This window comes from Pinus tabuliformis, chromosome 5_1 (assembly GCF_031772625.1).
Source record: "Pinus tabuliformis cultivar Carrire ecotype Pingquan chromosome 5_1, CPIR1, whole genome shotgun sequence".
NCBI lineage: Eukaryota > Viridiplantae > Streptophyta > Pinopsida > Pinales > Pinaceae > Pinus > Pinus tabuliformis.
This window is the reverse complement of record NC_142305.1, coordinates 509839386-509911474: the sequence shown is the minus strand read 5'-3', so window position 1 is coordinate 509911474 and position 72089 is coordinate 509839386.

Genomic DNA, 72089 nt, shown 5'->3' with positions numbered 1-72089 from the left:
AAAACTTCCTCTTGCGGTCCCTTGCTTTTCTTTCTTGTCCTTGCTTACTTACTCCTTTATTTGTTCTCTCTCCCTTGGAGATTGATTTTTGAAACTGATCAAGAGCCGAGAAAAAGTTTTCAACTCATTCTTAGGTGCCTTTTTATTATTCATGTCCCATGTGTCTTCCTTTATTTTCTCTCTAATTTCCCTTTCATGCGCATTCTTGTCTCTTCATCTTACTTTTATCCTATTTCTTTTATTTCTCATATTAAATTTCCATTTATTTCCTCTTTACCTTTAGCAATGACAATGTCAATTTACATATCCATTAATTAACCACAAGTGACCCCCAATATGAATTTTTCCCCTTCCATTCATCTTGGAATATGTTTCCCATGACCTTGGTTTATTTTTTCCTTTTTATGTGAAAATATAACTCGAGATTGGTACAACCCCTCCCCCTTGGGGGAACACCGTCCTCAGTGTTCTATGGCACTTAGGACCAGAAAAACATGTTGGCTATGGAGCTTTATAAGCATAACTCAATGTAGTATCTAAAATAACAAACAGCTAAAACATGATAAAAGTATTTCTTATTGGAGCTTTATAACACAACTCGATGTAGTATTTACAATGAAAACACATATATACTTATACACATTTTCTTGAACCAACAAATAAACATACTATTTATAGATATTTGTAAACACAAATCAATATAGTATTTACCATGATATACACATATATACATATGTACATTTGCTTTAACCAACAAATAATAGAAACAATGCCTTATCCGCAACAACGAATGTTGAGATATTAATCTCACTCTCTACTAGGTGTCTAGACAATTCAGTTTTACTTCATCTCTACTCCGTAGGTGTCGATTTCCACTCCAATCATTTATAATTGATGTTTTCAATGTAATCTATTTAGTTACTTTGAATGTTGAGAAGAGAAATCTCTGCTCCATGATTTCTCCCCTGTAACATCTCTAGTTAAAAATCCATGTAAAAAAAATAATACCAAGACCATAGGGACATGTATTCCAAGATGGATGGTGGGAAAAACATCATAGAGGCATGTTTATTTCGGTTTAGTATGGCTAAAGGAAAATGGAAAAGGCAATAAAAAAGGCTTTGGAAAGGAAAAATGACATTTTTGGCAACTTATTTATGAAAAGAATGCAAATTAGGAGAAAAGAAAGTTGAAAGGTCACAAGTTGCATGTGAGGAGAAAAATGAAGGAAAATAATGGAAAATGAATAAAATAGATGCATTAATGATAAAAAGGCTTATGAGGATCAATTGGTGGCTTTTTCTTAGACTTTTGTCAGTTCAATTTTGAATCTCTCTTTATTCTCTCTCTTTCACACTCTTGGGCACCTGAGTTTTCTTGGAGCACTCTAGCATTGGATCAAGAAGAGAAAAGAAGGAAAAGGGAAGAAAAGTTGAAGCAAGGAAGAGCAGGTTCAAGTAGCTATAGCGGAATTATTTGTAGGTATCGATTTACCTGTGTGATTTCCTTGCTAGATTTTCCATGCATGGTTATGCATGTGTGTTCTTGGTTCTCTTTTTGTCATGGGCATGAGTTTTTCCAGGTGTGGTAGTGTTCTTCAGCCTTGCCTTACCATTTCCGGATAGCCATGGTGTGATGGGTTTCTCATGTTTTTGTTGAGATGGATTTTCGAATGGATTCAAAGGTGAGTGAGGTGGATCTTTGAATGAAAGAATGTACGACCTAGTGACCCCTGAACCAGACTATGGGTTGTGGTAAAGCTAGATTTTGTGTTGCCTCGGTGGGCCTATGAATCCTAGACGAGTGAATGGTGAGATATATGGTAAAGCCTAGAGGTGGGTGCTCCCCATCAGGCATAGGAATCTTGGGATGGGATATAGGGTAAAACCTGGAGGGTGGAGTCTCGGTTAGGGCCTAGTCATCTAGTGTGGATTGCAGTAAAGCCCAAGGACTAGTGTCTAAATTAGGCCTAGCAATCCTCGACTGGTGAATGGCGGGAAATATGGTAAATCCTAGAGACTAGGAGACAGGAAAATTCCTCACGATGTAGGTGGAGAAATTTTGTGGCACCCATGGTTTTTTTTCGCCTAGTGATCTAGTGAGGATTGCAGTAAATCTTGGCTCTATTGATGAGGGTGAGGTTGTTTAGCCTCAAGAAGCCCTGTTTAATTTTGTTGGTTTGATTCCCACATTCATTCTTGAAATACGGCATGGGAGTGATTGGATGACATAAATATTTGGTTCAGACAATCTATTGGGTGGTTTGTGGAAGTGCCAAACCTGGTTGGTTTTTTTATTCATTAATAAGAGTTCCTTCTCCTTAGTATTTCATGTGTAAATGTACGGGTTTATATGTGGATTCTATGGTTTTTGTATCCTTATCATTTCTGTTGGTTATGAGTATGGTTTATGACAGTGATGATGTATGGCTCTCATCATGCTTTTATTTGTAAATGAATGAAGAATGAATATATGACCTAATATATGATAATGCAACTAATGAGATAAGGCATCAATGCTTATTAACTATTCTCAGATAAGTATGAGATTCCTATGCTTAGATCTGTTATTATGACTTGTAGAGTACTTATTCGTGATGTGTTCTAAGAAATGTATGTCATGTTGAGGGTTGGTTAGTTGAATTCCTTGATCAATTTTTGTGTTAGAGGCTTTGTCTTGGTGTCTGATTTATTGCCTTGGAAAGTTTCATCAAGTTTCGTGCGGTGGATTGGAGATCAGCCCTGAAAAGAGTGGCTTAAATCTTGTAGTCTCTAGCACAAAATTGGATGATAAATACTATAGTCTCTCCCTTGCAGGCATTATGGTAGCGACTAGAGGGTCCTAGTCACATGCATGCTCATGTCATTGGAGTGACTAGGGTTTTTTTTTAGTGAAAAGGCAATTTGACTCAGGGCTTGGGCACTTGGAGGGGTGGTTTAACTCATGTGGGTCTTGTAGCTCCCGAGGAAGGTCAGTAGGGTTTTCTTGTGTCAATTCCACTTCATTCATTGTACATGGGGAGTTGAATTAGATTGTAGTAGCCTCTCATCACATGTTTACCCAACGGACCGGTTAACTTGGGTAAATGTGGGAGGAGGGCATTGCAGAGTGGTATAAGAGCATGTTTCAACACTTGGACTAGATGGGTGGAATCTGTTTGTCATGCATGTATGAAGGATGCATATGTGCTTTTTATGTATGCATGTTCATAGTCATTGTTACAGTTGTGTTTCCATGTAGGTGTTGATGATGTTGTTTTTGGGATCTGTTAGTCATAAGTGCATTTCAGTTGTATATGCAGTTGTTATGCATGTCACTGGCTATATGTTGTTATTAATGCATTGCCATGGTTATAGTTATGCATGCATAGTAGGTAAAACATGCATTGTGAGTTCATTGTATGAAATTAGGTCATCATGATGCTATTGGTATGAGATGATACTAATGTGTTGGCTGAGATAGAGTAGGAGATGCAAATCATCAAAGTAAGGTTACAACACTGAAATTCGAGGTAAGAGAAAATCTTCATATAGATTTTTATGTTGGGCATGTAGGTATGTGGTTAACGGTTGTTATAAGAATTAGGGTTACTTATATACTTGTCATTATATTGTTGTTGTGGTTGCATGCATGGTAGATGGTAGTTGATAAGTGTAGTCATATGCACATGGCAGTAACTTGTTGTTGTTTTATGTTAGTTAACTTGATGATTAGGGTTATTTCATTTAAGATACTGATATTGTATGTATTATGTTAACCTGGATTGGACTATGCAGATGGTTATGGTTACAATATTCATGTATGTGCCAACATATTTGTGATATGGTGTTGTACTAATCTAGATTGATTGTGCATTTGTGATTGTTATGCATGAATGACAATTTTTTATGAGTTTATGATGTGAACATGTTATCTAGTTACTGTTATGGACATCATGACCTTATTTATGTTCGAGTTGATATGTTGTGAATTTATATGGTACTAATCTAGATTGATTGTGCAAACAAAATAGTTTCCCCTTAGATACATTAAGATATGAGTTTGTTTATGTTATTTACTTGGTGCTTGAATGTTTGATTATGTCATTTATATGTTGTTTGAATGTTTGATTAATTTCATGACATGAGTATGTGTCTATAATATTTCATGAAGAAATTAGCTTGTTTTAGGATGGTTGTACTAATACATATGTTTTGAGACAACTAATATTTACTTGAGAGTAAGTAGGCGATAGTTGTAGCGTTATGTATTATTTCCAATGAATGTGAGTTGATTGTGGATTATGACATGATTGTTCATCTTGGTAAAGATTTATTTAAAATTAATATAGATGATGTCTTCATATTTGGAACATGTGACTGGCATATGTGAGCATTTGCAGGGCAACCTACTTGGTATTAGCATGACAAGGTAATATTTGATTTTCTTATATAACTAATAGTTGGGTGATGTGATAGCACATAATAAAGCCTCAACTGTAGCAAGGTAAATCATAAAAGAAAGGAATTGGGTAAGACTCCCTTTGGATATGTTTGGAAACTATAATTCCAAACGAATGGTTTCTTTGTATATAGGAAGTCTTCTTAACATTTATTTTCTCTGACATTGTGTGGATATATGTTATATCCATGAACATGAATTTGACAGGTATATTAGCCAGTTTCTAGTTATAGTTAGGTCTATCAAGGGAATTGGAGTCCCTTGAGAGATGGTATGTATGTGCTTAGTTACAATTCAATGTGCTTGCATAAAAAGGTACTATAACTAGTATATTTTTATATTTTTTTATGCACTAACAATTATGTGTTTATGGAAACATGATACAGAGAATTGCATGGCAAAGAGACTCCCATGAAACCTCAAAGAAGGCTTTGGGTTGGGATTTCCCTTGGAATAATTGGGAACCCATGGGGATTGATTAATGGTGTTTGTTGAGAGTCTTTTTCTTTCGGTATTTTGTGATTTATTTACACTTTACTTGCGGTCTTGATTGGGTATAGTGCATGATCATGCAAATTTGTTTGTGGTGTCATGTCATGATTTGTTTTTCATGGTTTTCTTCTTATTGGTTTTTCTTGTTATTTCCTTTTATGTTTTGAGGGTCTTTGGATTTGGTTGGGAAAGAGAAAAGTTAGTGGAGCTCAAGGAGAGTTGTGTGGTATCCATCTGGTAATGTAAGGCTCAGATGAAGCTTAGTGCATGAATAAGGCCATTTAAAGGTAAGAATATTACAGATAGTGGTTTGGTTGGGTCCATTGGTGTAAATGGATAATGGAAGTACAATCAACAGAAAAGTAGTAAGGAAAGGTAAATTAAATGGATTGAGGCATTAGATGCCTTGTATATGTTGGGAACCATTGTTCTCAATGTTGTACAGGCTTTGAATGGATAAAGGAAGTTCTCTTAACCTTGACCTTATGATATCTGATAATTAAGTTGTGATTATGATTATGATGATGTCTATATATGTATATATGTATGTATGTATTTCGTTGTCTGACATGATCATGATTTTTTTATGCTAGTGATTACATGTATTTATATATGTATGTGTGCAGTTGTCTGATAGGGTCGTTAAGAAGCATGATTGTTTTATGCTAATGACTATATATATGTATGTGTGTATGTATATATGTCACTATTTGACAATTTTGTTAGGGATCATTCTTATGGAGGAATGATTCCTTAAGTAAGTGAAGGGAATGAAGGAGGTTCCTAGTCTTATGGGGAATTAAGCGAGAAGAGTAGCCTTGACAAATTTAGGAGGTGAGTATCATGTGGATATGAATTGATATTATGTGATTATACTATGTCTATTTTATGGAAGGTAATGCTGAGAGAGATACAACAATGGAATGAAAACAATGTGATCCATGACTTGCTAGGATAGGCATGGATGGCGACGAGACATGGGAAGCAAGGTTGCTTGGTAGAGACAATGTGGTTTTGGATGTGCAGTGCTATTGATGTGTATATGTTCTCAATATTTCATATGCAATGTATTATAGTATTTTCTATTTCCTTTTGCAAAATTTCTCCAGAAGAAGTAGAAGCCTCCTTGAGACAACCCCCGGGTTAAAGGAAAGGGTCAGTGCCTAGGGAATCCAAGAGAAATGCTTTCGAATACTATTTGAGGGCTTTCTACTGCACTCCATATGTCACATAATTTGAAATAGGATAATTCAGAGTTTGGTTATAAATTCTTTCACCAAGGTAGAATCAAGAAAACACACAAATATAAATACACATGGGTAGATCTGGCTTATCTCAAGGAGGAATATGTTCATTATGGTGGCCGAGAAATAGCAATATATAATTTAATATCATTTTTGTAGCATAAATGAACAAGAGTAGAGAAAGGAAAGAAATTGATGAAGAGGGTTGAATAAAAATACAGAGTCTTAAGCAACAAACTCCAACATAAATATGAAAGAGTGAGGAAGTGAAAATGTAGAAAAGGTGGAGCACAAATTAAGCTCTCAAGTTGTATGCCTCATGGACACATTTGTCACCAAGAAACAATTAGAAATTTTGTTTTTACACAAGTACTGCAACCTATAAAATAACACAATTAAAATTGTTATTAACACATGTAATTTTTACTAAGTAGCATACATAAAACCATGAGTGAGAATGAAACTAGGAGCTTCATTATACAATTTCAGAGGAGGAAAGATATACATGAAATGATATACAAATGGAAAACATACTACACATTGCGCTTATTGTAATCAACAAAACTGCTTCATTGATATTTGAATATGGAGTCCAAATCACCAGTCTATCACATTTAACAATTGTATAAACCCGAGCATTTAATGAACAAGAAAATTGAACCAAATTGGAACTATGTTTTCTACAATGAAAAGTCATAATTTGCAAAACCAAAATTCCTACCTCTAGAACGCAGCATTCAAGAACCTTTCTGAAGTGCTTCTTCCCTGTTTTTATAAGGAAAGGGGAATCTTGAAAGATAGTTACAAAATATCTCATTTGAGCTCCAACTATCTGATCAACTAGTTGTCTCAACTTGGGAAGGTTATGATGCCCAAATCATTATAATAGATTCGATTCATTTCTTTGAAATGAAAAAATTACAAAATAAAAGAAATAAGAAAGACTGAATTATGGTTAAGAAAAATATATCCATGCCATTCCTATGATTTCCTCTCATAAGGCCACGTCTCTGCTATGGTGTTTCTCCTTAATTATTGGTTGGTTCGCCTTTCATTTTCCCTCTTGACTATTTGAATTACCCACTTTTGTAGCTGGCAGTGATTGACTATGGTGGCCTTAGTGTTCTATAATCATGGTTGTCGACTCATCCATGTTTTAACACTTCTGCATTACACTATCAGAGCCCAATATGTCCTGTAACATTACCATAATCCCACTTTGGAGCTACAACTAATCGAAACTACATTCAAAATGAAATTACGAAAACACATGGTTCCAATGTCCTTCGCCCTCCTCTTATTCAACTCCTTATTTTCCCTCAACCATGGGACCTCTGCCTGTGATAAAAAACTTATATAGTAGCGGATAAAATATCATATCCTTCTCTCATCGTAACTCCATTTGAAATATCCTTCTGAATTTGTAAAGTCCCTATGCCACTAGGCACCTTCTCCATTAGCCCTCCTATCGCTATTCAGCCACAACACCAGGTGCTTTGACCAGAGGCCTAGCGCCTAGGGGCTGTGAGATCAAAGATTTTATCCATCATAACCTTTTAAAATAATCGTTATGAAAATTGCAACCTTCCGATCCCTCCCAACCCTTTTCGTTTAGCACTCTCCCCGTGTATCCCATAGGACTGAAGGCGGTGACCAGAAACTTGGTGCTTGGGAGCTTAAGGCTTCGGTCTCCTGTTAGGGATTATATTCTTTTAAAATTCATGATTTTCCCTTGGTATTTTGATTTCCTATGAGACCCATTCCAAAGATAAATTAGAAGCCCCTCTCATCGGAATTTCTTCAAATTCTATTTGAAACAGAGTTATGATGGCCACCATTTTCTGAAATGTAGACCTCTAAAATAACATCATGTTGACGCAATCCTCTCCATGTGGAGCTCCCTTAGTGGTGACACGTGTCCTCCATATCTTTGCCATTAGACCCTCAAAAATACTAAAACTGACTGTCATTTGTCCTTCATGTTGCGACGTCGAGTTGACGTCATTTACCTTGTCATCTCATCGAGATCAACTAATTGGTGCTAGGTGTCTTCTGCAGAGGAGAGAGAAAGGTCCATTGGGTCTTTGAATTTTCTAATGTTTCCTTTGCATTTTTCTTTCCTCCTAGATTTCAGTACTTTCAACAGGGGCATTTTTTTATGAGTTACTAAACTTCGATGTCCCGATGGCTAGTTCTTTAAAGTCCCTCCATATTTTGTGCCCTTTTTCATTTGAAAAGTTTGTGACTAGGTGCCAGACCGCCTCGGAAGCGCCCCTGAATAAAAAAATTTCAATTTGATATTTACATGGATGTTACGATATTCTCCACCTTCGATGAGCTCCTAGCTCTTAGGTGTTAAATATTTCCTTGGATCTAAGGCCTATTGATCTCTCATAACCAAATTCTGACCTGTATCGGAAGCCCCCATTCCTCAAAACTTTTTCAAATAATAATTAAAATCGATTACGATAACCTCTGCCTCCTATGGGTTCTAATCTCTTCATGCTCATCCCTTAGTCTTCTGTGCTTAGTCTTTTGAAGCAAGTGCCACCAGATTTCAGAGCTTCTCTTCATCGAGACTTTTGGAAAATGTTTTGAATTGAAGTTACGAGGCTTTCAACCATTTGAAGAACTTCCCTCTGATATGCCTTAATATGATATGAGTCTCTTTCCTTCCCTATGATATTGCGTTTTGATATGATCGGTTCCCGAACATCGACACTCCTTTATAAACTTAGCTTCCTCCTTGGCTTTGAAACTTAGGCTTTTTGGCTTGTGGCCTCCTATTCGAACTCTCAGCCTCTAAGATTTATTCCCATTTTTACCTTTTGCACTCTTTTGACATCATTTGGAACTATTTGAACAATTATGCAACAAGTGACAACATTTTATCCCATTGGGGAGAGTGCCTTACTGAAAATATGCTGAGGACCTATAGACAAGTAGCCTTCTATACATTAGCCATGGAGTCATCTTATTGAAGTATATAAAAAAACAAAAGCATCAAACACTTACAAAAGCACTGGTATCTATAATGGCTCATCGGTATGTACAATGGGTGTGAGTGGATCTATTTATCGCTGGAAGTAAAGATTGAGACACTGACCATTCAAAGGCATATCAGGGATTTCACCATCCAAGTTTTCTAACAATTGTTGTTCCCCTTTAGCTCAGAAACCTTGAAAGGTCCAAACCATAAAGAATCGAATTTCCCATGTTTTCCTTTGTCCTTGTAAGGTTTTTTCCTTTGCCTTTATGGAAAATAGAGATTTCATATTTTCCTGATATTGAATCAGATTCTGAGTCACCTCCCCCCTGGATTCTTGAATTTGTACTAGTTGATGGATCCTCCTAGTTAGAGATTTTGGTTCTTCATCAACATCCTATAGAATTTTAGCCACGAGCTTGCCATTTGTATGGGGAAAATTGCAGCTTTCCCATACACTTATTCAAAGGATATTTTTCCAGTTGATATCTTGGTAGTAACTTTATTTTCCCAGAAAGAAAACTTCAATTGTGAGTCCCATTTTTTATGATTCTTTGATATTGTCTTCTTAAGAACGCTTACTAAAGTTTTATTTGATGATTCGAGCAATCCATTTCCCTATGGATAGTAGTTGGTGGAGTGACCCACAATGATGTTTTACTTCTCGCAAAAAATCATAAATTTGGCTGATTTAAAAACTTGAGCGTTATTAGTGATAATATTTCATGGGAAATCAAACCTTGAAAGGATATTCTCCTTCACGAATTTGATCACCACAACATCAGTTGCATTTCTAGATGAGAATACCTCCACCCACTTAGTGAAGTAATTATTTTTTGTAAGGATCCATTTATGTTGACCAATGAAGGATGGGTGTATTTCCCTAATGAATTCTAAACCTCACTGTGTAAAAGGTTCTTCAACGAAAATAGGTATTAAGGAAAAGGTGCTAATTTCTACCTTTTAGCAAACATTTGGCACTTCTCACAGGACCGAACATATGCATGTACCTCATTGAACAACTTGGGCTAAGAGAAACCTTATTTGAGAATTTTATGAGATGTTGTTGTCCAACTATAATTCCCTCCACACACACAACTATGGAACTCATGTATCACTTTATGGATCTCTCCTTCAACCAGGAATAAAAGAAAAATCCCCATTAGGTATTTCCAATACAATTGTCCATTTAAAATGAAAACTTTTGGGCTTGTAGCATCAAAGCTCTGTATTTAATTTTATCAAAAATTATTAGACCACTAAGAAAAAGTAAATAGTAGATTATGTGTTTATACCAATGAGAAACGAGTTACTTCATTTGGATTTTTTGCGTTGAGCCCTTGACGTTATTCTCATCTACTTCTCTTTGGCCTTCTTCCTCTTCTATCAATAAATTAATATCGAGGGCTTGGCAGTTTGATTTAGACAAGATTTGGGCTAATACCTGCCCCTTAGGGCTTGATGCCCATGCCGTTTTCCTGGATTTTAGCAATCCACTTGCCTCTTTTTCCCTCACTATCTCCTTGTACCAAAATGTCTTTCACGACTCTTGTAGGAGCATAAGAGATTATATTGGATTGCAACACATAAATTCTAAAAGTCTTTAGGTCTTTGACTAAGGCATAGGCCTGCTTCTTCAAAAGATTATACTTTAACTCAACATCCCTTAGCACATGGCTAAAAAATACTATTGGTTTCTAATGTCCTTCATTATTTTCTTGCAATAAGAGAAAAGCCACTGTATGAGGAGAAGTAAAAGAGAAAATAAAAAATGGATTTAGGTAGTCAGGGTTGACTAATACATGATCTTATTTAAAAGCCATTTTAATCCTAGAGAAGGATTCCTGAGACTCTAAATTCCATTTTACTTCATTGTCCTTCTCCAATATTTCTCTGATCTCTTTTACTATCTCGGTGTATTTGGGTATGAATCTCCTCAGAAAGTTAATCCTACCCAAAAAGACTTGAACCTCTTTCTTATTCCTTAGTAGGGGAATGTTGTTTATGGATTCCACACTCTTGGGATTGATCTTCACCCCTTATTTTGCTACTATGTGCCCCAATATCTTTTCCCCACTTAGAGAAAACTGAGATTTTTTAGGATTCAGGGGCAAGCCATACTTTATGCATTTTTCAAAAATAAGTCATAAATGTTCAATGTGTTCCTGATATGTTTTAGAGAAAACAATAATGTCATCTACGTAAATTACTACAAACTTGTCTTGCTCTCCCACAAATTCTATATATGTTTCTCTTTGAAAGGTGGCTCATGCGTTTATGAGATCAATGGCATTCTGGCATACATGAAGGTCCCCTAGGGTATGGTGAATGCAATTTTCTTTTGATCTTCAGGATGCACTACCACCTGATGGTATCCCGAAAAACCATCCATCATAAACATCTGAGCTAACCCTACTACGTTTTTTAAGATGTAATCCATTTTAGGCAACGGGTAATTGTCTTTTAATGAGGTTTTATTGAGATTTCTGAAGTCCACACACAACTTTATCTCTCCATTATTTTTCCTAACAGGAACCACATTTTCCAACCAATATGAATATCTCAGGGATACAATCATTTTGCCCTAGAGTAATTTCCTTACTTCCTTGTCAATGGATGGGAGTAAAAGAGGGTTGTCTGTCTAAGCTTTTGCTTGTATGGCTTCACCCCATTCTTCAAAGAAATCTTATGCTAAATAATATTAGTACCAGAAGTTTTTAAATCACCATATGACCAAGAAAATACATCCCTATAGTCTTTAAAAAGTTTCAGCTACCTTTTCATGTAATCATGGGAGATTCCTTGTTCCAACTTGATTATTCAGGAATCCCTTTCTAAACCTATGTTGAAATCCTCCACTTGTTCTTCAATTTCTTATTTGATTGGTTTGGTAGCTACACCATTTGAGTTAAACAATCTCTCCAGGGGAACCAAGCCCCGGGAAATAGTGTTACCCTTCAACTATAAAATGTTGTGCCCCACAATGGTTTCTTCCGAGCTGACCTATTACTCATCTATCATCTTCTCATCCCCTTGGTCAATCGCTGAATTTTAGAATTCCCCAATAACTTCCATGAAGCACTTGATCTTATCCTCATCTTCAAATACCTACCAATTTCTGACATTGTTTGGCACTGAGGGCCTATATCTGACTTCAACCTCACACTTGAGAAGTGGATTTTGAGGTGGTTTAAAATTACTAGCAACTAAGGCCAAGGAGTCAACCATTCAATTTCTTTCTCTAGGGAAGAGTTGAATGTTGAAGGCTAGGAAAATGCTATCAATCAGATCCTAGACCTCATTACGGTAAGCCTTCATTCTCATATGCTTTGTTTGGCACTGATCTTTTATTTGTTTCACTACCAGCTCAAAATCTCCAAACACAACCAAGCATTCAATTTTTAGATTTCTTGTAACTTACATGCCTAGATTAAATATTCATACTCAACAACCCTATTGGTGGCCTCAAATTCCAATTTAGAAAAGAGAGGGATTAAACTTTCTTTTGGGGATATCAATAACACACCTACCCCATTTCCTTCTTAGGAACAAACACCATCAAAGTATAACTTCAACACCTTATCACAATCTGGAAACCATTGATCTAGTTGGACAAAAGGTTGCACTTGTGTCTCTTCTAGTATCAAATAACCTTCCTCTAACAACAAGCAAGATAACTCTCTTTCTTTACCATATTGTTGATGGTGATGGACCCACCAACATGACAAGGGGATCTCCCTGGTAAGAAGTCCCAATTAGACCTCAAACCATTCGTTGTAGGAGTCCCAACAGTGGGTTGTAAGGTAATGCCTTGATTGTGGTGTCACACAGAGGCAAGTAGAATAACTATGTCAACAGCAAGGGTGTGACTGATGTAGTGCGTCAAGGAAGGTGTATGAGAGGTTCCAAAACTTCGAAAGGGAGAGGAGGTGAAGGTGAGTTCCAGGTTGAAAGGGATCAGTGCCAACTCGGCTAGGAATACACAACACAAAGGACATGGACAACTTCCAGTGGAGCAGTCCACTCAGATGTGGAAGTCACATCATACAAGGTAATATAACATGTACAATACTCACGGATCAGTCCAAGATAAGTGCGGTTGTTATAGCAAGCTTCAAGTGAAACGTCTATCTGATGTCCAGCATAGCAATCGACATGGACAGTGACAACATTAACAACATATGAAACACATTAACAACAAGATTCATATAATTGCATGTGAATCAGTTCATACACAAGTACGTAAGTTAAACAACACATATCATTAATGTAATCGGAGCAGTCCAACTACAATAACAACATATGCATGAATATGTGCTGGCTCTTATTATATAAAGAAGTGTAAGTCACAATCATACAATACATCCATGTAAACCTGCTAGCCCAAATAGTCGAATGTTACAACCACATCCACCTGCTCCTCGAAAGAGATGTGCTAGCTCCGTGCAGTGGAGAGCCAAGGCGCATTACAATACTTTCCATGCCTTCTTCAAAATAGTATTAGTAGAAGCATGGTTGACCAAAAGACTATACAATGAGTTATGACAGACTATTTATAGCAAAGGGTGGGGTGACCCTTGACATTCCCCTTTGTGACCATTCAACTACCCTCATGACTCTTCACCTACTCTATGATTGTTACATCCACTCTTTACACTTGACTTACACTTGACATGACTCAACATTACAATCCACCTGTACCCATGTGAACAATGGCTTGGACAAGTTAAACTACACATCATTTGGACTTAGACAACCATAGAAGTCCAACTTCTCAACATCCTCATGCTAATCAACAGTGACATATTGATGCCAAGATTGGTAGTCATTGAGAGTGTCCATGTGTTCTGCTATGACATCAGTCTGAAACCTATACCTTGCCTCCATAGCATCTGGGTACACTGCTCAGGCTCCTCTATCCAACTCGTCTATGAGCATGCGAATCATTGTATTTGTTGTTTCTGGACCAGCAATGTACTTGCGCATGATGTCTGCACTAATAGGCAAGTTTGGGCTGGTGGCAGTGTGCATCAACTTGTCAAAGTACGACTCAAGCTCTTGTTGGACCTGCTTCTTTGTCATTGCTTGGGTGATGGTCCCAAGTGATGGGATCACATGAGTGTGCACTATAACCTCCATGATTCTGAATACTCATGCATGGGAATCCTATATGCCAGTGATGAGTTGCGGTAGGTATTCATAGTTTTGGATCTGACTCCGTATACATGCTTGCAGCTCACCCACATTAGCCTTCATCCTCTTTGGCAAGTGAAGCGGGTATCCCTTGTACGTCATCATCCATTATCGCATGTTATCAACCAAAGTATGTATTTTCTTCAAGATGCGTACTCTTCTTGCACATCGCTACTGCCATCCGTGGAGATTAACGACTTCTTGATGCAAGGTACCAAACTTGGAGTACAATGCTCATATAACTGTGTCCAAGGACAATACTTCATCTAGTATTACCTTCTTCAATTAAGCTCAGACGGACATTGTCACCAAGTCTCCTCCCTGCTTGGCCACCTGTAGTTCCTTCTCTAATTGCTCATTCTTAGCTATGAGGAAACAAACACTTGAGCTAGTGGCTTCGGCATACACTCTAGATGCATTGGCCAACGCAGTTGGATGCTTGTCCACATTAGTCACGATCACTTGCTCTCCAAATTGTGTAGGGGATGTTTAGTCCTGTAGAGTCGGTACTCCCTAAGACTGCACGACTCTGTGGAGATATTCGTTAAAGGAGATGGTGTGCATCTCTGCTTCCGGTTTATGACCAAGGATTGTAGTGCCTCCTTGGTCATTCGAGACTTGCTCATCATCGAGATGCAATGAAGTGAGTGAGTTGACCTCTTTGTGGTGAGGCATGAGGTCAATATCCTATTCCAACTTTGGATGCTCCATGTCTGCATCCAACTGTTCAAGCGCCTGTTCTATCTCATGAGCAAAGTCTTACCCCTGTGTTGGTTCAACCTGTTCACCTAATACTAGTTATTCAGATGAATCAAATAATTGTACAAGTGTTGCTTCATCTATCTGAACGTGATGCACCCATTATTGAATTTACTACTGCTGCACTTCTTGCTCCTATTGGCGCAACTCCTGTTCTTTCCAGAGTTGTTCCCTCAACTCATGCAACTACTTCTCTACTTCTTCCATTCTCTTCTTATCCCTCTGCCTTCATGTGATTCGCTTGTTGCGCTACTACCTCTTCTCCTAAATATCCATAGTTGCTTGTTCTACAAGTGGATCTACTTGAAACTTGTAGCTTTCCTCCTCCTCCATGCGGTTTACAACCTTCCTCTTCCCTTTGTCATGCACTAGAATGCTTGGCTTTACTGCCTCTACAGCTACTACTACTGTTACTACTGTTGGTGCTCTTTCTGATGCTGCTTCATGCTGCTTTGCTAACCACTCTATGGCAACACAGACCTATTCATTGGGTCTAGAGAAATTATAGTAGTACCTCCATGAGTCCTCCTCGACCCAATGACATGCCCCATGGATCCAGTAGAACTGAACTCTTGCATTGTGATCCTTCACAATGCAATGTGGGTCATACAAGTTGAAGCTCCGGAGGTTGAAAGGATACTTCCTTGTCTATTTTGCTTCAACATCCGCTTGCTTGATACTCCAGATCTCATATAACCCAATCCGAAACAGAAGAGCGGGATAAGGAGCTTATTGCTTCCACTGTAGTCTAGCTGTCAATCCTGTCGAGATGTGGTATGCTACCTCTTGCATGACAATCATGTCCACGGAAAACTTTGGAAAAACATGCAGAGAATTCTTCGTACTGAACACTCGGATGAATGTGTTGGATGGTGAGGCATACCAATCTGCAATGCCTAGCAATGCCTTCATCACTTCCTCTCACATACAGGGTGGATCTGTTGGGTTGTGTTATATTCTTTCCATGACTAGCCCACGTAGTTAACTGGGGGGTTAGAAGGGGGATGGAGCCCCCCCTTCATTGTGTCGATTGTATAGCGAGGGGGGCGGTCACAGGGGGTTTTAGGGGTGTAGCTAACCCCACACTATGGGGTTTGGGGCAACACCCCAGAAAATTTTGTTTTTGGACCCTATATTAGGTTGGGTGGACCTACCTATGGTTTTGTGCATCAATTTCACACATGGTTTTCGACGCATTGGTTTTTAGTTCATGGTTTTGGACACGATGGTTTTCGGTCCATGGTATTGGATGCTTCGGCATGTATAAATATATATTGTGACATTGAAAGGAATATAATGAAAAATCAAGCTGGTAGTCCCAGTTTTGGGATCCAGGGGAAAATCTCTACGTATATGTGTTTTATGTGTTATGCTCTCGCATTGTTTATTTTCTCTGTTTTAGAATTTGTATGCAGGTAATTTTTGTACGGGGTTAAAACCTACATTTGGTATCAGAGCTGTTTTTGGATTCAAGATGATGCCTTTGCTGCTGATGGGTTTCGCTCGGGCCTGTGGTAGACCCTATTCAGTGGGAGATCAGTGAGATTGATTCTTGTGGTGAAAGAAGATGGTGAGTAGTGGAAAGATAGAGATCAAGAAATTTAATGGTTAGAGTTTTGAGTTGTGGAAACTCAAGATGGAGGATCTGTTGGTGGATAAAGATCAGTGGATCACAGTAGATCCGGGTACTAAACCAACGAGAGTATCCGATGAAGAATGGAATAAGTTGAATCGGAAGGCAAAGAGCACAATATGATTATGTGTCTCAGATTCAGTATTGCTGAATGTATCAAGGGAAGCTACGGTGAAGGCTTTGTGGGACAAGTTAGGGACTTTGTACCAATCTAAGTCTCTGGTGAATAAAATGTTCCTGCGGAAAAATCTGTATAACCTGAGGATGAAATATGGAGACTCGGTGATAGAGCATCTAAACGCATTTAATATTGTGGTAAGTCAGTTATTATATGTTGATATCAAAATTTCAGATGAAGATAAGTGCATAAGTTTGTTGTGTTCTCTACCAGATTCGTGGGATAGTCTGGTTATTGCAATAGGTAGAAATGCAACTGCCTTGCAATTTGATGAAATAGTCTCATCCTTATTGATAGAGGAGATGAGACAGAAGAATATGGAGAGCTAGAATGGTGATGCCTTGTCTGTATGAGGACAGTCCTAGAACAGAAACACAAATAAGTCATCGAATGGGAGATCTAAATCTCCAGGAAAAATTGTAAAGGTGGTGTGCTGGAAATGCGAAAAGGAAGGGCACTACAAAAGGGACTGTAAATCTAAAGCTCTTGATAAAGGAAAGGGATCTGATGATGCTCCTTCTGCAGAGGTGAAAACCACCTCAGATGAAGGTGGGGATGTGTACTTGGCTTCTTCAAGTACACATGTAGATCATGAGGCATGGTTGATTGACTCAGGTGCATCCTTTTACTTCACTCCCCATAAAGAGTGGTTCTGTGAGTATGAGAAATACGATGGTGGTGATGTATTCTTAGGGGATGATAGGAAGGCTAGAATCGTTGATCATGGAAAATTAAAGTTGAAGTTTCAAGGTGGAAGGGTTAGAACACTTCCGGGTGTTCTGCATATTCCTACATTGGCCAGAAATCTGATTTCTGCAAGCAAGATGGATGATGCAGGTGTAGAAACACTGTTTGAGAAGGATACCTGCAAGATGGTTCGGGGAGCACTAGTATTGATGCAGGGAGTTCGGATTGGAACTCTGTACAAGCTACAAGGTAGCACTGTTGTTGATGGGTGCAATAGCTTTGTGGTTCCTGAAAGTGGAGTAGAAAATCTAGTGGTCTCTAGAGAGAAGACCATGTTGTGGCATCAAAGGCTTGGACATATTGTAGAGAAGGGCCTTCGAATACTTCATGGTAAAGGTGTGGTAGAAGGTATGAGTAATAGCTCTCTGGATTTTGATTTCTGTGAGAATTGTGTATATGTAAAGCAGAATTGGGTGAGTTTCCCCTCTAGCGGTAAGAGGGCGAAACAGATATTAGAACTTGTGCATAGTGATGTGTTTGGACATGTGAAGGTTCCATCACTGGGTAAGTCTGTGTACTATATATCATTTATAGATGACTTCTCAAGGAATACATGGATATATTTCCTTAAGAATAAATCTGAAGTCTTCGACAAGTTTAAAGAATTTAAGGCTTTGTTGGAAAACCAGACAGAGAGGAAGATAAAGGTGTTGAGGACAGATAATGGTGGAGAGTTTTGTAGTAAGGAATTTGAAGAATTTTGTAAGAAGTGTGGTATAGCATGATAGAAGACTACTCCATACACACTTGAGAAAAATGGAGTTGCAGAAATAATGAACAAGATGTTGATGGAAAGGGAAAGAAGCATGCTCAGTGGTGCCAGGTTAGGACAGGAATTCTGGGTAGAGGCGGTGGAAACAACATGTTACCTAATCAATAGATCACCTTCATCAGCATTGGAGGATAAGAATCCACAAGAGTTATGGATTGGTAAGAAACCCTCTCTTTCACATCTAAGGGTATTTGGATTTGATGCATATGTACAGGTTCCAAAGGAGAAACAGACCAAGTTGGATAGTGAATCTGAAAAGTGCATCTTTATTGGGTATAAGGATGGTCTAAAGGGTTATAAGCTTTGGAACCTAGTAACAAGGAAGGTTGTGTACAACTGAGATGTGGTGTTTAGAGAGGTAAAATATGTTATTAAACATGAATTCCAACCAAAGTAACCTGAGAAGATAGAGTTTGAGCTTAAGGAGGAAGAATTAGACTCTATAGTAGAGGAGGAATCAGAAGATGAAGAGCCACAAACTCTAGGTGTGAGAAGATTAGTTCGAGAAAGAAGGCAGCTGGAAAGGTATAGTCCATCTGCTTTCTGTTCAAATTTTTCTTTATCTATTATTGATGATGATCCTAGAACTGTGAAGGAAGTAGTAGATTCAGAGGATGGAAAACTCTGGAAAGAGGCCATGGTTGATGAAATGGAATCTTTGCACAAAAATGAGGCTTGGGATCTGGTGGAGTTGGTGGCTGGAAGGAAACCCATTGGTAGCAAATGGGTGTTTAAGAAGAAGAAAAATGTAGAAGGAAAGGTGGAGAAATACAAAGCTCGGTTGGTAGCAAAAGGTTATTCCTAGGTGCCAAGAATTGATTTTGGTGATATTTTTTCTCCTATTGCCAAGGTAATTTCTAGTAGATTACTTTCATCTGTTGCTGCTCCTTTGAGGGGTCCAGCTAACCCCACTCTATGGGGTTGGACACTATATTAGGCTGGGTGGACCTACCTATGGTTTTGTGCATGATTTTCGCACATGGTTTTGGACGTGATGGTTTTCGGTCCATGGTTTTCGATGCATTGGTTTTCGGTCCATTGTATTGGATGCTTCAGCATGTATAAATATGTATTGTAGCATTGAAAGGAATATAATGAAAAATCAAGATGGTAGTCCCGGTTTTGGGATCTAGGGGAAAATCTCTGTGTATATGTGTTTTATGTGTTATTCTCTCGCATTGTTTATTTTCTGTGTTTTAGAATTCGTATGCAGGTAATTTCTGCACGGGGTTAAAACCTACAGGATCCTGTTCGAATATGAACTTGTATACTGGGGTGATAAAATGGTTGGACAGACGTATGATCAATCCTCTGAAGCTGAATTCAGACAACATCTTGAAATACATGTTCACAATAGTCTTCCTTGGTCACCATGCCCACTTGAAGCCTAGGAACTCATGTCGGGAACAAACATCATCTAGAATGTAAGTGGACATATAAATATTTGCATGCATACCCTCGGGTGACTGTTGAGCCTTCGTGACTTGGTCCTTTCGCTAGTGGGGCAGTATGCTGGACCAGTTGCATGGTCTTCCTTCTCTAGCCAGCTGACCTAATGCGATCACCCATCTCAGAGGAAAGGTTTCAGTCCTTGCTTGGTCACTCAGTTGACATGTGAATATGACCAAGTATTGGTACACCTTCCTCAACGTCCTTGTCTTGTAGATCTGGTTGGGTGTCATCCTAAAGTGAGCTGGATCCTTTACCCAATCCTTCATAATGTCTCTAGAGTGAGCTATGTTGTTCGGCAAGCTGAATGGAGGAGTCATGACAGTCATGGGATTGGTCATCTGATACATCTCATTGTAATATCATGCCCAGAAGGTTGCAAGCTTTGTCCCACTAACACTGCTCAAGGTCATTGTCTCGGGGTTAGTGTGAGAGATGATCTAGTGAATCATGTCCGCGCACGGGAACACGGGGTATCTTCATGCAATCCAATAGAAGTCGGACTTATGAATGTTCACACACACTTGAAGGTCTTCAATTTCTTCCCCAAAATTACCTGTGAATCTTTCATTCACCTCTTGCCACTTAAGTTTGATGTCCTTGACTAGATACAACTTTGTATCTTCATAGATCGACAGACCAGAGGACGCCTGCTCAGTTGTTGCTCCAACTGCCATACCATCGGTGTCCTGAGATCCTACTCTCTTGGAATCCATTGAGACAGGTGAACACCTGAAAGATATGGAAACAAGCAGCATGCATGACAAGAAATATGTCAATGAAAACAAAGAAAATCCGGGGAAGGACACAACACATACTTGGTAAACTAATGGGCAAGATTGTGAAAATTTCTCTGGGAGGCTAAGTGACTGGCTACCAGAATTGCACAAAAGGAAGTCTAGACTGACTGGGAGGCTGGACGGGATGGTGGATTTGCAAAATTGCGAAATCCAATTGTGCAAATGGTTATTGGGATTATGCAATGCACAATCCCAGTCGGGAAGGACTGCTAGCCCAGGGACATGTTTGCGCAATTTCCTGGGCCAAACAACCATTGTCCTCCAGGAATGTGCAAAATAGTCTAGGTAGCTAGTGCTAGGCCGAAATGCACAAAACTAGGGAGGAAGGTGAACCTTCCTTCCCTAGATTGGAGCAATGCAACCTTTGTGAACGTAGAGGCTGGGCCAAGGTTGGCCCGACTCGCCGATGGGAAACTAAAAGCAAGTATGTAGATGAAATGCGTGGTGACACTAAGTGATAGTAGAAATGATAAATAGTGCATGAAAAACATGAATGGAATATTTAGCAAACAGATTGACATGCATGTGGGTGAGGTCGTTTTCCAGTCCGGCAAACGTCCGTGCAAAACAATTTCATGCATGCGACAGTAGTGACAGATCAACGAAAATTGAAACAGAGCTAGGACAAGCTAGAATATACATAAATGACAACAGGCATTCAAAGAAATCAAACAAACAACACTCACACAAGAAAATACATAAAAAGTGACAGAAATGTTGAAAAAGACAAGTTCAAGCCACTTACCCATGAATAACGGAGCTGGTTGTGTCAAAGAGTCTTGGAAGTGTTGTGGGATGTCAGAGCTCCAAGATCGATGTGAATCAATGAGCTCTAATGCATCAAATAAATATTTCTGGTCTCATGACACGCATGCCACAAATCTAGGAAAAAGCGACACTTGGAGGGAAACTTCTTAAACAACTTTGCATGTAACCCCTGGCTGCTAAAAATAGCTCCCTAAATCATGGGATGCCTTTTGCATGTTGTCTCTTTCTATTCTGGGAAGATCAAGTCATGCATGCATGAAAGTCAAGTTTCCTCAGTCCTTGTTGGAACTGGTCAACCGAACTATTGATGCATGCGAGTGCTCAACTGCTCAGGGAAAATGCACATTCCAGGCTTGGTGTTGGGCTGACTTCCCAAGGGGATTGCGCAATTTCTGAGTAGAACAGCTGACTTCTACCTAGATTTGTGCAAACCCTGGGTTGGATAGCATGTTGTATTATGCAAATCCTGCTGGGAGGGTTGGCTGGAAGGATTGTGCAATCCTAGATCCCAACAGGCTGTCAGAAAGGATTGCGCAATTCCTAGAGGGAACACTGGTTTCCCTCCAAGAATGCACAATTTTCAAGGGGAAGCTGCTCAACCTATAGCCGGACCAAGTCCAGGTAAACAGCCTGTGAGGGGAATGGATCGACTGTGATCAACAGACTGCCTTTGTCCAAGGAAAACACTGAAGCTTGAGTACTTGATGAAGCAAGACAAAGTGTTGTGTAAGGTTGGTAGGAAGGCTCCAAAACAGGCTAAGGAAAAATTTTGGGGGGTGGTTGTAGCTGCTACAACACATACACAGGGGCATTATTCAAACAATTGACTCTTATAATTGTCTTGACAATCCTTGATTCTCTATACAATCATCTTTCTTCTCCACTGAATACAGGAATGGTAGCACAAGTCAAATCCAATTTAATTGACCCTTCAATCTTGGATCCCATGACCTTGATAGGAGCATACCAAACCTTGTAGGGATATCAGTCACTACATTATCCATCACTACACTTTCTACAGTAATATGAGCCAAATTCACCACCAATATTTAATCATACCTAGACACTTTACTCTTTCAGAGTCAAAGGATATAGGTCTTTATATGGTCTGTTTATTTGCATCCCCAATTTCTCCATGACAGATAAAGGCATCAAGTTATGAGAAGCACCTAAGTCTAACATGCAATTATGTAGCAAAACGTCATGTACTACCAAGGTAACATGAAAAGAGGCGATTGAAGGGTCTTGTTCCTCAAATCGAGGTCTAAATACAACTATAGGCATTTCTTCTTGGAGATTCAAACTATCATGTAGGGTGACCGTGGTGGATGGAAACATAAACTACAAAATATGAGCTTTATAAGTTGCTTGTTTTAACAGTTCATACAAAGGGATATATATTTTGACCTTCTCAAGTTCGTTTTGGAGATTAAGGGCAACAAGACTCTTCTTAGCTATGAGAACCTCAACGAGCTTTTTTTCCTTTTGCAGACTGGTTTGAGTGGTGAGGGTGTTTTCTCTACTTTAGAAGCTTCAAACTTATGACAGATCAGATATAAGGTCTCCTTATTTTTGTGTAAGACTAAGTCTAAAGGCTTATTTCCCATTTTCTATTGATTTAGGAGAATTTTTGGGAGAGGGGTTTTAATTTTGGTCCTGCATCCTAAATCTCTTTCCAGAAGACCTAAGATCATATTACCTGTGCAATTGTGATTGCATGAAGTTTTCAAACTACCTAAAGTAATCATCAATGTCACCATCATCTAGTGGGGCATATAAATCCTGCCCTCCTTCCTCATGTATTTCAGCTTCATATTCCTCATCTAAAAAAGAAGAGAATAGATTTTCTTGAACATCACTGGTTTCTTGTATCTGTTCTTCCGGATCATATTTTAGGTATAATGGGGGATGAATGTGGTCTTGCTGCTATTTGCTCTCCCTCTACATAATTTGCAAGGGAGGTCTCTTGTACTGAGAATTGAACTCTCGGTCAGGGGCTTGTGTATTTTATCGACGAGGATTATTATTTTCTAGCTCCAACTTCATGAGCTTATTAGACAAGTTTCTTATCAATTTATTCATTTCCTCTTGCTTCTTCTCTTGGGTTTCCTTCCTCTAATTTGAAGAGGTAGCTTCCTATTTTCCTCTCCTCCTTTCTCCATGATCAATTATGCCTCTCGACTTCCTAGTAGAGGTAAAGTTCACTTCAACCTCTAAGGAACCTATTTGAATTTGATCCAAAGTGTGATATTTCCTTTCCCAAAGTGTGAAACGAATTTCTGGTTCAAAAGCCCCAACAAAAACTACTTTGGCGATAGCCTATGGAGGTTGAATTTAAGGAGGGAGACTATTATAGAATTTGTTAAACCTCTTTATGAATTCTGAGACATCTTCATTATGTTTCTTCTTCATAGCATTAAATTCAGTAAGAATATAATCATTATCTCTCTTATCACCCCATTTTGGCATAAAATAATTCTCCATTTCCTCCCACGCAGTAATTGAAGCATTTGGTAGAGATTTGAACTATTTCCTAGCCTCCCCATCAAGAGACTAGACAAAAATCCTCAACACTACATCTAGGTGTTCAACATTTAGGTTTTCTACAAAAGAACAAGAAGTTTCTACATGCCTCTGTGCTGAAATTTCATATTCCCTTATGAATATTGGCAAGGGCTTGAGGTAGTCTTGTGGCATAGCATTCAAGCATTATGGAAAGTCTAATGGGCATATTTGTTTAGGAGAAAACCTGTGATAACCATAGAAAAGGAGGTTGTAGGATATTTATTAGAAGTCCTTGCTGAGAGGATATTTGAGTCGCAACTAACTGGGTCTTGGTTGGGAAACTATTCACACGCTACTTGGGACTATTTATGAGGATGTATTTAACTTCTTCAGCCTCAAGGTAGGGATGAAATGAGAAAGTGGGTGAACTAACAGAAGCTTCTTCATTTTTTTAACTAGAGGGAAATGAGCCAAACAATAAAAAATGTTCTTTAGGAATGATTCTTTATGCTGGTGAAGGGAATGAAGGAGGTTCCTGGTCTTATGGGGAATCAAGTGGGAAGAGGCCTTGAAAAATTTATGAGGTGAGTATCATGTGGATTGAGTTGATATTGTATGATTATACAATGTCTATTTTATGGCGGGTAATGGTAAGAGTCAGAGATACATCAGTGGAATGAAAGCAACTTGATCTGCGACATGCTAGGATAAGCATGGATGGCGAAGAGAGACAAGAAGAGAGGTTGCTTGGTAGAGACAATGTGGTTTTGGATGTTCATTTTACTATTGTGTATATGTTGTTCATATTTCATATGTAGTGTGTTTTAGCATTTTCTATCTGCTTTCAAAAAAATGTTTCAAAAGAAGTAGAAGCATCTTAGAGTGTGGGGCATGTAAATTCTCAGTGCGGACACAAAAAAGTCCTCTAGCCCGAAAGAGCAAGTCTACCCACAAACAAACAATCTATGGAAAATACCCTTAAGTTAGAATCAAATAAGAGGGCCTACCTCTTAGAATGTTATTCCGCTTGGTGATGATCCTACTTCTTTACTCTAGCTATCTTTCGTTTCCTTCCTTCAAATACATGAAACAAGAAAACAAATAGCAAACAACAAACGTGATAGCATACAAATTATATTCAGCCTACTTAACAGGTCAAGGAACATTAATCCATAAAGATGTAATATAACACATCATGTGGGAAATCAATCAATAGTTGTATTCATATAAATTCAGAAAGAGATTACAACCAATGCCTTAACATTGTTTGTCTCCATCGACATATCCGGGTTCCCACACTTCTGCTAGCATCTCATGGATAGCCCCAACTATGGAAGTTTTAAAGCCTCTTCCATTTAGTCTCAAACCAAACAAAAAACATTATTCTCCCTCAAACATACACTAGAAAGCTACAAGCTATAGATGTCTTGCTAATAATTCAAACTCACTCCAAAACTAGTTTAGCTTGGGAAAAGAGAGGTTTATATAGCTTGGATGGAGGGGAGATGGTTCCACTCATCATGGGAGAGGGTCTTATCTCTTGGGTTTATTCCATCCTAATAGGGGAAAGGAGCCCAAACTGACTTCTTTGGTTCCATCCGGCCCAACCATCTACCAGACTTCCGTTACAAAGCTTCTAGACCTGGAAGCTTCAACTTCATATTGAAAAAACTTGCCAAAAGAGGATCGACACGACTGGAAAAGGGCTCAGTCACTCCATATGTCACTAGTTCTAGTTTTAATCTCTTCAAATCGATGTGAGGAGGAAATTAGTCAGTAGCGTCGGTCTTGTAAACATGGGTAAAAGGAAGATTCTCGGGAAATGATGCAAAAGGGAATTATTGTCCTCATGAAGAGGGACATACTGGGAGTTTCTTCATGATGGGAAAGCATGTAGGGTTCACTATAGAGGTTCTCCATAATCGTGGACGGGTAGTACAGGGACAGTGGAAAAATGTTGTGTAACAGATGCCCCCTAAAGCATGAAGGCCGAACTAAAGTGAAGGGTGAAATTCTTTACAAGTGGATGCGGGGAACTGGAGTTCGTTGTTGGAAAACCTGCAGCAAGGATATATACATATACACCACTGAAAAATCTGACAAATGATACGTGAATCATGGTATGGATGTAGCCATCCAGAGAATGATCATGTAAATGGATCCAAGGCATGAACGCAGCCATCTAATAGAGATGATCATAACGAAACCAAGTTATGGTCGTAGCCATCCAATAATACGAAGGATCACATATAACAACTCATGGTATGGTCACAACCATCCATCTAAAAGAGACATGTATATCAACATGATCATGTCACATCGCCTTGCAACCTGGACTGGTGTAATCTAAGCCGAGGGTCTTGCACTCCAAATGACTCGATCAAAGTACAAATACTAACATGCGAATGAATGTGTTGAAGTCGAGCATGCTAGAAGGTCACTTGATTACCAGTCAGTGATGTGAACTGTTAACAAGTGCAAGAGAAACCACCAATAATGACAATGTCTCTCAAGGTACTAGCAGCACAATTCATTGAATATGAATAAAGGAATTGATGTCGAACAGTTTTGAAATCACCCGATCGAAAGCCAATGACGTGAACTTGTCATCGAGTGTGAAGAACTTGCAATTAGGGCATGCAAGCTCTAAGGTACTAGAAGGGAGTCTCTCGGCCAGCTTCCTAGAAAATGAGCTGAAGTCGACAAGAAGACACTATATCAAAGGAGGGCCATGATGTATCCCACATCATCGACACGAGACAAAGGAATGCAAATGATTTCAGATGATACAGAGAATTAGGAGTAAGCGTAACTGTAGAAGGACTAACTCTTTGAACATATTGGCAACACGATTCCAGAGTTTACCAGCTTTTGGATCCATAGGATCGGTGGTCATTATGATGTGGAAAAGATAAAATGGAAGGAAAAAATGAATGACCCAGCCCAGGAAGGTCAATGATAAAAAGGAGGATATCCCAATGCGACACGAAGCAGAAAGTGTCATGTTCGAGAGTGAGATACTGACACGACTGATAGGATTTCCAATTTCCCCCCGTCATTTTCGGCAGGTACCCCAATTATTTTTTATCACAAGCTTGAAGGGGATAGCATATTCTTGCACTGTAAGTTTAGCCTTCGGAAGAATCCAACCGAGAAAGTTTAATGAGCCCTAGGAAGGAGAAGTTCATTTTATTCATGGTGATGAATCCAATGTCATTTAATATTTTAATGAGTTTAAAAACGGTGTAACTCGAGATATTTCTCATATTTAGAGAGTTTGAAAAAAACACAGAAAAGAAAACTCCACATCATCCCTTTTCGTACGTTTGTGTCTCTCGAGCCCGAAAAGGTAGAAAATGATACTTAGAGAACCGCTTGACCATTTCAGTCAAGCAGTACCTTTTTTCATAAATAGTCCATCCCAGCCCGAATATGGGTAAACATATACTAGGTAAACGACGTCTCACAACCTTTAACGAGTTCAAAACGACAAGAGCTCGGCAATATTTTCGTGTTTAAGGCATCAGAAAAGAGCTTGAAAGAATACCCACCATTTTTATTCTCTTTTACGAGTAAAAAACGGAAAAATAATCGGCGATCTTTTCATTTGAGTTTTACGAGTCAAGAAAAGAGCTTAAACGTTACTCCAGTACCATCATCAGTAATCTGTCACCTGTCGCTGCACAAAAGGTAAATGAATTATCCAGTTTCTGAGGCAAAAATAGGTCAAGAATACTTTAAAAACCTTAATATTTCATGAAAAATGAATAGAAGGAGGAAAAGTAAATATTTTCTTACCATTTGACCAATTTACCTTGTGTGAAGAACTTTTCACCCATTTGTGCCCTAGTTTTTCAGGAGCATATTGAGGGAGATCCAGGAGGCCATTCGACGATCCATCAATTGCAGGTAAGAGCCAAGACCTTTAGCTCCATTTTCATGCTTGTTTTACTTGTTTTTAACTATTTCTTGGATTTCTTGAGAGGGCTTTAGCAAAAAAAAATCGCCCTCGGTCGGCGCGATTTCGAGGCACAAAACCATGTCTATTGGTGGTTATGAACACTGTCAAATGCACCGTTAGCGCTACTATTTTTAAAAAAGTCGCACTGGCGATGTGAACATAAAATTTCCAAGTTTTTGCCTAATTTCTCCGATTGGAATCAAACTTTTCCAGCCAAGGATGTTTATTGACTTGATTGTATGGTTTTCACAGGGAAAACATCATGAAAAATGGTGGATTGGAAGGAACACGAGCATGAGGACATTGACAAACAAGTAATGGAAGACCCAAATTGCTTGAATGCTCTGAGGAACTGTGGTCTCCTCAAATTCTTCCTCACACCAGGTCTGCGGCTCAACGTAAATTGCTACGGTATCTGATTAGTCTCTCGGATGTCAACTGGGAAGCTTTTATGATCCATGACCAAGAGCTGGAGTTGGAAACTTCCAACATTTATTTCATCACAAGACTGTCATGAATAGGGAAGCCAATCAATCTATATGGGTCAAGGCCTATTGGGGCAAGTGTGACCATGTTACTTGCATAACATTGCCTGAAAGCACTAAAATCAAATAGTGGCAAGATAAAGATCATGACTGTTCGGGATATTGTGCTGAGAGTGTTGTTGTTGACCATAAACAAAGTGGTTGGGGCTTAAGCACAGCATGAAACCAACAAGTCGAAGTTTCAGTATGCTATCGACTTGATGGTGCCGACTATATTTAACTGGGGGGAAGCCATGAAGGTAAACACAAAGCGCCAGCTATATAAATCCAAGGTGGTAAACTTGAAGGAGTAACTCGGGATCTTTTTCATATTTAGAGAGTTTGAAAAAGATACGGAAAAGAAAACAACACATGGTCCCTTTTCGTACTCAGTCAAGGAGTACCTTTTTCGTACTGGGGTAAACGTATACTGGGTAAATGATGTTTCACAACCTTTAATGAGTTAAAAACGACAAGAGCTCAACAATCTTTTCGTGTTTAAAGAGTTGGAAAATAGCTTGAAAGCGGACCCCCCATTTTTATTCTCTTTTACGAGTCAAAAAGGGAAAAATACTCGGCAATCTTTCCACTTGAGTTTTATGGGTTGAGAAAAGAGCTTAAACGTGACTCTAGTACCATCATCAGTAATCTGTCACCTGTCGCTACATAAAAGGTAAATGCATTACCCAACCTCTAAGGCAAAAATAGGTCAAAAATACAATAAAAACCCTAATATTTCATGAAAAATGAATGAAAGGAGGAAAAAGTAATTATTTTTTACCATTTTACCATTTTACCTTGTGTGAAGAACTTTTCACCCATTTGTGCCCTAGCTTTTCAGGAGCAGATTGCGGGATATCTCAGAGGCCATTCGATGATCCATCAGTTGTAGGTAAGAGCCAAGACCTTTAGCTCCATTTTAAAACTTGTTTTACCTGTTTTAACCATTTTTTGGATTTCTTGAGAGGATTTTATCAAAATATATTCGCCCTCAGTCGATATAATTCTAGGCACGGAATCATGCCGGTCGAGGTTTATGAACATTGTCAAACAGACCACGAGCGCTACTGGTTTTAAAACAGTTGTGCTAGCACCGCGAACATAAAATTTCCAAGTTTTTTCCTAATTTCTCTATTTGGATCCAAATTATTTTAGCCAAGGATGTTTATTGACTTGATTTTATGTTTTTGCAGGGAAAACATCGTGAAAAATGGTGGATTGGAAGTAATGTGAGCATGAGGACATTGACACACAAGCAATGGCAGACCAAAATTACTTGAATGCTCTGAGGAACTGTGGGCTCCTCAAATTCTTCCTCACAACAGGTCTGCAAGCTCAACTCGAATTGATACTGTATCTGATCAGTCTCTAGGATGTCAATTGGGAAGTTTTTATGATCCATGACCAAGAACAGGAGTTGGAAACTTCTGACATTTATTTCATCACAGTACTGTCCCAAAGAGGGGATCCAATTAATCTGTAAGGGTCAAGCCCTATTGGGGCAAGTTTGACCATGTTGCCTGCAAAAGACTGCCCAAAAGCACTAAAATCAAAGAGCGGCAAGATAGAGATCATGACTGTTCAAGATCTTCTGCTGAGAGTGTTGTTGTTTACCATAAGTAGAGTGACTCGGGCTCAAGAACAACATGAAACCAACAAGTCGAAGTTTTAGTATGCTATCGACTCTATGGCGTCGACTATCTTCAACTGGGCGAAAGCCATGAAGGTAAACATGAAGCGCTAGCTATCTAAAGCTAAGGCAAGAAACCTGAAGCAATTCTACTATGGTTCCATTCTAGTGACCTTCTTTCTAGAGTGAGTACTACTATTTCACTACCAGTTGGCTGAGGTGGAACCACCATTTCCACGAGACCCATGGATGGTTCGTTGGAGTGCATTGATGCCTAAGATTACTGGGGGCGAACAGATGTCCTATAAGACTTCCTTCTTCTCATGGCTACGACAATAGCTGATTGTAGTAGACGATTGGCTCTATAGTGATACCAACTTCTATGGTGATCTAGGTATGCCACTCCCAGAGGGGGAGGATTATGATGATGGAGGTAAAAAAAAATAATTTCAATTCTTTCTTTTTTATTGTTTTCGAAATATATGCGTTCATGACATTTTGATTTTATAAATGCAGATGTGGGACCAGAGCGTCGTGCCGGTATGTCCCCGATTTCCATGCACGTTGCTCGACAGTTTGATGTCGCTCCTTATCAGGAAGGAAGCGATAATGAGGAGGAGATCATGCGGAACCTTGAGGGATTGACCCACGGTATCCCAGAGTATGCCAGGCTGGATGACATCCCATGACAGTATCAAAGGCACACAGTGGGGGTATCAGACTGGATCCGCTAAATGCTGACTGATGTAGTACGAGCAGTTACATGCTAACATGAGCATAATGTCGATTAGTTCATAGGTCTAGCATTCCACATCTTTTATGCCTGGAAGTGATGGATTTATTTGAACACACTATTATTTTTTGGGGTTCTGATGTATGACAAACATTATCGACATATCTATATATATATATATATATATATATATATATATATATATGCTATATCTCTTTGCATTCTATGGTATAAATGTTTTGTTTTTTATATTTACATGTTTCGCAAATTTCTATCCAACACATAATTAGCTAATTCATCTGTCAATGTATTCATATGCCTAGGAATATGATGATATGTAATGTAATCAAAAGTTCTCTCCAATAGAAGAATACGTAGATACATTCTCAATATTTGAGGGTTTCTGATGGAATATTTTTCTTTGAGTTGAAGAACAACAAGTTGTGAATGAAGGTTGACAACCAATTCTCGGATGCCAAGATCGATAGATTCTTGACAACAATTTGATAATTGCGCTATACTCAGCAATGTTATTAGTTGCTTGATCTAGACAAATACATTGAATATCAATCAACTCACCATGGGGGTCATAAATGGCCCATGCTGCAGATGATAGATTCCAGGTACTACATCAAGCACCATTAGCGAAACTGATGTGAGGATCCACCGACATCTGCAAAGTAGGGAAAAACATAATAAGCAGGAATGATGCTTGCAAAACAACACACCAAACGACACTATACAGAAATGAATAACACACTATTTTACAAACATAGCCATGCAAGATGACCTAAGCATAGTACTTTTTGAGAGAGTACATGCTCCAACTTGGGTAATCAATCGACATAGATGAAAACCAAAGTTTTACCATTAACATGATGAGTAGGCATCAACTCGGCCAAAAAATAGAGTAGAACTCATATAAGTTGTGCCCCCATGTCCCCTGGGTGAGGGAGGGTTACGAGTCATGAGATGGAAATTGGTAAAAACTCAGGGAGGGAGAAAAAACCTAAATCTATGAAGAGATAAAGGTTCCCCCAGTTGAAAGATCTTGACAATGTCAAGAGAAAGTGACATGTCAATAGGCAGCAGAGAAGAGAATTTATCAAGACACATAGACATGACTGCTAGGCCAGAACTAAGCTACATGGACTGAGAATGCACTTCGAGGGAGGAACTTGAAATAGCAGGATCAAAAGATACCGAAGACGGAGCTGGAACAATTTGCACATAATTAATTTCGACAAGGCTTAACGACATAACCTCGCCCCATGTAACAACTAGATCCAGTGAGTGAATGACCCAAGGATCAGACTTGACCAAAATGATGTTGACAGAGGCAACATGAGGAGGTGGGAGTGGGAAAATACCTATCAAGGAAAGATCTTTAAAGAGTCCTTCCCCCACACCCTCATAAGGAGCGCCGATGTTCTTTACATAAGGAACATTTCCATCCAAGAAGGAAGAGGCAAAGAAGGACAATTGGTCGACTGTGACTATCTTCTCTTGATGGGGAAAATGAATCACACGGAAAAGAGAGGAGGCTATAGCATGCATGGCATGGGTCCAGATCCGTCCGAGTAGAAGATTATAGTTAAGATTAGCGTCAATGACCTCTACTTCAACATGTACTGTCTTGCCTTCCAAAGTAATGGCAAAGTTGGGAAGGACATCGAATGTTCGTGAATCAGATTTGTCAAAAGCTTCCAAAGTGTTGGGGGATTGGTTTAGAATAGGAGAACCAATTTCCTTCCAATAGGTGATAGACATGATGCAGGTATAAGCACCTTCATTGATGGCGGTGCTATGAATGGTTTTCTCATTTATGATCACCTGAATGAGAAAGGCAATCTGATGAGGTAAACGCGGAACATGGTTTTCTAGGTCAAAAAAAATGAGATTAGAGTCAGTTGGATCAATACCCCCAATAGCCGAAAGTAATGATTTCTACTGAGAAGGACAAATTTGAAGGACCTCGAGAGCAGACATAGCTGATGGTGCTTGAGCCAAATCTTCAATAATGTTATAATGTTGAGCAGCTCGAGTGTTGGGATTGTACAAGGACTTTTGTAGCACACCTCGAGAAGGTGGTTGAATGCCAGAATTAGGATTAGGTCACTCTATATGGAGAGGACCAAAACTGAACGGGGCAGAAGAAGAAGGGGTACCTTCTTTCTCTTTCCCTGTTGTCGGGGTAGGAGTTTGATAATCTTTTAACCTGGTAGCCACGTTAATCGGTGTATTCATCATGAACACTTGTGAACCTTTGGAAGTGGATGACTGAGGTTGGTCTACCATTTGGGTCTACTTGGACAGAAAGGGCTCTTTCAGGAGAACTAAGGTCCCTTTGAGCAAACAACTAACTTCGGATCATCTGGGACAATCCTTAGTATAATGATCCTCCTCACAGACGAGGCATGGATATTTGGGCTTCCATTGGGAAGCATCACCAGCATATGACTTAGGAGGACCTTGTTTCTCAGCATCGGCTTTACCCTTGTCATTTCCTTTCTTCTTACCTTTAGAGGATTTGTCTGCTGCGGTACACTAGACAGCGTGAACCTCTGAGGTTTTACCAGGGTCGGATGAATTGTGAGAGAAATCATTGGAAGCAGTGTTGGAGACTGACTTCTCTTTGGAAGAAGATTTTGGAGGGGTCTGAGTCACTGAACAAATTACTCCATCAACAAGAGGTGTAGCCAGAGACTTAGATGTCGTCAGATTAGATTATGGTTTGGGTGCATCAGGTAACACATCATATAATGTGCTAGATTGTGAAGAGACAAGGTCTAGATACTGGGCACGCGCGATGGCTTGGTCCTCAGTGACACATCCACCCATAGAAATGTCGTCAACAATTTTGTTGAAAAATGATTTGGTGAACCACTAGGTAAACAAATAATCAACAATATCAAACTTAATTAGGTGATTCCTATGTCTCCATTCATGGCTATGATCGAAGATGTGGGTTGCAGTGTATTTCTTGAGCGACATAAGCAAATGGGTACCAGTTTCATAGCGAAACAAAAACTGGAAATGTGTGAGAAAGGCCATGGCGAGAGTGTTAAAGTCATGACAGGTATTTCGAGGTAGCCTGATATACCACCTGGCTGCAGCACCTGTAAGAGTTCGTTGGAAAAGCCGAAGACAAGTGGAATCATCAACGTATGAATTTGAGGAGCACAAGAGGTGATATGTCATCACATGAGATTGTGGATCCTCTTTCGCTTTTCCTTCAAACTTTGGACAATCGCTTGGGATGTTGGATGGAAATGGAGGCCAATATGATGAATGAAGAACTGGGTCATTCGTGAATCTAAACACATATGGAAACTCCGGTGTAGCCAAGAATGACAATTGGGTATTGAAAGGCATTTGAGGTCAATAAGGGGACCCAACTAGCGGGGCCCATCCTTGCTGGTAAAGATTTTATCTCCACAGTGGAGGATTTTGTCCATGTGGCATTTGATTTTGCTCTCATTGTAGCTTACCTTGCCCGTAGGGAGGATTCTGACCCTACTGGCCTTGGACATATGGATTTTTCACCTAATATCTTTGAGCATAAGGGTTTTGGAGCTACTTCCCTTAGACAAAAGGGTTTTGGACCTGCTACGCTTGGACATAAGGATTTTTCACTTACTGTCCTTAGACATAATGATTTTGGGCCAACTGCCCTTGGACAAAAGGATTTTGAACTTGTTCCCCTTGAACATAAGGATTTTGCACCTGCTGCTGCAGGACTTGACCCTGATGTTGCCCTTGCAAAGGTTGACCCTATTGATATGAGTATAAGGGTTTCTACTGCCTGGGTTGACCTTGTTGCCACAAGGGCTGACCTTGTGGCTGTAAAGGTTGTCCCTGCAGTTGTAGAAGTTGACCTTCCAAAGACATAGGTTGGGAAGATTGTGGAACATACTGCACTTGTAGCTACATGATTTTTTGCAACAGTTGTGAGGGTTTCCCATGTGGTTGTTGCAGTTGTCCTTGCTGCAACATTATCTGGCCTTGCTGCTGTTGCTACAACAAAGGTTTCCCTTGCTGTTACATGGATGGCCCTTGTTGCAATAAAGGTTTCCCTTACTGTTGCAAGGATGGCCCTTGCTGCAACAAAGGTTTCCCTTGCTACTGCAGAAGCTATCCTTGCTACTACAAAAGCTATCCTTGTTGTTGCAAGGGTACTTGAACAGTTCCCAGAATGACCCCTTGAAAGTTCTCAAATTGTATCTTGCCATATCCACCAGGTGTGGCAGATGGACCAGGTTAGACATAAGGTCTAGGCTGAGGAATGTAGGGTATATTAACCATCGCTTGTGAACCATACAGAACATAAGGAGGTTGGTACTGAACCCGAGCCATATTAGGCTACTGGTACTAGATGTCACTTGACCCAGACAGACCAACATGGTTCAGTTGTTGGTACTGGACATTACTTGATCCAGTAGGACCAACAGGGTTTAGAATGGCACCCGAAGAGGGATGGTTCATTCCAACCATGTGAGCTTGTGAGCCACTCACATTGGTTCTACTAAATATCATAGAACATTCAGAATTTTTCCCCTAGGCGGTGGTTCAGCCTGTGCAATTACTGGAGGGGTTGAAGAACTGATAGAGACATGACTCGAGACTGTCGGTTGAACCGGACGGGTTACTTGGACCATCGAAACAATAGGATTTGGAATGATGGGTTGCATAGAGACTGAAGTAACTACAACATGCACCATCACTTGGGAGGTCGGGTTCTGAATGAACAAAAAGAGGTAGGCATAGCACCAGATTCCCAGATAGGGTTGTGATATAGAGATGATGCAGTAGGCGTACCTGAAACCAACTGAGCTAAAGTCACGTAATTACACGATAACTCAAGATGAACACTGGTCGGAATGCTTCCCATGTAAGGGAAACCTTCAGGAGGGAAATGATATTCCTTCTCCTTGACTATGCATGGAGTGGAAACCTCTGAGTGACTTGGAGAGGAGACTAGGATTTCACCTTCTGATTCCATGGGTGAAAATAGATGATGATGGACTAACGAAGATGTTAGAGGGGATAATTCCAAAGGAATACCTGGCTAATCGTACGAACTGTATGGACACTGCGGTGATATCACAACAGAATCGAATAAAGTATTCAGAGAATAAACAACTAGTCTAAGCTAACGTTTAGAAGTCGACAAACTCTCAGGAGTTTGGATTGGATTATCCATAGATTCCGAGCCAATTTCAGAAAGTGACCCAGTATATGAGGGAGGGGGAGGATGAGATTACAAAGGTTGAATTCTCAGAAAAATTCCAAGTTCAACACCTTGGTCCTCAAGTGACTGCAGCAATTCAGGAAAAGGCTCCACAGACAATGTTTCAAACAGAGGAGAGGAAGAGGAACTAGGTGAACCTGATGGTTTAGCCATGATGATTTTGTCTCAATTAAATAGAAGAGAGAGATTGATTCCAAGGCTTTAAAATCTACTTAAAGGTATACTCACGATGTGGTCTAGAAAAAGACTAACAGGAATGTTAAATGATCGTCGACAACAATTTTTTAAGATGCAAAACAAATTGGTGCTCTTTCATGTTTTAAGAGTTGAGAAAGAAGAAACGATGACTCTATGTCTTTCGGTTTGAAAGGAGTTTGAAAGGACAAGTGCTCGAGTGATCTTTTATGGCTAGGGACTCAAAAATATCAAAATTACTACTAAGGATGATCTAGGCAAAAAGGATTACCATGTAACCGTGAATTGCAGAATACCTCCTGACAAACCGAGAAGTACAGGCAGGAAATCTCCCTGAATGTTGTGTTCAGTGTATCATGTTTACAAGGTGTCAGACTCAGCTTCCTATGGATAAAGGATTTCAACCTACTGGGGTCTCCCTTTATATACACGATGGTATGGGGAGCACAAATCTGTACTAGCGTTGTCTCGTGCCGAAGTGAATGACAACTACTAGGTTTAAAGACATCGGAACATGTCTCTAGCCTAGATCTTCTAAATGTGATCGTTAGGTTTCAAATGCGCCTTAGGTTAATTGAATACATTTTAGTGTTTATCTTGAAATTATGTCTCGATTTCAGGCCTTATAGATGCGACTCAAAACAACTCCTCTATGCAGCTAAATGAGACAAGACCATTTCAATTCGATGAATTGTTTACTTTAATGAGAGAAGAAAAAACACTCAATGCAACAAACAAGCAATTGAAAGCAAAATGACCCTTTGACTATCTCTCTTTTTGAAAACAAAATGATTAAAAACTCTTTCCAATTCCTATCTAACGCATTTCAAGTAGTCCTTTCACTGCTAAAGAGAATTCATTTCTTTTCCAATGCAAATAATGATGCAACTCTAGTCTTCAATGATGCTAAGTAATGTAACATATTGATTCAACAAACTAGAATTATGTATTTTTCAATGAAATGAGAAAATGAATCTTTCACAAACACTTAAATGAAAATATTTCAAATCAATCAACCTCAAGCAAATGCAAGGCACAAAAGAGAATCATTTCCAGACTAATGATGCAAAGAATCAACCAAAAAATATATGAGCAATTTGATTTATGCTTGAAAAGATACACTCAATCAACAAACAAAACTTTTCAAACTTGTTAAATGGAAATCAAAGCAACAAAAGGAAAATGAAATGAAAGGCAGGGAGAAACTTAACTATCGACTTGACTTGCTGAGAACACAAACATGTGAATGGATGATGACCTAGATTCCCTAGGGTTACAAACCATCCAAGAACTCAAGAAACCAAGTGAAGAAAAGGCAAACCAAACAACCATGTAAACCAGGCTAATAGGACTCTCTAGTCAGGGAGAACATAGTCAAAACAAGCTAAGAGACAAAAATCAAAAGGGCAAGACACATGGTTATGATCTAGGGGAAACGCTGATCTTCACCGACACAAATTGGTGTGACTACCTAAATGACAACAAGTGCTAGAAGAGGGTCAACGCGACTGTTTTTTAGAAACTCGTGCTAATCGGGCGACTGTTAGAAAAATAAACGCACTGACCAAAGATTGAAGGAAAAGAATAAAAAATTTTAAATGCTAAAACCAGACTTGCCATTGTAAATTTCAGGCTGAGAGCAGTAAACCGGGAAAAGTAGAGAACTCTAAAGGAAAATGGTGATACTAGAAAATTTCACACAAAACCATAAAATGACAATCAATCAAATAGAAGGATTGGCTCCCCAGTGGAGTTGCCAATTTGTGGTGTAGCTAAATTCTCAGTGCGGACACAAACAATTCCTCTAGCCCAAGAGAACGGGTCTAACCACAAATAAACAATCTATGGAAAATCTCCTTAAGCTAGAATCAAATAAGAGGGCCTACCTCTTAGAATGCTATTCTGCTTGATGATGATCTTGCTTCCTTAATCCAACTATTTCTTGTTTCCTTCCTTCGAGTACCTGAAACAAGCAAACAAATAGCAAACAACAAACATGTTAACATACAAATTGTATTCAGCCTACTTAACAAGTCAAGGAATATTAAGCCATAAAGATGTAAGATAACATTTCATGTAAGAAATCAATCAATATTTGTATTCATATACATTCAAAAAGAGATTACAACCAATGCCTTGACATTGTTGGTCTCCTCTGACGTATCTAGGTTGCCACACTTTTGCTAGCATCTCATGGATAGCCCCAACAATGGAAGTTTTAAGGCCTCTTCCCTTTAGTCTCAAACCAAACCAAACACACTATTCTGCCTCAAACATACACTAGAAAGCTACAAGTTATAGATGTCTTTTTGGTCATACAAAATCACTCCAAAACTAGTTTAGCTTGGGAAAAGAGAGGTTTATATAGCTTGGATGGAGCGAAGATTCTTCCACTCATCATGGGAGAGGGTCTTATCTCTTGGGTTTGTTCCATCCTAACAGGGGAAAGGAGCCCAAACTGACTTCTTTGGCTTCATCCAGCCCAACCATTTAAAAACTTGCCAAAAGAGGATCCGCATGACTGGAAAAGGGTTCAGTTGCTTTGTAGGATGCTAGTTCTAGTTTTAATCTCTGTAAATCAACGCGAGGACGAAAATGATCAGTAACGCCGGTCTTGTAAACTGCGGTAAAAGGAAGATTCTTGGGAAATGATGCGAAAGAAAATTATTGTGCTCATGAAGAGGGATATACTGGGAGTTTGTTCTTGATGGGAAAGCATGTAGGGTTCACTAAAAAGGTTCTCCAGGATCGTGGATGGGGAGTACAGGGATAGTGGAAAAATGTTGTGTAACATAGAGACAACCCCCGGGTTCAAGGAAAGGGTCAGTGCCTAAGGCATCCAAGAGCAGTGCTTTTGAATATTATCTGAGGGCTTTTGTTATGCAAACAAGTCACAGAATAAAAGAAAATATAGATCAACGCCTTCAAAATCAACCTCTTCGAGGGGGAAACCTCCTTTACGTTACATAAATGAACAATTCTTCAATGATACAAATGACAAGACTTCCTTTCTATATATAGGATTCTAAGGGGTCACAATATGACCAAAGCTGGCCTAACAATAATAATATAAGGGCACAACAATAACAATAATGGGCTTATATAGGGCACAATAATAACAATATGGGGACAATAGGGGCACAACAATAACAATAAGGGCTACAATGACAATAGTAATGGGGGAATCACTATTATTATAGGGACGTAACATGCCCCTCTCCTTCAAAAAAGTGTTGTCCTAAACACTTGAGTAGTCTTGGATGCTTTTGTATAAATTTCACATCCTCCCATGTGGAATCTTCAACAGGTAAGTTCTTCCACATGATGAGATACTCTAAAATTGATCAATTTCATAGCTGTCGAGTACTTGTTTCTGTGACTGCTTCAGGTTCCAATATGATTTTTACTTCCTCAACAAGTTATGACAATATTTTTTGAACTGGGATCTTTTCACCTATAACCTTCTTTAAGCATGAGACATGGAAAACTGGGTGCACTCGGGAAGCTGTAGGAAGCTCCAATTTGTATGCCATAGTACCTATCTTTTGCAGCACCTTGTATGGACCATAATAATTTGGTGATAATTTATTATCCTTCTTAGCTTGCTTTAGGTACATTTGTTTATATGGTTGTAGCCGTAGGAATACCTAATCAACTACATCAAAACTTCTTTCGTTGCAATGTTGATCTGCCTATTGTTTCATTCTATTTTGTGCCAAAGTGAGGTTATCCTTCAAGAGTTGGAGAACTTGTTGTTGATGCTCGATGTGATATTGCATTGCTTGAAATTTAGAATTTTCTCTTAAATATGATGTGATGGATGGTGGATGATATCCATAAAATGCCATAAATGGGGTCATTTTTGTTGCAGTATGGAAGGAAGTGTTATACCACCATTCAACCAGAGGTAACCATTTGACCCATTGTGTCTGTTTATTAGATACAAAGAAATGAAGATATCCTTCCAAACATTTGTTTACTATCTCATTTTTCCCATCAAATTGAGGATGATAAGACGAGCTATGAGCTACCTAAGTAACAAGAAAAGAAAATAGTTCTGTCCAAATTTTTTTAGTGAAAATGGGATCTCTGTCGCTTACAATAATATTTGGGTTTCCATGTATCTTTTGAATCATTTCCGTAAATGCATTATAAACTGTACTCACCTTAAATGGTTGAGATAATGCACAAAAGTGTGCATACTTGGTAAGTTTGTCAACTACCACCATGATAACACTCTTTCCTTCGGACTTGGGTAAACCTGTGATAAAATCCATTGAAACTTCCTCCCAACGTTGTCTTCGAATGGATAAAAGTTTAATAGACCTGGGGTCTTAATTGTTTCAAATTTATTTTGTTGGAAAACCAAAAATTCCTCCACAATCTTTTGAATATCTAATTTAAGGCCGTCCCAAAAAAATTCCTTCTTAACTGCGTGGTAATTTTTTAGAAGTCCTGAGTGCCCTCCTAAGGGAGAGGTCTGCAATTACCTAAGAATATTTTGTTTGAGTTTGGAATTCTTACATAGATATAACCGATATTTGTACCATAACGAATCATTTTTCCATCTAAATGTATCATATGTACTGGGATCTTGTTGTATCTTTTGAATGAGTGCCGACACTTCTTCATCATTCTTCCATTCATCCCTTGCTTTGTTCATTCAATATTGTTGGATAATAGAAATGGCACAAATAAATGCTTCCACATCCTCATCCTTTCTTGAGAGTGCATCTGCCACAACATTTTGCTTCCCTTTTTCGTAGATGATTTCAAAGTCATAACCCAACATCTTTGTGACCGATTTTTTCCGCTCTTCTGAAGATAATCTTTGTTGGAAAAAGTATTTTAGACTATCATGATCCATTTTTACCTTGAAGTGTCCTCCCATTAGGTAGGGTCACCATTTCTTAAGTGCATGTAGTATTTCCAATATTTCCTTCTGATAAATAGCTTTGTGTAAATATTTTCCTTTGATTGGACAAATTTCGAAAGAAATGGGTCTTTCTTCTTGCATTAAAACAACACCAATTCCATTTCCTAATGCATCACATTCCACCATAAAGGTTTTTGTGAAGTCCAATGTAGCTAAGATCGGTGCTTGGCACATTGCCTCTTTAAGATGTTCAAAAGCCTTCGTTGCTTCTAGAGTCCATGAAAATGCATCTTTCTTCAATAATGTTGTTAGAGGTGTTGTTATTCTCCCATAATTCTTAATAAACTTACGATAATACCTTGCAACCCGAGAAGTCCTCGTAGATTCTTTATGTATGCAGGGATTTCCCATTCCTTAATGGTTTTATTTTTGCTAGGGTCTACCTTAGCACCTTCATGAGATACAATATGACCTAGATATTCCACCTCTTGTACTCCGAAGAAACATTTGGAGCTTTTTGCATATAATTGTTTCTCCTCCAATAGTTTTAGCACCCGGTCAACACAAATTTTCTGAGGAAGGGTTTGAAAATGGAATTCATCAAACCTTGAAATGTAGAAGGTGCATTGGTAAGGCCAAAAGGCATGACCAAAAATTCATAATGACCCTCATGATTTCTAAATGTTGTTTTCAGAATGCCTTTAGTGTTCATTTTGATTTGATGATATCTTGAATGAAGATCCAACTTGGTGAAGTAAATTGATCCATGCAATTCATCCTATAATTCATCAATGACAGGAATGGGAAATTTATCTTTAATAGTGAGCTTGTTGAGCTCCCTATAATCTTGACACATGCGCCATGATCCATCCTTCTTGTGAACCAATACTACTAGAGCAAAGAAAGAACTTTGACTAGGTTGAATTATACCAGCCTCTAGCATTTCTACAACCATACATTCAATTTCACTCTTTTGGGCATAGGGATATCTGTAAGGCTTGATGTTTGGAGGAAAACTTCTTGGAATCAAATGAATAGCATGATCATGATCAGGAATAGGTGGGAGGCCTTTGGGAGTCTCAAATACCTTGGAATGATTCTCTACGACTTTTTGGAGATATGGAGAAATAGATGATTTCGATGTGGGAACCTTTAGTGAACATAATTGTGCAATTATGCCTCGTTGTTCTTCCTTTAGAAGCTTTGTCATTCCATTAGAGCTGATTATCTTTCCTGGTTTCCTTGTGATACCCCTTAATTTAACTTCATTTCCTTCTGAAGAAAATTTCATGAAAAGTTCTTGAAAATTAAAAGCTATTGTATGCAAGGATTGTAGCCATTGGACTCCAAGTACAACATCAGCACCACCCATTAGAATGGAAAGCATTGGACTATTCAATACATATTCTCCCATGGATAGCTTGATATTATGGCACTTTCCAGAGCAATTTATGGTTCCTCCACTTGCAACCATCACTTGACACTTCGGTGTTGGATATAGGAAGCAATTCAATTCCTTGGCTATCTTACAATGAATAAAATTATGGGTACCGCCCGAATCAATCAACACTATTACCCTTTTCTTCTTGATATGCCCTTCTATCTTGATAGTTTGAGGAGTGGTAATTCCAGCCAATGCATTACAAGATATGGTCAGATTCATTTATTATTTCTCTAAGGTTTGTTCCTGGTGTATATCCTCTTGTTTTGGCATTTCTTGTTCCTTTTCTTCCTCCTCTTCACAATCTATGTAAAATAATTTCTTCTAAGCACACATATGACATTTAGTGTATTTGCTATCACAACTATAACAAAGCCCTTTTGCTCTTTTTTCTTCCAATTTTTGTGGTCTAAACCTTGTAGGTTGGGGAAGGCTAAGGGCAACAACACTTCCATCTTTATAATTGTTAGCAATAGGCTTCATTATTGGCATAATTTTTCTTTCCATTTTTCTTGCCAACCTAAATGCCTTCTCCAATGAATTAGGTTCACAAAAGCGAACCTCATGTTGGATGTTATCCTTCAAAGTCCTTATGAACACATCAATCCTATGCTCCTCTGGAATATCTTTTACCCTTATATTCAAATTTTGGAAGTCCTCAATGTGCTCTATCATTGAACCCTTTTGTTTGAGATTTATCAATTCACTAAAAAAAGCGTTGCTTTTTGTATCCTCATAATGTGCTATCATTTCATCCATAAAAATTGCCCAAGTGACAATTTGTTTACGAGAGCAAAGCCATCGATACCATACAAACTGATTTGGTTTCAAATATATAGTTGCAATGCGTACCTTTTGTGTCTTTTGCACATTATGGAGATCAAAATATTACTCTATCTGTAGTATCCATGTTACGTGATCCTTTCCATCAAAATTGCTCATATCAATCTTTGGAACATGGTGGGAATTTGATCCAATGTTAGAGTCTATGAAATCATGATTAACATTTATTGTGTTCTCATAATGAGTTTCCTTTACTACCCTTTTGCCATTAGTAAGAATTTCTTGTAGAAACTTCAAATCTGTCTTCAAATCTTCCATCTTAGATTCCACGCCTTTCTTTAAACCATCCATCTTAGCTTCCACGCCATCCATCTTAGCTTCCACGTCATTCATCTTAGCTTCCACATCATTCATCTTAGCTTCTACGCCTTTCTTTAAACCATCCATCTTAGCTTCCATGCCATACATCTTAGCTTCTACATATTTTTTTAAACCATCCACCTTAGCTTTTGTTACTTTTTGTGAGAGTGATTTTGTTGCACTTGGTCTCATAATTTTGATATATCATGTTGCATTTCTTTCTCTTCTTAATGAGTCATACTAGAGATTTCAAGTTGATTACAAGGTGTTTCCATTTTATTTCTTCAGGGCATCAATTAAAGATAATAATTCTTCACTATGCCCTTTGAATTCCTTCAAACTAATTTTTCAAACCAAACTTATGCAAAAATTTAAAAAAAACTACACACATTTTTTTCACTTTGTAGGAGCTTGATATTGAATATGTTGTAACTATGTAATTTTCGATCACCAAGGTCTGAAATTTCTTGCTGTGGTAGCCCGTTGAGTCCTCTTTCTAACCCCACAAGTCCGATCAATATTGGATTCCCCAAGGAAGCGTTATACCAAATCTCCCACGATGACCTAATTATAGAACAGTTCAGGAGAACGAACTTGTATGAAGTGCCGTGTGTCACTTTCTTGACCTTAGTACCTCAAACCAATACACGGAAAAATACAAGTTGTCCTCTTTCTATAGCTTCTTATGAAATTTCAATCTGATCCTCAGAAACAAAGTTATGACGATATTCCTCAGGTCACCCGTTTGAGATATAATTTGGGATCCTGAAAAACCCCTAACTTCCTTGGATCATGTATCCAAAACTATAGTGAGAAAATGTCTAAAGTTTGGACCTGATGTTCAGAGAGATGTCTTCTCAAATGGGTTTCTTTTTAGCTTATGAAATGTTACAAAAAACAAGTTATAGCAAAAATTCCATGATGACCTGTTTGGAGCAGCGAAGCCCTAGTATCCAAAGCTCTGATACCAAATGCTATGCAACCAACTGACAAAATAGAAGAAAAGATACATAAATGCCTTCAAAATCAGCCTCTTCAAGGGAGAAACCTCCTTTACATTACACAAATGAACAATTCTTCGATGACACAAATGACAATACCTCCTTTCTATATATAAGAGTCTAAGGGGTCACAATATGACCAAAGCCGACTTAACAATAATAGTATAAGGGCACAAAAATAAAAATAATGGGCCTCTATTGGGCACAATAATAATAATATGGGGACAATAGTGGCACAACAACAACAACAAGGGCTACAATGACAATAGTAATGGGGGAATCACTATTATTATAGGGACCTAACAACTTTCTACTGCGCTCCATATGTCACATAATTTGAAATAGGATAATTCAAACATTGGATGAAAAGCCTTTCACCAAGGTAGACTCAAGCAAACACATATCTCTAAATAGACATGGGTAAATATGGCTTATCTGAAAGAGGAATGTCTTAGTGGCTGAAACACAACAATATGGAGTTTAATATTGTTTTTTTAGTGTAAATGAAGAAGAGGTGAGAAAGGAAGGAAATCAATGCAGAGGGATGACTAAATATATAGAATCCTAAGCAAGAAACTCCAACAGAAATATGGAAGAGTAAGGAAGTCAAAATGTGGCAAAAGTGGAGTGTGAATGAAGGTCTCAAGCTCTATGCCTCATGGACACATTTGTCTCCAAACAAAAATTAGAAGTTATTTGTTTACAAAGGTACTGTAGGCTATAAAATAACACAAGTAAATCTATTATTAACATAGGTACTTTACTACTTAACAGCGTATATATAAGGATGAGTGAGAGTGAAACCAACAACTTCATTACAAAATTTGCACATTTCTCTAATTGGAATCAACAAATATGCTTCACTGATATTTGAATATGGAGACCAAATCACCATTGCATCACATTTAACAATTGTATAAGCCTGAGAACTTCATGAACAGGTAAATTGAATGAAATTGGAATCGCGTCTTTGCAATCAAAACTCAATATTTACAAAAAAAAAAATCCTACCTCTAGAATGCAGCATTCGGGGACCATAAAGTGTTTCTTCCCTCTTTTTATAAGGAGATGGGAAGCTTGAAAGATAGTTACAAAATATCTCAACTGAGCTCCAACTGTCTAATTGACTAGCTATCTCGACATGCGAAGGTTCTACTACCCAAATCATTGCAACAAATTCAATTCCTTTATTTAAAATGTAAAGATTATAGAATAACATAAATAAGAAAACTTGAATGATGGTTAAGAAAAGTATCTCCATGCCATTCCTTTGATTTCCTCTGATCAGACCACATCTCTGCCATGATGTTCCTCCTCAATTACCAGTTGGTTTGCCTTTCAATTTACCCCTTAACTATTTGAATTCCCCACATTTGGAGCTAACGATGATTGACTGTGGTGGCCTTAGTGGTTTTTTGTAATCATGGCTGCCGACTCATCCATGTTTTCACACTTCTGCATTACACTATCAGAGCCCGATACGTCTTGTAACATTACGATAATCCCACTTCGGAGCTACAACTCATTGGAACTCCATTCAAAATGACATTATGAAAACACATGATTCACATGTCCTTAGCCCTCCTCTTTTTCAACTCCTTATTTCCCTTCAACCATGGGACCTCTACCTGTGATAAAAAGATGAAATTGCAGGGGATAAGGTATCATATACTTCTCCCATCAAATCTCCATCTGAATTATCGTTCCAAAATTGTAAAGTCTCGATGCCACCAGGCTCCTTTTCCATTGGTCCTCCCATCATTATTCCGCTACAGGACTGGGTGCCATCACTAGAAGCCTAGTGCTAAGGACCTCCAATATCGTAGATTTTCTCCATTGTAAAATTTTAAAATAATCATTACGAAACTCGTAAACTTCAGATGCCTTCCAACTTATGTTTAACGCTCTCCCCGTGTATCCCATAGGATGGGTGTAGTGACGAAAATCTTGGTGCTTGGGTACATAAGGCTTCGGGCTCCTATCAGGGTTTATCTCCTTGTATAATTCATGATTTACCCTTGGTATTTTGATTTCCCATGAGACCCATGGAAAATATACATTGGAAGCCTCTCTCAGTGGAATTTATTCAAATTCTATTTGAAATAGAGTTACAATGGCCACCATTCTCTGAAATACAGACCTCTGAAATAACATCATGCAGACACCATCCTCTCCACGTGGAGCTCCCTTAGTGGTGACACAAGTCATCCATATATTGCCCATTAAACCCTCAAAAATGATGAAAATGATTGCCACTCCTTCATGCTGCCATGTTGAAATGACATCATCTTCCTCGTTATCTCATCGAGATCAACTAATTTCTGCCACATGTCTTTTGTGGAGGACATAGAAAGGTCCATGAGGTATTTGGATTTTTTAAGGTTTCCTTTACATTTCTCTTTCCTCCAAGATTTTGGCACTTTCAACAGGGGAATTTTTATAGGATTTATGAAACTTTGATGTCCCGCTGGCGAATGCTCTGAGGTATCTCCTTGTTTCACACCCCTTGGTCCTTTGAAAAGTTTGTCACCAAATGCCAGCCGCCTCAAAATCCCCCTCACATTGGAAATTTTCAATTTTGGATTTACATGGAAGTTACAATATTCTCCATCTTCGATGAGCTCCTCATTATTAGGTGTTAAATATTCCCTTGGCTCCAAGTCCTCTGGATCTCTTGTGACCAAGTGCTGACCTCTATTAGAATCCCATCTTCATCGGAACTTGTTCAAATAAGAATTAAAAGGGAATTACAATAACCTCCACCTCTGATGGGTTCTATGCTCTCCAAGCTCGGTCCCTAGCCCTACGCGCTTGGTCTTTTGAAGTCCTTGTGACCAAGTAACACTAGATTTTAAAGCTCCTCTTCATCGGGTCTTTTGGAAAAGGATTTGAATTGAAGTTATGAGGACTTCAACCCTTCAAATAATTTCCCTCTGATATTCCTTAATCTAATATGTTTCTGTTCCCATCCCTCTGATATCGGGTTTCGATATCATTTTCTCCCAAACTTTAGCACTTCTCTGTACAACTTGGCTTCCTCAGATTTGAAACATAGCCTTTTTGGCTTGTGGCCTCATCTTCAGAATTTTGACCTCTGAGATTTCTTCCCCTTTTCACCCTTTTGCACTCTTTTGACATCATTTGGCACCATTCGAACAATTTTGAAGTAAGTGACAAAACATTGTTGGGTATAGATGGTGCTATGTACATGTTGGACATGCGGCACTGTGTACATATTGTATTGTGCACATGATGAATATGCGGTGTTGTGTGGATATGGTGTTGTGAACATGTTGGATATGTGGTGTTGTGTACATATGGTGCTATGTACATGTTGTATATGTAGTTCTATGTACATATGGTGTTGTGTGCATATTGTACATGTTGTGTTATGTACGTATGGTATTATGTGCATGATTGTACATGTGGTGTTGTGCGCATGTTGTACATGTGGTTATATGTGAAGGTGGTGTTGTGTACATGTGGTATTTTGTACACATTGTACAAGTGATGCAGTGTACATGTGGTGTTGTGTACACGTTTTGTAGGTGGTGCCGTATACATGTGATGTTGTGCAGGTTGTGCTGTGTACAAGTGGTACTCTGTACATGTTGTACATATGGTATAAGTGTACATGTGGTATTGCGTTCATGTCATACATGATCTTTTGCAGGCTATGTATGTGCATTGTGTAGTTCTGGTAGTGTGACGTGTGTATTCGTTGTGTTGTACCCTGTGCGGTACATGTATTAATTGTCTTATATGCTAGGTCTAGGTACGTGTATTCTTTGGTGTTGTAAATTGGGTATAGATGTATGTGTTTTGTTTTACACAAAGTGTAGGTGTATGTATTTTGATGTACATTGTGTATGTGTACGTGATTGAGGAAAAAAAAAGGCACTGGGTGTTGTTGGGTATGGCAACTGATCTAGTGCATGTACAAAAAGGACAACGGATAAAGGTAGAAGCTAAGCATTGATTAAAGGATAAGTATTAGTATTTTATTTCAGTTTTATTATACATGTGATCTATGATTATAGTTTATGATGATTACATGTGATTTATGATTTTGATTATGATGGTTGAGTTTTGAGCTAACTGGATGTGACATGTTTATACATGATTATTTGGTCAAGAGCTATTTTTACTTGTTGTGACAGGAAGTAAGCATGATTGCAAGCGTACCTTATTGACGAGCTACTGAGGAGGTATGATTTGAGTTTATTTCAAATCGTTTTCAGTCTAATGGAAATTATGTTCTTAGTACAGGAAAACATGGAAATGCCCAACTTGGGTGGTTGATATTGATTGCAAGAATTACCAGCATCAATGAAAGGAATTGGAGTAGGCAGTAGTATGTTGGTAAAGTGCTTCAGGAGAAGGGCCATTATGGGACACTTGTACCCAATGATGTCCAATGATTTCCATGAGCATGCTATGACAAGTATGATGGTTTTCAAGGCAAGGATATGCCTTGGTTTTTGGACCTTTCGATGCGAGGATAACTTCGCAAGTAATGGACTGCCAAAGATTGGGGTGCGAGCGGAACTTGGAAGGTGTGTGACTACAGCGAAGAGGGTGATTGGGTTTCCCGAGGGACTCTGGAGCAAAGAAGGGAAGGTCAAGGAATGCATTTGTTTTGTTCACTAGCAATTCCAGATGGAATTAGATGCACATTGGGAGTGTGCCTTGGAACAATGAGTAGATAACTATTCACTGAGAAGGAAAGTGGCGCAAGGATTGTAGCTTTAGACATTGGATGCAGACTTCACTTTTGTAGTGAATTTTGGACTTCCTGGGAAGGAGGTGAATCCTAGTATAGATTGTGAGGGTGGAGGTGTGATCCTTTGGATTATCTTGTTGCAGATAAAGGCATCGTATCCTTTGATTTGTTGGTTGAACAAATGTGCATATGTGTATATTATTGTAAATATTGAATCAGGATTGATTTATAAAGCTCCATACACAATATTATTATTTGTTGGTTGAAGAAAATGTGTATAAGAGTATATGTGGTTGTTATTGTAAATACCGTAATGAGTTGTTATATAAAGCTCCAGTAAATGGTATGGTTGTGATGTTTTCAATAGGATGTCATTGTAAATCCCACAATGGGTTATGTTATAAAGCTCCATGGGTAGCATGTTTTGTTGTGAGTTGCCTTCATGGTTGTAGGTGTCATTGAACGCCGAGGACGGTGTTCCCCCAAGGGGGAGAGTTCTGTAATAACCCTGGTTAAAAATCCATGTAAAAAGTATAATTCCAATGTCATGGGACACATACTCCAAGCTGAATGGTGGAAAAACATCCTAGAGGGGTGTTCATTTCGATTTAGTATGGCTAAAGGAAGATAGAAAAGGTAATGGAAAAGGCTTGGAAAGGTAAAATGGCAATTTTGGTAAATTTTTTATCAAAATAATGGAAATTAGGAGGAAAGGAAGGTGAAAGGTCACAAGTTTCATCTGAGGAGGAAAATGAAGAAAGTAGAGACATCAATGATAAAAAGGCTTATGAGGATCAGTTGGTGGCTTTTGCTCAGACTTTTGTGATGTCAGTTTTGGAGCTCTCTCTTTATTATCTCTCTCACACACTCTTGGATACTTAGAGTTTTCTTGTAGCACTCTAACATTAGATCAAGAAGAGGAAAGAAGGAAAAGGTAAGCAAAGATCAAGCAAGGAAGAGTAGGATCAAGAATCTATAGCAGGACTATTTGCAGGTATCGGTTTTCATGTGTGATTTTGTTGCTAGATTTAGCATGCATAGTTATGCATGTGTGCTCTTGGTTCACTTGTTGTCATGGGAATGTGTTTTTCTAGGTGTGACGGTGTTCGTTAACCTTTCCTTGCCATTTCCGGATAACCATGGTGTGATGGGGTAATCATGTTTTGGTTGAGATGAATTTCCAGATGGATTCAAAGTTGAGTGAGGTAGATATTTGAATTAAAGAACACACGACCTAGTGACCCTTGAATCAAACTATGGGTTGCGGTAAAGCCAAATTTTGTGTTACGTCAGTGGGCCTAGGAATCCTCGACTGATGAATGGCAGGATATATGGTAAAGCCTAGAGGTGGGTGCTCTCCATCAAGCCTAGGAGTCTGGGAATGGGATATATGGTAAATCCTGGAGGGTGGAGTCTCGGTTAAGGCCTATTGTTCTGGTGTGGATTGCGGTAAATCCCAGAGACTGGTTTCTTAATTAGGCCTAGGAGTCCTTGAGCAGAGAATGGAGGGATATAAGGTAAAGCCTAGAGACTAGGAGACAAGAAAATTCCTAACGGTATAGGTGGAGAAATCTAGTGGCATCTATGTTTGTTTTGGCTTAGTGATCCAATGACGATTGTGGTAAAGCCTCGTTCTATTAATGAGGGTGAGGTGGTTTAACATCATGAAGCCCTCGTTGATTTTTTTGGTTTGAGTCCCACATTCATGCTTGGAATACAGAACAGGGTTGATTGGCTAAAATAAAGTTTTGGTTCATCCAATCTATGGCCGGGTTCATGGAAATCCCAAACTTTGTTGTCTTTTTCATTAATTAATAAGAGTTCCTTGTCCTTGGTATTTCATGTGTAAATGTATTGTTTTATATGTGGATTCTATCGTTTTTGTATCCTTATCATTTTTGTTGGTTATATGTTGGTTATGAGTATGATCTATGACAGTGATGATGTATGGCTCTCATCATGTTTTGATTTGTAAATGAATGAAAAATGAATATATGACCTAATATATGATAATATAGCTAATGTGTAAGGCATCAATGCTTCTTAGTGATTCTGAGATAAGAATGAGATTTCTATCCTCAGATACGTTATTATGACATGTAGATTACTTGTTCATGATGTGTTCAATGAAATATCTATGATGGTGAGGCTTGGTTAGATCAAGTCCTTGATCAATTTTTTTGTTAAAGGCTTTGTCTTGGTGATTTTTATTATCTTGTAAAGTCTCATCAAGTTATGTGCAGTGGTTTAGAGACTATCCCTGAAAAAGTGGCTTAAATCTTGCAATCTCTATCACATAATTGGCTAAAAAAGACTGCAATCTCAACCTTGTAGGCAACATGGAAGTTACTGGAGGGTCCTAGTCACATGCGTGCCCATGTCATGGTAGTGACTGGGGTTTTTTTTAGTGAAAAGGAAATTTGACTTAGGGCTTGGGCACTGGGAGGGGTGTTTTAGTTCCTGAGGAAGTTCAGTAGGGTTTTCTTGTGTCGATTCCACTTCTTTAATTGTACATGGGGAGTTGAATCAGATTATAGTAGCCTCTCATCACATGTTTACCCCAGAGGACTAGTTAACTTGGGTAAATGTGTGAGGAGGGAATTACATCCCCATTCTTTGTCATGATATTAGAGCACTAGGTTGTATAAGACTCTAGAGAGATGGTGGTCGGGGTACAGGCATTATAAACAACGGTTCAAAACTAGAAACAATCTCTTCTAATTCAGGCTGGACCCCTTCTTCAATTTCCCATGGAGTATCACTCATCTATCTCTAAAGTTATCTATTCCACTAACCTAGCGGAATCACTTAAAATTTCCCCAATAGCATGAGCCTTATAAATCTATTAAAACATCGTAAAATCGTAATCGCAAGACTATTAGGTAAGGTTTACTTACTTATGTCTAAAGCAATGTGAGATTGATCGAATGGTCGACAACCTTAGTGATCCAACAGTCACTGTGTCGTTGCTCAACAATCTGTGCGACCTTTAACCGGCCTCACAGACTCGATGAGGTTTATAAACACTCAGCCTATAGAAGTTTGGGTCTGGCTTTTCCCATGTGCTTAATTCCTTAGGACGGATCCGATGGGGTTTATAGACTGTAATATAATCGATCTTGATTCCGGTTCATGAGTTAACATCCACCCATTTGTTTAGCACGACATTCGTCGGATAACAATGGCCACTGGATCCTCCAGCTTGCGGAACTTCTAATAAACCATGAGTTAACACCAGGCTAACCCCCACTGTGGACTGATCGTAAGGCGTTGAAATTAAGATCAATGGCTAAGGATGAATATGGCCCTTCAAGCCCGATCAAGGAACCTGTATACCTTCAAACCCCGCAGTTGATAATACACATGAAAAGAGATTAAAACCGATCACACAATACTCAAAACTTTTAGAATTAAACAGGAAATTCAACAAAATGTAGTGATATTACAGAGGGATGCAACACCTCCAGGATTGACCAAATCTACACAGAAAGACACAGAGAGATATTTTCTACAACTAAATCTTATATATGGCAAAACAAGCTAAATCAGTCAAAATCCCCTTATTATGATTCAAAACTTACATAAGTATTGTTTCAATTAACAACTAGGTCCTAAATTAAAGGACTGAACTAACTAATCCTATCTAATCTGCATGATATTCTCCTTGAGAATCTCCACTACATCCAACTACTTGAATTTATTACATGATAATACATATCCTAGATTCTAGTCTAAATCCTATCTAGAAAGCTTTGAAAATTGACAGCTAAAGGACCCCACTACTTTGCTTGTAACTTCTTTTGGATTTTTGGAATAATACGAAGCCTTTTGTATTTTAAGCCTCATTCTCATGCATCAGACTCCTAAGGACAAAATTCTTCATGGGCTCCTGTCCATGAGCTCTTCTATAGAACTGTCCAATTTCTATAGTGTAGCATCTGTTACCCAGGTAGCTTCTGCAATTGGCTGAACTTTCCACTTAACCAAATACTGAGAATACTCCTATCCCCTTGTCTTCTTCAATAATTTCTTGTCCAAAATCCTCTCTAGCTGCAATTCCTTTGCAATAGGTAACTATTTTACCCAATCAACTTCTTGTTTCTCTTGGTTTTCTGCCATGTCATCTGCATTTTCACTTTCATACCTGTACAAATCAACAACATTGAAAATTGGAGATATTCCAATATCAGAGGGTAATTCAATTTCATATGCATTTGCAGAAAATTTCCTCAATACTCCACATGGTCCAATTTTCTTGAACTTTAACTTGTTATACTCTCTTTTAGGAAATATTTCCTTCCTCAAGTGTGATAAAACCAAATATCCAATTTCAAAGTTAACTTCTCTCCTTCTCAAGTCTGCTCTGCTTTCGTACTTAATGTTGTTGTCCTGTAACTGTTGTTTTACCTGTTCATGTATTGCTTGCATTTCTAAAGCAAAATATTCCCCTCCAGGACTTCTCATCTCAGCTTTTCCTAGATCTCTTAATTCAAACACTCTCCTTGGATGCATTCCATAAACTATGTGGAATGGACTCTGCCCTGTACTCCTGTTAGGAGAGTCATTATATGCATATTCAGCCTGTGCCAATACTTGATCCCATTGTTTTGGATGTTCACCTGTAAGACTTCTCAGAAGATTACCCAAGCTTCTGTTTACAACTTCAGTCTGTCCATCCGTCTGAGGATGATAAGCAGAACTGAAACTCAGTTTAGTTCCAAGCTTCTTCCACAATGTCCTCCAAAAATGTCCAACAAATTTGGAGTCTCTATCTGAAACAATACTCTTAGGTAACCCATGTAATCTTACAATCTCTTTAAAAAACAGATTAGAAATGTGAGTAGCATCATTGGTTTTATAACATGGAATAAAATGTGCCATTTTTGAAAATCTGTCAACTACAACATAAATTGAATCATTTCCTCTTTGAGTCTTTGGCAAGCCCAAAACAAAATCCATGCTTACCATATCCCAAGGTCTATCTGGAATAGGTAATGGAACATACAACCCTGTGTTTTTGCTTCTTCCTTTTGCATACTGACAAACTTTACAATTCTTTACATACTTTTCCACTTCAGTCCTCATCTTCGGCCATAAATTAAAACTGTTGAACTGCTCATAAGTCTTATCTGCACCAAAATGTCCTGCAAGTCCACCACTATGTTTCTCCTTGATTAAATTTTCTCTCATAGGACAATTTGGTATGCACAGCTGATTTCTTCTAAACAAAAACCCATCTTGCAAGGAATAATCAAGCCACTTACTTCTGTCTAACAAAACAGGATTTTTACAAGCTTCAAATGCCTCTTTAAAATCTAAGTCATTTTCATACAGTTCCTTAATAAAATCAAAACCCAACACTTGAATTTGACTTTCTTGAAGTAGTATGTTTCTTCTACTTAAGGCATCTGCTACTTTATTTGATTGGCCATTTATATGCTTCAAGACAAAATTAAAACCTTGAAGATACTCTACCCATTTGGCATGTTTCTAGTTAAGCTTTTGCTGTTGCATAATGTATTGCAATGCATGGTTGTCTGAATAAATTATAAACTCTTTAGGCATCAGGTAATGTCTCCACTTCTTCAATGACTCCACAATTGCATAAAAATCTTTATCATAAGAAGAATACTTCTTCTTTGATTCGTTCAGTTTCTCACTTAAATAAGCTACAAGTCTGTCCTCCTAGCTTAAAACACCTCCAATGGTTTCTCCACTGGCATCACATTTTACTTGGAAAGGTTTATTAAAATCAAGCAAAATCAAAATAGGTTTTTCAGTGAACTTTCTTTTCAACAACTGAAATTTCCTTTCTTCTTCAGCAATCCACTTAAATGGCTATCTATATTTCTTTATAGTGTCGATAATAGAAGCATTGATCTTACTAAAATTCCTTATGAATTTTATATAAAAACTAGCAAGAACATGAACACTTCTTACCTCAAAAACACTTTTTGGCGAAGGCCACTCTGTGATTTCCTTGATCTTCTTTGGATCCATCTTTAATCCATCAGCAAAAACAACAAAACCCAAATACACCAATTCTTCCTTAAGTTTATCAGTAACTTCTCTTGCTATGACCTTTGCAAGAGATAATTCAGATGTCTCATGTGTTCCTCCTTAGACCTACTATAAACTAATATATCGTCCAGATATACTATTACAAATTTACCAATAAATTCCTTCAAAACTTCATTCATAAGTCTCATTAATGTACTAGGTGCATTTGAAAACCCAAAAGGCATTACCATCCATTCATACAACCCTTCATTTGTTTTAAAAGCAGTTTTCCATTCATCTCCTTCTCTAATCCTTATTTGATGATACCCACTCTTTAAATCTATCTTTTGTAAAATATCTTGCTCCACTCAGACAATCCATCAAATATTCAATTCTAGGTAAAGGAAATATGTACCTGATGGTTATTTTATTGATTTCTCTTGGATCAATGCACATTCTCCAGCCTCCATCTTTCTTTGGTCTGAACACTGTTGGCATTGCACAAGGACTCAAACTCTCTCTCATCAGTCCTTTATCTAACAGTTCCTACACCTATTTTCTGACTTCTTCATTCTCTGTGGGAGTCATCCTGTAAGCTTCTTTATTTGGTAGATTTTCTCCTGGAATCAAATCTATATGATGACTGATTTTTCTAGTGGGTGGTAACTCATTAAGCAAGTCATCTACAATGATATCAAAATAATTGTCTAGCATCTCTTGAATCTCAATTGTTAAATAAGAAACTTTTGTGGAAGTAATTATTACCTTGGGTTTACAAAACAATGCAAAACTTACCACATCTTCCTCCATTTGCTGTAAGTACTCCTTTCCACCTAGCAAAAGGGTCTTTGCTTCAGGTTTCTTCAATGTATCTTCTTCCTCTATTGGCAGAGATGTATGATTGGCACCATCTTTTCTGAATTTGTAGGTGTTCTTCTTTCCATCATGCATATCTCCTCTGTTATACTGCCATGGTCTACCCAACAATATATGACACACATCCATAGGCATCAGATCACACAAAATTTTATCTTTATGCTTGCCCAACTGCAAGTCCACTTCACATTGTTCATTTACTAACAACTGATGTCCCTTTTGTAACCATGCTACCTTTTAAGGTGTTGGATGTTTCTTTGTTTTCAATTTCAATTTCTCCACCACTTTTGTAGAGACCAAATTATCAGTGCTGCCACTATCAATTATCGTCTGATAGCATTTCCCTTGAACCTTGCACACAGTCCTGAACAAGGTCTTCCTTTGTGTTGGTTTAACAACTTCCTTTTTTGGCTTTAGCAATACTTTGTTAACTACCAAAGATTCTCCTCTCTGGTACATTTTATTTTTCTGTCATTGTTGCTGCTTCCTCTTCAGTCTGTGTAACAATTGCATTTCTATGAGGTGTTCATGTATTTTCTAGGCACTCATAAGCTCGGTGTCCCAACTTGTTACATCTGTAACATCTAACTTCTCTTCCTATGCCTCTGCCTCCTCTTCCTCTAGAAAAACTCCCTCTGCCACTTGCATCACCTCCTGTGGGTGTATGTTGACTTGAGCTGTTGCTAGCTCCATCTCTAGGTGTTGTAGATCTTCCTCTACCACCTTGTCTTCCCCTTACTTGGAAAGTATGTATATTTCTGGCAGATTGCTTACTCAAGAGTTTTTCTTCAACTTTTAGTACCATCTGATAAGCCTCTTCCACTGTTTTAGGAGACAGTACACTTATCTCATCTTGAATTTCCATTCTAAGACCATTCACATATCTAGCAACTTTCTCATCTGTATCTTGGACTTGTCCTGCTCTTATACTCACTTTGTAGAATTCCTCTGTGTATTCCTTTACTATCATAGACCTCTGTCTAAGATTCTGCATCTGTCTAAATAATGTTTACTGATAGTCACTTGGAAGAAACTTAATTTTCAGTTTTTCCACCATTTTGTTCCAATTCTTAATTGGTTGTTTGCCAAGTCTTCTTCTTTCTGCCTGCACTCCATCCCACCAAAGTGCTACATATCCTTTCAACTTTGTGACAACAAATTTTACCTTCTTTTCATCCTATGTTTCTTCATAATTGAAGAATTTGTCCATGTCATTAATCCACTCTATCAGCTCCTCAGGTTTTAATCCTCCTACATAAATTGAATCTTTAGTTTTGGGTCTAGATGTGGATCTCAACACTGAATGAAAGAATCTCATCTCAGGAGTAACTTCTATAGGTTGCTCCTCTTCTGCAGCCTCCACTTCAGGATCACTGACATCTCCAGCATCTACATCTCTCCCTGTTTCCATTGCTTCTAATCTAGCATGCATCTATTGCATAGATTCCATCAATTCAACATTTGCAATAGGTCTTCCTCTTCTACCACGTCCTCTTCCAACTCTAAAAGCCATAGTGGATTTTTTTCTCTGAACCCTGAGATTCTGTTTAGTGTCTTTAAGCTGCTCTGATACCACAAATGGTGGCCGAGGTGCAGGCGTTATAGACAAACGCTCAAAACCCAAAACAATCTCTTCTAATTCAGGTTGGACCCCTTCTTCGATTTCCCGTGGAGTATCACTCATCTATCTCTAAAGTTATCTATTCCACTAACCTAGCGGAACCGCTTAAAATTTCCCTAACAGCGTGAGTCTTATAAATCTATTAAAACATCACAAAATCACAATCACAAGACTATTAGGTAAGTTTTACTTACTTATGTCTAAAGTGATGCGAGATTGATCGAATGGTCGACAACCTTAGTGATCCAACGGTCATCGTGTCATCGCTCGACAATCTGCGCGACCTTTAACTAGCCTCACGGGCCCGTTGAGGTTTATAAACACTCGGCCTATAGAAGTTCGAGTCCAGCTTTTCCCACGTGCTTAACTTCTTAGGATGGATCCGATCGGGTTTATAGACTATAATATAATCGATGTTGGGTTCATTTGATGAGTTAACATCTGCCCATTTCTTTAGCCATATATCCATCGGATAACGATGGTCACTAGATCCTCCAACTTGCGAAACTTCTAATAAACCACAAGTTAACACTAGGCTAACCCCCACTGTGGGTTGATCATAAGGTGTTGATATTAAGATCAACAACTAAGGATGAGTGCATCGCTTCAAGCCCGATCAAGGAACCTGTATAACTTCAAACCCCGCAGTTGATAATACACGCGGAAAGAGATTAAACTCGATCACACAATACTTGAAAGTCTTAGAATTTAATAGGAAATTCAACAAACCACAGAGATATTACAAAGGGATGTAACACCTCCGAGATTGACCATATCTACACAGAAAGACATAGAGAGATATTTTATGCAACTAAATATTATATATGGCAAAACAAACCAAATCAGTCAAAATCCCCTTATGATGATTTAGAACTAACATAAGTACTGTTTCAATTAACAACCAGGTCCTAAATGAAAGGACCGAACTAACTAATCCTATCTAATATGCATGATATTCTCCTTGAGAATCTCCACTACATCTAACTACTTGAATTTATTACATGATAATCTATATCCTAGATTCTAGTCTAAATCCTATATAGAAAGATTTGAAAATTGACAGCTAAAGGACCCCACTCCTTTGCTTGTAACTTTTTTTGGATTTTTGGAATAATACGAAGCCTTTTGTCTTTTAAGCCGCATGCTCCTGCATCAAGAGAGAAATGTTTGAATTTTTTTTTGCGCTCGCAAAAAAGAAGCAAGGGTCATGAGGGGCTGAGGAGGAAGTGTGAAAGAAACTTGAATTATGCACCTATGAAGAAGAGGAAGTGCATCAATTGCACACCTGTAAAGAGAGCCCAGTGTGTCACTCTCGCATGGAAATCGAGAATAAAATGCACAAATTGGTGGAAAACTTATGAAATACTTTAAAAATTTGGATTGACGCACCTTGTCAAGTCCAAAAGGGCGCAAGATTACGTAGAGAAGGCAGTTAGGAGGTGCGCAAATGGAAAAGGAATTAACAAAGAAAAATAAATAAATGAAGACGTTTGAAGAATTATTAAGGTCGAAGAGACTCCACGCATTTTTAAAAAGTTCATATTATTTAATCATGATTGTTTTATTATGAACCTGAAGCTTCAAAACTTGTAACAGAGAAATGTTCAAATTTCTTTTAAGTTTGTTTAAAATATTTTAATTAAAAAGGGTTCCTCTTGTTAAAGGGATTATTCGAAGACTTTTTATTTAAATAAGAGAGGTTCCTCTTGTGAAAAGGAGAGAGAATTATTATTGAAATTATTATTTTTTTTCATTTTCTTTGTTTTTTAGAAAAAAACTCGAATTTGTTAGAAAGAAAGAAGAGGGTGCTGCATATTTTTAAGGGAGATGATTTTTTGTCCATTAAAGAAGACTATAAAAGAGCACACACATCTACATTCAAAAATTGCTTCCTATAGCTCTTTGCCACAGACCCCAACTCTGCTTGGAAAAAATTACAAGTTTTGGCCTTTAAGAATGAAGACCACGAGGGCTTCACTAGGGGAGAAATACCATACCAAGTGGGTTCATATTGGGGGATATTTATTTAGGAAAAAATGACATTATATATTGAGCATATAAAGGGGATAAAGGGTTCTATATTGGCATATATAAAAAATTGAGCTCAAAGTTAATGAAAAAATATAAAGGGGTATAAAAAATGTTAACGAAAAATGGGTACCCACAATATCTAGTGAAAGTAGGGGTTTTTCAAATTAGGAAGGTGAATTGGGTTCGTATTTGTAGGGGGCTAAATAATGTGATTTTTAGAGGTATTTTCCAGTATGTAGTCAAATTAAGGGTATTGTTTAGTATGCCACGAATGCATGTGATATGTCAATGGTTGGTTGAGCAAAGCCCCCATGATGAAGTTATTTCTCCAAGCCTGAGAGTTTTAGGATACACTCCAAAACGCCTATGTAGAGCCGACCCAAGAAGAATGGCTGGATATGACCAACAATCAGAGGAATGTAGTTATTGAACTAAAAAAGGAGCACATAGCCAAATGTTGGATACAAAATTCAGTGGATGACTCTATCTTTGACATGATAACTGGCGTATCCATGACAAAAGAAGCTTTGGAAATTTTTAAAGTTGTGTATCAAGGTAATGATACAGTGAAGAGAGTCAAATTGTAGACATTGAGAGCTTAGTTAAAGACCGTAAAGATGACTGACACAGAGAATGTGGATCAGTTCCTGACTAGAGTCATGGGAATAGTCAATGAGATCAAACTCATTGGTGAAACCATTACAAATTAGAAAATTTTTGAAAAAGTGGTTCGAAGCTTGCCCAAGAAATATGACATGATTGTTACAGCCATTCTGGAATCTAGAGATTTTACAACTTTCTTAGTAGAACAGTTGACTGGATTACTTTTGGCGCATGAAACAAGACTCAACTTGGCAGAATATTCCATGGAAAAAGATTTCAAAGCGCAACTCTTTTTTGGTAGAGGAAGAGGCAGAGGATATAGAGGCAGTAGCAAGTGAGGCAAAGATAGATAAGAACATCACCATGTAACAGAGTAGTGGAGATCTCCACAAAACCAAATTCGGAGAAGCAAAACATGAAGAAAATATAATGTTAAATGTTATTACTGCAATAAATTTGGCATTAGGAACATGAATGCAGAAAGAAATAGTTAGATCAACAAAGAGGTAGTGTCCATCTCTCCAACAATGAAGGAGAATCCTACAAAGCAATGTTTCTTTCTTGCCATCTTTCTCAAGACACTTACAACAAGGACCTTTGGTTTTTGGATAGTGGCTAAATCAATCATATGACATGTAACAAAAATTTTCTTTCTTATCTTGATGCTTCCATAAAATCTGAAATTAGTCTTGGAGATTGTTCTTGTATTAAAGCTGAAGGGAAAGGTACTGTCCATATTCTTACTAAACAGAATCAACACAAATACATACCTGATGTTTATTATGTTCAACATCTGAAGTATAACGTTATTAGTGTAGGACAATTGATACAACATGGTTATAATGTAATATTTCAAGATAACACATGTTATATCTATGACAAACTTCCAAATAGAATACTGATAGAAAAGGTTGAAAAAAAAATAACATGATGTTTCCATCGACTCTTAGAAGTTGAAATATCTCACATCATTCAACCACAATGCGTCAAGAATAGATGAGTATCAGCTATGGAATTATAGGTATGGCCACATTCCATTCAAGAGTCTAAGTCTTCTTCAGAAATGTTCAATGGTCATTAGTCTCCTTGCTATGATTGAATAATATTGTAACTCTGAAATTTGTGTTCTAACAGAGCTTAAAAGAGATAGATATCCCACATCTTCCTTCAGAGAAAAAGAGCCTTTATAGCTATTCCATAGATATCTATCTGGCACAATACAGACACAGTCCATTGGACGTAGTCTTTACTTTCTAACCTTCATTGGTGATTATAGAAGGAAGATATGGGTGTATTTTATCAAAAATAAATCAGATACATTTTCAAGGTTCAAAGAATTCAAAGAAGAAGCAGAAAAATAGAGTGGAAAGCCTTTGAAAGTACTCAGATCCGACAGAGGAGGAGAATACAGTTCCAATGACTTCAAAGTTTTTTTTCAACAACAAGGAATCATTATGCAAAACACAACAAGATATAGTCCACAAGAAAATGGAGTAGCAGAAAGAAAAAACCAATAAATCATGAACATGGCCAGATGTATGCTACGTCAGAATAAGTTGTCAAATATTTATTGGGTTGAAGCAGTTTCGACAACAATTTATGTTATCAACAGATCTCCAACAACTAGTCTCCAAGATACAATACTGCAAGAAGCATGGGATTGTAAAAATGTAAATATATCTCACTTTACAGTTTTTGGATTAGTACCATTTTCACATGTTACTGAGCAGCTAAGAAAGAAGCTTGATAATAGGAGTCAAAGATGTATTTTCATGGGATACAGTGAGAAGTCAAAGGCCTACAGAATTTACAACCCAGTTACCAAGAAGTTTGTTTTAAGAAAAGATGTTAATTTTTTTGAAAATAAATCTTAGTCTGATCATGTTGATAAAACTTCAAATCAAGCTTTATCCACCACAACCACCATGATTTCAGGATCAAGAACAACCATATGATTATGAAAATGGTACATATTCAAGCAGTTAATCCACCAATGATTCAACATCTTCAAAAGACAATCATAAAACAAGAAGCATCAAAGAAATATATGAGAAGGAGCATGAGTTTTACTAGTAGAATATGTTTTCCTTTCTTCATCTCAACCAGCCCATTTTGAAGAAGCAGTTAAAGAAAAACATTAGATTGATGCAATGAACCAAGAAATTTTTGCCATAGAGAAGAACCAGACTTGGGAATTAGCTGATCACCCAAGAGACAAAACCAAAATTGGTGTAAAATGGTTATATAAGACCAAGTTGGATGAAAAAGGAGAGGTTGGGAAACCTAAGGCAAAGTTGGTTCCCACTGGATTATCACAAAAGTTTGGTGTCAATTATGGCAAAACCTTTGCTCCAGTAGTAAGGTTATACACTATTGGAACCATTTTATCCATAACAAATCAACACAAGTGGAAATTCTATCAGCTTGATGTAGAATCCACCTTCATAAATGGTATATTGCAAGAAGAAGTTTGTGTAGAGAATAACGTATACAGATTGAAGAAAGCCTTGCATGGCTTGAAACAAGATCCAAGAGTTTGGTATAGTCGCATCAACACCTATCTCATCAAAAGTGGTTTTTGTAGAAGCTACCATGAGACAACTTTTTATATCAAAGATCATGAAGGTAAAATTCTTATTGTAAGCCTTTATGTAGATGATCTTCTTTATACTACCAATATGATGTTAGAAGACTTCAAAGTAGCAATGCAAACAAAGTTTGATATGACAATCTAAGGGTCATGAAATACTTATTAGACATTGAAATTCAAAAATTTTCTAATGGCAATTTTGTTGGTCAATAAAAATATGCCGCTGACATCATCCAAAATTTCATAATGACCAATTGAAAACCAATTGATACACCAATTGCTCAAGGCACCAAGCTGAGCAAAGAAGATGTAGCACCACTAATTGATCCCACACTATATAAAAGTCTAGTTGGTAGTTTGTTGTATCTCACTACAACTAGACCTCATATCAGGTTTGGAGCAAGTTTTGTCTCCAAGTTTATGCAATCACCAAAGGTTTCTCATTGGAAGGTTGCAAAAAAGATCTTAAGGTATATTATAGGGACCACAGAGTATGGTTTGTTCTATACACATTCCGGAAATTTTTCACTTTTAGGTTATACATACAACGATTATGCAGAGAGTTTAGATGATCGAAAAGGCACCTCAAGGTATGCTTTTCATCTTGGGTAGAGTTATTTCATAAATCTACAAGATGCATTGATTTCAATGTAGATGTTGATTTAATAGATCTACAAGGGCTATTCAGATCTCTGATAAAGAACACTTGGAACTAGATAAATCACATATCATGAATGTATTCTTGAGAGATGGATACAAGAGAAATCAAGCTATGAAGGCCATTAAAAATGCAAACAAAGAAACTTGTTGTAAAAATAAAAATAAAAATAAAAAAGATTTTGTTAGCAAGGTAAACCTTCCATACATCCTTGGAACCATTGACAATATTACCCACATACTAAAAATAAATAATATTTTAACCACCTTCAAACCTTTGAATACCATCTGAGGTTGTCTCAAATCAGTTAAAGAGCCCATTGACCCTAAATGCCAGAAAGGAGTTTATTTAATTCCATTCTCTTGTGGGGTTCCATATGTTGGAGAGAATGGTCGATCTATCAAAACTAGAATCAAAGAAAATTCCTCTGACAATAAAAATAATCGTTCAAAAAACTCAGCTCTTGCAGAACATTCCAATAAAACCAGACACCAAATTTGCATCGAAAATAGTCGCATCCTGGCCAAAATTGATCATTATATCCACAGGAAATTTAGAGAGGTCATAGACATCAATGAACTTCCTAAAAACCTTAATAGGGATGAGGGATAGATTATAAGTAAAAATTGGATTCCTACCTTAGCATTTAAAACAATATCCTCCCATACCTCCTCGATTAAAAATTCTCAATAATTAATAACATCCCCTAAATTCATTAATTAATATTATTCATTATCATTCACAACACAGTTCCCATAATTTAGAAACAAACACATTAATTATTTTAATGTAACTAACATATTAATAACATATAACAAATAATTTAATCATTTCCATAAAACATTGTTTTCCATTAAAATAACATTATCATACATACCACTTAATTCATATGACATGCATATAAATCTTAATAATTCCATCCATAAATTTAATTAATATTATATACACATCATAAATCTTTAATTAATAACACAATATAACAAACATTATATAATAAATTAATAAAATCCTTTTTCTTTTAGGGTTTTTATTACCTCCATTGGTTTGATCAGTTTACCAGATTCTTTACATCCTAAAGATGAATCACACTTGCAGGTTCAAAACCTCGATAATCCAACTATCTTTAATGCGACAGATCGAGAAATTCATTCGAAACAAATTATAAAGTTATATTATACATGATTTATAGTCATGTTACATATTTAAAAATATAATTAAATATGATCTATATATATATATATATATATATATATATATATATATATATATATATATATATATATATATAAGTTATAACTAGTTTTTTGTAAGATGAGTAGGGGAGACTTCATTTCCACCATTATTGCCCACTGAGCTGCCTCAAGTGGACTCAAATATATATTGTTATCAAAGTCCAAGCCCGATAAGCATTCATGACCATGTGTCAATTGACATATAAAAACTCATTCCAAAGCCCATAGGCCGCTATAAGTTGTACGCGGTGTCATTTATATATATAATGGCATATAGTTATAGTTATGTTACATGCTATGTTATAGTTATAATTTATATATTTATGTTACATATACATATATATCTATAGTTATGTAAAATAACTCTATATTACATATAGTTATATTATAATTAAATAGAGAAATATTATTTTATAACTTTATGTTAAATGTTATATATATGTGTGTGTTTAGTTTATATATAAGAATTTTTTTTGGATTTTTAATTTAGATAGTATTTTATTTAATTAATTAAATTTTTAAAATTAATTGTATTATATTTATTATTAAAATATATTGAAAATATAAATTAATTTAAATTAAAAATAAAAAGTGAAATAATTTTTTTTATTTGATAAATAGAAGTTTATCATGAATCATCATATTCATTATGTCAATCTTAATCTCATAATTTGTTTATATATTAATTATAGTTTATTTTATTTTTTATTTTATTTTTATGTTTTATGTTTTGAAGCTTTTTTAAGTTTATTAGAAATTTAAAATAATAAAAAATTGAAAATTTATTTCACTAAAGGGGCTCTACCCAAATAGAACGAACAATAACAAAGAATAAGTAAACTAAAGGTTCGATTGATATAACGTCTTAATAAAGTATTATCGATAAGTGAATTACGATCTATACGGAAAGATACCCATTTTATAAAAATTGTTAATAGAATATGACCGCCCAACCAGAAAAAACTTCAAAACATAAAATAAATAGAAAATAAAGTTTTTACCATTCAAAAAAAAATCATAATAAACATGTTATTATTACTATTACTGAAAACTTATAGAATGAAACAAAAAAAAATAAAATTTAATATCTATTTTTTGTTTGTGGTTTTCAAGGGTTTTTTTGGTGGTTTTCTGTGTTCTTCTAGGTTGTTTTTTGGTTTCCAAGGGTTATTTTTTATGGTTTTTTAGGTTGTTTTTTTTTGTGGTTTTCCAATTATGTTTTTTTTTCACAGATTTGAATGGCTGGTTTTTATTCCAATTTTTTTTAGAAAAAAAAATAATTCAAATAGAAAAAAAATGACAAAACACCTACCTTAGGTTACAAATTGGTTGGTTTGATCTTCCAGAATATTGGTGAAGTCCCTCCTCCATTTTCCAAACAATTGATCGCGATCGAAAACCCTCTCAGTGAAATAATTAAAAGCCTCTGTCGTTTGCCTCAAGGTTTGCAAAAATTGACTTGGCACACTGCGAACCGACTTTTAATGCCAAATAGAGGGTCGATTGAACTCCTCTGTTAACTCAGGTTACACATTCTGTCATCGAATCTGTTATATGCTAGCAATGGGAATCAGAAGGCAACAAGTTTTGGTTATCAGATTGGGAGTTTAGGCGGTGAATCACAACAGCAAGTGGAGTGCCGATATCGGACACTCAAGATTTCGTACACTCAGTCACGGGAAGCATGTAGGCCTTAGCGCGTTTAGAGTTAAGAGTTTGAATCTGAGGTGCCTGGTACCAGCATTGTTTCCATCTATTGGAACAACGTAAGCACCACCTTGGAGTTAAGTTGTTGTTGTATGAGTCAGTTTTGAATTCAAATTTGAGGGTGTGCGCCGGATTACGCATAGTTCATTTTCTTGGGAGTTAAAAAGCGTTGACATCATTGTGCTATGAGTATAAGAAAATTCAGCGAACCACTATTTTTGAAGTCGAACTCATAGTCTTCATTTGCAAGGGATCGACTTGGGATACTCTATTGTAGACATGATTAAGAGACTAAGTCACATGACACGAGACACGGAGGACACGTAAATACGAGTATTCAATACGAAACACAGCGATCTAGAAACATGACACGGGGGACACGTTTTATATATATTTAATAAAAATATATATATATACCGAAATATAGTTTTTTATCCATACTAAATTGCAGGTTGCAGCTTATCTAATCAAATTAAAATATAATTACTTCTCAAAGTTCATAGTTCACTTTAAAAAAATAAATAGAATCAAAATTTGCTATTTAGAAATTAGAATGTGATATGCTTGGTCTTGATTCTTGAATATTCAATGTTCATTGTTCATGTCCAACTTACAAGCACATAAGAAAATAACTAAAGTTTAATCCTATTGATTTCCTCTGCCCCTCTTGCGAGAAAATGCCATAGCTTTCCCTTTCCCTCTAGATGTAGATGTTGGTGGTGGTGGAGTTGGCAGTGGAGTTTGCTATGCTCTAGAAGCTGAAGAACTAGAAGTAGAAGCTATAGGAGGTAGACCACGTCCTCTACTGGTGGCAGGGGTAGCCCGGGCAGGTGGTGTCATCTGGAAACATTACAATCTCCCAATCCTGAAATCCTAAAAAACTGATAAGTCTACTGCATTTTGAATGAAATCTAAAATTCTACTTTCTCCATATGAAATCCAATGAGGCCGGAACCACTCTCAAACATCCTGAGTCATTTCATGGTAATGTTAAAAATTTAAGTAAAAGGATGAAAATGAAGATTAAGGAGAATGTCACTTTTACTTTAAGAATTTAACATTACCATGAATAGCATATCAATACTAGGGCCTAGACTTGATCATTAAGCTGCCCCACTCAAAAATTATTTGTTTCTTTAAAAAAAAATTGCAGCTTATGCAGGCAATGTTTTCTATCAATGGAATACGCGTTTTCTAGATGCAGGACACGACGAAAATCGGCGAATACGTTTTACATTTTACAGGACACGATGAAAAACGTTTTCGACACGTTTTAGGACTTAGTTAAGAGAAGATCAGAGAGTCATCATCCCTCATCACCATCATATACCGCTTTGAACCATTTTCTTTAGGAATTTGAAAAACTAGAATGATAAAGGATCATGAGAGTTGTCCTCAATAGTTCTGTGCAAAATGCTAAATTATATTCCGTTGCAACACACAAGATTTGAGCCCAACTCACTCACTCGTGGGAAAAAACATAAGTTAAACAGTTGGAAGCAACCAAGTTAAAAAAACCTTCTTGTTCAATGCATTTCAAGTTTAGAAGTATGCTATCATATAGCATCTAAGGATTTTTTTTTGAATCTATTCATTCTAAATGATATTCGTCCCCATCACCAAGGTATTATTAAATGGTGGAAATCTTACAAAAATATAAGTTAAGACAGTGTTATTAAAGGACGGAATACTTAGACATATGATATGTTTAAATCTCGGTGGTTATTTATGTTTATTTAAAATAGTTTGTGAGATAATTATTAATAGTTGAACACTGCTTAGTTATGGACCTCCAACTACTATTGCAAGATATCTTTGGATCTTGGGTCACTAACATGTTTCCCTATTTCCCTATATTTTAAAAAGACAAAACTCTTAACTAAACACAACCAATTTTAAACCTATATAGCATATATATATATTTAAACTTCTTACCTTAAAATACATATTTTCTGTTATTAAACCTATTCAACTTAGCCTCTTAAAATCATTTTTAGAATTATTTATAGATTTAAAAATAAAATATTTTAATTATATATAAAAAAACAATGAAAAATTAATATTAAAAAATTAAAACACATAAAAACACATTTATTTATCATTCACACATTAAAAACACTATCAACCATTCTTCCGTACCCATTCAATCTTTATCTAAAATCTGAAATCTAACCAAGTGTCCATTTAATCTCTCATCGCAGATAGCTCATGCTTGCCCTACATTATTTTTTGGGATTATTCATTTTCCCATATTTATTATATAATTGGAATTATTTGATTTCATTTTATATCAAATCTACTTTTTATTATATAATTAGAGTTACTTGATTGTGATTTCATTTTATATCAGGTTTTTGTTTAATTAAATCACCGTAATAAGAATTAGTTAAATTGATTTATTTTAATAGGAAATTGAAAATTATTAACTTAGTCTACCTTATTTCTTTGAATCGCTATTTTTATATATTTATGTTAGGTTATTTTTATATATTTATGTTATAAATGAAGTAAATTTAAATTAATTAAATTTAATTTAAAGCACCATTAAATGATTACTTTTTACTTATTATTATTTTATAGAAATTTCATCGAATATGTACAAGATGGAGGTTTACGAACTTGCTATTTATGTGAGACATTAACTAATATGCATTAATGTTCAGTGTTAATTTTAACTAAATATTTGTAAGTAGAAACTATATATATCTTTTTGTAAGTTTAGTGGGACTACATCTTCATCATGTCTTATATATTACTCAGACACAAACTGTGACTTTACATCAAAGAATGCCTTAACAAAACAGTGAATCACCTTTTACCAAAAATTCTATAAACAAATATATTTAATTTTAATTTAATAAATATTTATTAAAAGGAGGCGGGTTTCTTGGCGGAGGAGCGATGGAAGTCTCGCGCACTCGCCGTAAGGGTTTCGGCTAAATCATAGCCGCAGGATCGCAGGAATTTAGGGCAAAAACGGGGTTCGGACAGCGCAGTAAGGGTTTTGGTTATTCGGCGGTTTCGGTCCTGACAACGACAGATACTCTTTACAGTTGGCTAGGATGGAGAATAGCGAGGAGACCGAGATGGTCGACTATTCTGTCGACCCTTTGGAGGGTTTTGATATTTTTGGTTATACTTCTCATGCCGTTACCGGGTGCTCTACCGACATTACTGCTGCACCTAGGGTTCCCTTATCTTCACCCTACCCTCCGTTTTCGCCTGAAGCTCCGCCTTTATCCCCGGGTTCCGCTGCTCTGCTTTCATCATTTTCGCCTGAAGATTTCACCATTGATTTTTCTTCACCTCCTCGCAGGAATGGTCCCCCTGACCTGAATATACCTCATGCACTTCACCCCTCCGCCTCTGTAGGAACCTCCCCTGCCTCGATCCCCCCGGTCCCCTCTGCGGGTGCCTCGGATCTGAGACAAACCCCTCCCATTCCGCCGGTCATTAAAACATCGGGCAGCTTCAGTACGCCGGCCCTAATCCCTCAAGCTTTAAACCGCTCTCCCAGGGATTCTGGCTCAAACCCCCTCGCTGAACACCCTACCGCCCCGAGATCAAAGAAAACGAAGTGTGTCAGGGAAACGGCAAAGGATATCTCGGTACAATTCGGCGATCCAACAAATTTTGAAGAATCCATGGCGTTGGCCCGCACGACCTTGGTTGGGCACGTTCGCGGGCGATCTTTCTCGGCTGAAAGATTAAAGGCTTGGGCAAATGAAATCTGGGGAGGTATGTTCTCAGTCATGCCAGAGGTTATTGAACTACCGAGGGGATGGTTTTCTATTCATTTTGCAGAAGAGGAGCACACCAATACCGTCCTGGCGCAATATTGGCATATTGAATCAGCTCCTGTACTCCTGAAGCGATGGAGCCCCCTTTTCGACCCTGAGCGAGAGCAGATAGGCGCGGGTCCTATTTGGGTCCGCTTGCCGGGTCTTCCGATTCAATATTGGTCTGAGGAAGCATTTATCAAAATTGGGAATGCCTTGGGGACCTATTTGGATCATGATCGATCCTACATGGATACAAATAAAAAGATCATGGCGAGGATACTGGTCTATCTGGATACTAGGGAGGGATTGGAGGGCAAGATGACTCTGAGATGGGGGAAGTTCTGTAATGCGCAGCTTCTGGACTACGAAGGGGTACCCTTCAGATGTAACAAATGCCGACAAATAGGGCATGTGTACAAGGATTGCCCTCTGATTACCTGCCAGGAAGGGCTGCCAAAACAGTCCCGACCATCAGCCGGAGGGGACCCTGCACCTGCACCAATTCCTCCAAGGACCTCGGGACGCACTAATGGATCGCGATCGTCTTTTCAAAATACTGCTCCTATTCCGCCATCACCAGAGCTTATGCATCAAAGGAACGCGTCTTCGCCACCGATGACCAGAGCACGGGCAGCTGCAGCGGCCGCAAGCGCACCGGATACTCATCCTATCTCTTTCCCTATCACATCTGATTTATCATATGCGCATTATACATCCACTGCAAGCACTATGATACAATGTGATATCCCCCTCCCGCCTCCTTCAATTTCATCTGGTCCGCCCTCGCTTCCATTCCCTTCTCCGCCCTCCTCGCCTCCCTCTTCTAAATCTAATTCTACTCATCCTTACTCGCTCCGCCCCCGAACGAATCGACCGGATCCTCCCCCATCTGCGGGTCTGGGCATTGTTCCACTAGATCCTGGATTCTCATCTTCCCGTGGCCGCAAATCAAACCTATCAAAAGCCATCAAAAATGCTAGCGCAGAAGTTGCTGCTGGGCGTCAAGCTACCATTACTGGGGTCCTTAGAGCTGATTACCCCCCTAAATCTGGTCCCCCATGAAAGTTATCTCTTTCAACTGTAGGGGACTGGCTAGCACCCCAAAAAAGTTAGCCCTCAAACGACTTTTTGAAGTCGAGAACCCGGACATCATCCTCCTACAAGAAACGCTTGGCTCCACAGAAGACTGTGTTCGTGCACTATCCACAGTCGGAACAAAATGGAATTATATTGCCTCGGATGCTATGGGCAGGTCTGGGGGTCTGGCATTTGGTTACAACCCCATAACTATCAAAATGGAATCTTCTTGGGGTGGACAGGGGTTTCTTGGTGCTGATATCTTCTGCAGTGACCTTGGCTGCCCACTGAGGATCATTAATATCTACGGGCCCTGTCACCATAGGGAACCCTTTTGGAGAAACCTTCTCAGTAGAAACCTCCTAGCCTCTGAATACACCATTATAGGAGGTGATCTGAATTTTTCCATAGGATTCTCCGAATCATGGGGAGCGGCAGCTCAGAGAGATCCCATCACAGATTACATCA